A 54,345-nucleotide genomic window follows, 5' to 3' on the forward strand; every position below is an offset into this window, starting at 1 on the left:
TTTTCATTTATTTGCAAATTAATTTAATGTATTCACAGATATTTTTTTTTATTTGTGGAATGTGTTTGTGTATTTGCAGATCCGTTTTAAACTTGCAAAATATTTTTGTGAGTTTACAAATCTTTTTTTGTATTTGTGGAAGGTGTTTTATATTTACAGATTACACATTTACACACAAATTGTCCATCTGTTCACACACATAATTATGAAACAAATCTATCTCCATATCATCTAGTCAGAGGCCAAAAGCGCCACCTGGGGTCTGTCTGTTCACGTGCCTTCTTGTTTTAGGGCCTAAACCTAACCAAGCCTTAACTACAGAGTTGTCATGTCATAAAACTGACTGCTTTTTTAACAGTGATTTGTAATGGAATGACGTCGTCCCGCCAAAAACAGCATCAGATCTGTTGGATTTCGAATTCCAAACAATCTGCTGCTTGTTCCATAAATTGATCACCTCCTGTTGTTTATTTTACCAGGACAGCCCCAGCAGACACTGGGTGTTCACATCATTACATGGGAAAACCTTTAAAAAATGCATGTGCAAGTAAATTAAGTATATGTAAGACATGAATTTGATCATCCCATCCACCTCTCCTCTGATCCCAGTCTAAATTGTTTCGTAGACGTGGACGTGTGAATGGCTTCCCATGTTGTACTTCATTATGTCCAGCAGATGGCAGCAGACTGACCACAGCATAGAGTCCACTCATTTCTCTGTAACTGACTCACTCACCAGTGACCTCTGACCCCACGGCTTTGTACATGTCTTTTCAAGTACTCCTCGTCATGGAAAGGTTAGGGGACATATTGGTAGAAATGGAAAATCATGTAATAAGATGTTTTATTTAGCGTATAATCACCTGGAAATACAAATCATCATGTTTTTGTACCCTTAGAAGGGGCTATTTATATCTACATATTTTACATGTACATATTTTTTCAGTTTCAAATAACCTCCGTCCATTTGTTTTGGAGAGAAGGGGATCTCTGCGGATAATTTAGCTCTTGGTATAAACCCCCTGAACGTCTGAGTCTTAAGTTGCAGAAAAAACAAGATGAGCCCACATTAGCAGGAGCTCGGTGAGCAGCCTGTCCATCACGTGCCCAACAACATTAGAGAAACACTGATTTGTAATATAAAACTGCTTTAATCAGTGTTTTACTGGTTTTAATCACCTGTTGTGTTTGTTCTGGAGAGGAGGAGACCTCTGCGGATAATTCAGCTCACAGTAAAAACCTCCTGAACAATGAACACTGGAGGAATCCTGACCTGGAGAAGCTTTCTGCAATCTGCAATCCTCACTGCTAGACACCACTAAATCCCCCTAAGTCTGACACACTGTTCCTTTAAGCTGAGTTTGACACCACAAACCTATTGAAACACATACAAATTACATTACTGTTGAAGCAAATAACTGAGAAACATGCATTTACAGAATTTACAGTCAGTACAAGTAGTACCAGTACAAATATAGTGTACAGGCTAACCTAAAGACTTATTTATTGTCGTATAAATGGACTTTAGTTTCACTGTAAACTGATGGCATTGTTGACTTTGCCTGTGAGTGTGAATGAAAAGAAACAGAATAACAACAAAAATATGTTCAAATCATTGCTGGCATAACAATAATTATATTTCTGACAATGCAAAAAATCTATATTTTCAGAGTAACAAACATGAGCTCAGTTTATTCTCCTTATTAGTGGATATTTAGGTATGACACCTTGTTTTCTGCTCGTTGGACAGAAAACAGGAAAGTGTGTTCCTCTTTTTGTTCCCGGTGCATCATGTAAATGTGTTGTTGTCAACAATAGATCCTTTCTGGACTGTGATAAACATCTTGGACTTGAGTATTTTGATATTCAAATGCTGACGTCAGGTGAAGGCGGCTCAAAGAGAGCATCTACCTGGGGGACATTTTAGTCTTCATCAGCACACAAGGAGAGACACCAGAGTGAAGCGGCTGAGAGGAGGACAGAAGATGTAAGTTATGATTCTGTTGTGTCACTTTGATATATTATTTATTGTGTGTGTGCAGAGGTGGACAGAACAGTAATGTCTTTTTTTCAGTATATATTTCACATCATTTCAAATCAAATCAGATTTGCACTTTGTCTTTTTGTATTTGCCAGATTTAGCAAACAGCTCAGCTCATTTGTGACATGTTTTATAATCACAGTTTATCATTTTAAAGTTTTAATTTCATGCAAAGTTCAGCGTGTTTTACAAAGAGTGGACACAATAACAAGAACACCTGACATTATAATGCAAAGAAATCCAACAATGCTTCAATACTGTGAAGCTTTGTGAGGCCAGTGGACGTCTTCTTGCCCTGGGTTTTACCTCTCAGGCTCAGGATTTGGTTTATGGAGCTTTTTTGGGATGCATGCAGCCTGCTCTGCAGACTCAGGGCTGAGAAAACACTACGTATCTTCTTCTGCATGCTTTTGGGTGTTAAATCTATATATTGAAGAAACAGTAAACAATTTAATTCTGCATTAGTAGCAGTGTATTGTAAGGTGAATATATGAAAACCAGAGCATGATAACAAACAATATGCAGGGTTGTTGTGTCGCACCATACTGAACAGGTGTTTGTTTGTTATTGGCTCAGCCTGATGCATTACATTATTTGTGTTTTATTCAAATAAGAAATTTTAATGAGCTGGAAAACAGTGACAGTTTCACAGTGTGAGTCTGTTCATGCAGGTTTCATCCTAATTTGCATATTAGCTGCTAAACATCATTCTGCTTCCTCATAAACTGGAGGGGGTGGTGACCTTTGTTTGTGTGTGTATTTCTTGATTTTAATGTACACACAGTTAAGAGTTAAAATGTTTATTTTTTTATTTTACTGACAATATTTGTTAAATCCATTGTGTTTGGTTCACAGCACACTGAAATATCAGTTTCATCTAACAGAGCAAAGATGCAGTGGAGTCTGTTTCTGCTCCTTCTGATGGGTAAGTGGATCATCTTATCACATATACAGCAGTGCTGCTGCTGCTGCTGCTGCCATGAAATGATTTCACTTAAAGCTCATTCTTATCATGAAATAAAGAGCAAATCATCCAGAAACTCAGAAATCTAAGTGAATAAAGAGGCGTGGAGTAAGTAGTAGGTGTGTACTCATGATGTTGATTTCATGCTGTCTGCTCCATCACTGCAGTATTTCCTCTGTTATTAGGTCAGTGTTCCTTCTTCATGTGTCACCTCCATGAGTACCACTTTGTTAACCAGACAAAGAACTGGACTGAAGCCCAGCAGTACTGCAGAGAGCATCACACTGACCTGGCCACAGTGTCTAACATGACAGACATGGAGAGACTCCGTGACTCTGCACAGAATCAAGATGGAGCCTGGATTGGGCTTTACAGCGACCCTGAAAGAAATGAGAGAGGGATGTGGCACTGGCAGTGGTCTCTGCCAGGGCTGGAGTTCAATGATAGGGAGAGTAGATGGCATGAGGAAGAGCCGAATGATTTATACAGCCCTGAGAAATGTGTGCAGATGCACAATCACATATGGTGGGATGCCCCTTGTTCTTACAATCATAAATGTATCTGCTATGATGGTGAGAATATATAACTAATAATGTTATTATGTGTATACAGCAGATCATCCTGTCTAACAATAGTTTTCGTTGACATATACCTCCTCTTTTTCTGTGGGATTAAGTAGAAACTTGGCTGATAAGGTTAAAAAATTATTTATTTAAAAGTCAACTGGTGTTATTTTCTATTTATTTATTTACTTTTAAGTAACATTACTGGTAAGTGTGGTGATAAAATGTCTCTTTCTCCACATGCAGAAATGAATTCTAATCCAGTCCTACTTTTAATGATGTGATCCACCTTATTATATCACACACACTTTGATCTTGTAAACATGTGAACCTGCAGTGGATTCATTTGAATTTATCTCACGTTATTGTTTCACCTGTTTAAATAAGAAAAAAGGATTTTTATGAGATGAAATAACTTGTAAACAGTGTGTGTTTCTTAGTTTGTCTGTTTATCCCACAGAAAGGAAGCAATCCAACAAGAGATTCCATCTGATTGAAGACAAGATGAGCTGGCCACAGGCTCAGAGCTACTGCAGAGAAAATCACACTGACCTGGTCAGTGGAGACCAACAGTTAGAGGACAACGAATTCAAGAGAGAGTATAAGTCAAACGAGGTCGTGTGGATCGGCCTGTTCAGAGACTCCTGGAGGTGGTCAGATGGGAGCAGTTTCTCTTTCAGATACTGGGATCTGGAGTTATTCAGAGATGAAGACAGCAGTAAGAAATGTGCTGTGACTCTGCTGGATGGAAAATGGAGCTCCGACGAGTGTGAAGAAACAAAACCCTTCTTCTGCTATGGTGGTGAGTTTTGCAAGAGTCTGTCTAACAGTATTTGTTTTGTGCTACATATTTGTGTATGTATGTTGAATTCCTTTAATATATTCCACACAGGATTTCACATTTTGGATTCTGTCTGTATTCTCACTTCAAGGAAATATACATCTGTTTTTGGTTCACAATAAATGCTTTCTTTAACTGTCTGGCTAAAGTGTCCACAGACTGTCAGTTTCGGCACAGCGGCACAAAGCACTTACGGTGTGTGACATGTGACATGAAGAAGACATCTCAAATTCATATGTCCATGCTCAAAATAGAGGACGCGGGTTAATAGTGCTGATCGCAAAATGACAGAACTGTTTAAGAATGGATTAATCTGATATCAGTGCGTTGCTTAGATTGGAAGCTGTCATATATTTGCATTAAAGAAATTAATCAGCATCATAGCAACACTGTCATGTGACATTATCTAATAATATTACCCAGCAAAGCTTCACACCATGAACCATATATGAGCCTCTGTTTCAGGAACAACCACAAAGAAAGGAACAACAGCAGGTCCCTCATCATCCACTGTTACTGAGGACAAGACACAAGGTGAGCTCATGAAGAAGCTACTACAAGTGAAGCAATAGATGGTTGGATAGTGTTAGAAATAGACCTCCCACTAAGCTGCAGTTTCATTTTTGACCTATTCAGACAGTTTCATTTAAAACATATATATATATCAGGTTACCTTGTGTTATTCATGGATAGTGTTTGAGTGTCTTACTGGTGCCTTCTAGTCAGCTGTTTAAGCTGTTTAAGAATGGATTAATCTGATATCAGTGCGTTGCTTAGATTGGAAGCTGTCATATATTTGCATTAAAGAAATGAATCAGCATCATAGCAACACTGTCATGTGACATTATCTAATAATATTACCCAGCAAAGCTTCACACCATGAACCATATATGAGCCTCTGTTTCAGAGCCAACCACAAAGAAAGGAACAACAGCAGGTCCCTCATCATCCACTGTTACTGAGGACAAGACACAAGGTGAGCTCATGAAGAAGCTGCTACAAGTGAAGCAATAGATGGTTGGATAGTGTTAGAAATAGACCTCCCACTAAGCTGCAGTTTCATTTTTGACCTATTCAGACAGTTTCATTTAAAACATATATATATATCAGGTTACCTTGTGTTATTCATGGATAGTGTTTGAGTGTCTTACTGGTGCCTTCTAGTCAGCTGTTTAAGCTGTTTAAGAATGGATTAATCTGATATCAGTGCGTTGCTTAGATTGGAAGCTGTCATATATTTGCATTAAAGAAATGAATCAGCATCATAGCAACACTGTCATGTGACATTATCTAATAATATTACCCAGCAAAGCTTCACATCATGAACCATATATGAGCCTCTGTTTCAGGAACAACCACAAAGAAAGGAACAACAGCAGGTCCCTCATCATCCACTGTTACTGAGGACAAGACACAAGGTGAGCTCATGAAGAAGCTACTACAAGTGAAGCAATCATGTGACATCGAGGTTTGGCAGATCTCATGGTAAAAACATTATTCCAATTTTAAGATTATAGTGATCAATGAGGTGGGATCTAATTAAAGTATGATCTATGTTTCTATTTTTCACTTTTACATGGTTACCTTGTGTTACTTATATGTAGTTTTTCAGTGTCTTACTGGTGTATTCTAGTCAGCTGTTTAAGCTGTTTAAGAATGGATTAACCCTTTGAAACCTGAGCAGACTGACTTGATTTCTTACAGAATAAATGAGAAGAAGGCAATGAGCAACCAAAGAAAAAATGACCCAAAAATATTCAAGAAATTGGTAAAAAGAAAAAAAAAAAGAGAGAGAGAGAAAATTTAAAACAAACAAACAAGAAAATGACCTGGGAAAGATTTCTGTACCATTTTTTATAAATATTTTCTGTTTTTTTGTTTTATTTTTCACAATTTGGGGGCCATTTTCTACCATGTTACCCGTTGCCTTCCCCCATGTTTTTTTGAAGGAACTGCACCAAATTGCTCAAAGGTTCAAAGGTTAAAATACTTGTGAAAGGCGTCTGAAAGCAGCACAAGAAAAGTGATGTGTGTTGCTTAGATTGGAAGCTGTCATATATTTGCATTAAAGAAATAAATCAGCATCATAGCAACACTGTCATGTGTCATTATCTAATAATATTACCCAGCAAAGCTTCACATCATGAACCATATATGAGCCTCTGTTTCAGGAACAACCACAAAGAAAGGAACAACAGCAGGTCCCTCATCATCCACTGTTACTGAGGACAAGACACAAAGTGAGCTCATGAAGAAGCTGCTATGTTGAATTTCTTTAATATATTCCACACAGGATTTCACATTTGGATTCTGTCTGTATTCTCACTTAAAGGAAATATACATCTGTTTTTGTGAACAAAAACAGATGTATATTTCCTTTAACTGTCCGGCTAAAGTGTCCACAAACTTTCAGTTTCTTCCATGGCAGATAAAATGATCCTGATCAAGGAGAACATGACCTGGGACGATGCCTTGAAGTACTGCAGAATGAACCACTGTGACCTGGTCTCCATCACCAACCATGACGAGCAGCGATGGGTCCAAGAGAAAGCCAAGAAGGCCAACAGTCCCTACGTCTGGCTGGGACTGCGCTACACCTGCACTCTGGGTTTCTGGTTCTGGGTCAATGAAGAGATGGTCACTTATAAGAACTGGGGCGCAGGTGTACCAGCGGATGACTGTGACATGTCTGGAGCCATGGACAGAGGAGGAGAACATAAGTGGTTCAAAAAGAATGACAATGAGAAGTTTAATTTCATCTGTTCTACGTGCTAAACCCTCTATACTCACTGTTAGCAGGCCTTTGATTCATTTACTCACTTTGTTTGCAGTGCTGTGTTACTTTTGGAAACATTTAAACTATAACATGTGTTTGTTGAACGGCATTCTGGGACATGTAGTAATCCCAACCTGAGGGGGAGAGATGTGAAATCACCAGCAGACTTTTTAACAGCAGATTTAAATAGAGAGAAAGTAGCTACATTGAAGTCAGTTTCAAAGCAGCATCAGATTACTGAGGATGTGACCCTGTAAGTAGTGATGGCCAAATGAGGCCTCATGAACCACTGTCTTTATTTTCTGAAGCCACCAGATGGCGCTGTGTGTTCAACAAAGGTTTGAACATTGCAAGTCCTTCAGCCTTTATCTTTAAACCAAGAGCGCCATCTGGTGGGGTGAGAAAATAAAGAAATTGGTTCATGAGGCTTCATTTGGCCATCACTACTGTAATGGCACCTGAATTATCACTATTTGTTATTTTCTCGAGTTGTTGTTGTATTTTATTTCTCTTAAAGTGTGGGTGTTAGAAAGGCTTGAACTATACTGGGACTGTGAGAATACGGAGTAACGTCATATATCATATATCGGACGAGCGTCATATATCCACCAGCCTAAGACAGAGAAGTTAACTCTCAGTTACAATCGAGCTTTAATTCATCTTTTGAGGTTGTATTTAGTTTTCTGTATAATTCACAGTGTGTATGGTCGACATCTTTATGGTAGGAACTGGAATGAATACACCAGTCTACAGTGTACTGGTTTGATTTTGCTTTATGTATTCAAATATGGAACATTTTACTATATTTTCAGGTTTTGATAAAGATCTGGTGATGGTTATATTATGTAAAATCTTTGTCTTTGATTATCACATTTTTGGAGTTTGATGTAAACAGATAATTTCTCTCTCTGAAGCTGAATAAAGTGTTAAAAGACAGAGTGGTCCTCTCTTTTTTTAACTTGAACAAAAGCTTATTTAACCCAAACTATTCTTTACTTAAACATTGTTTTTGTGCTTTAACGTAACCGAACTTTAACTACATTATAAAACTGATTGGTATTTTAACAGTGATTTGTAACAGAATGATGTCGTCCTGCCAAAAACAGCATCAGATCAGAAAACACTTCTAAACAAACTGCTGTTGATGATGTTTGTTTCATAAAACAATCACTTCCTGTTGTTTATTTTACAAGAAGAGACCCAGCAGACTCTGGATGTTCACATTATAATGTGTATAATATGTATAATTCATGATTAGTATTATACCATACACCTAGTGATGGCCAAATGAAGCCTCACAAACCAATTTCTTTAGTTTCTGACCCCACCATATGGCACTCTTGGTTAAAGATAAAGCAGTTGCAATCAAGTGTGCTTTCAAACTTTTGTTGAACAGACAGCGCCATCTGGTGGCTTCAGAAAATAAAGCCCGAGGTTCATGAGGCCTCATTTAGCCATCACCACATACACCTCTCCCCTGATCCCAGTCTAAATTTCATCATGCTAAATTATGCTTCCTCGCCTCCTCTCTCCTCCCATGACCTGGAAATAGTTCGCTCTCAACACGTCTCCTCTTACCTCCACTGTACAGAAGTGAGGCTAAAGTATTCTGGATACAGCCACTGCCATCTTGCTGTGGTGGCATCATTTGCAGCCAGAGTCTGTGCAGTAGGGATCTCAGTGGTATCAAGTTTCCTGTCCATACACTTGTCCGGCCGATCGCAAGCAAAACCACTGAACGCGATCCCACTGACTGGCTCATACAGTTATGAATCATGTTGTAAATCCCCATTTTATAGCACTAAGTAACTAATGAAATCCAAACTTATTAGGAAAGCAAACACTTGAACACACAACAGTGTGATACAAACTACCTAAAATGACAGAAACCATCTTTTGGAAAAATGTATTTGATGTGTACTTTGAGGTTTTAGTTTAGCTCATGTCCCTTCTGGAGAGGGCTGGCTTTATGACCTGTACTGCAGCCTGCCACCAGGGGGCGATGGAAAGTTTGGCTTCACTTTTGTGGAGCTGTCACGTCGTCCATCTTTGTTTACAGTCTGTGGTTGTAATTAAGCAGCACATGGAAACAGTGGAAATTGAAAATGTAAAGACATACTCATATCTTTTAATTCCACCTGTGTTGAACAACAAACTTCTTCAAGTTCTTCTTTAACCCTGACTACATCTTTATCTATCTGTTCACATGAACAATATTTCACTATCTCTCAAAACTGTGTGAAAATAATAAATGGAGTTGTTTCTTAAATCTATAATTACTAGATGTGTAAGTATAGTTTTGTAATATGTATTTCAAATGAACAGTCAACCAGTTTCTGTGATGATAGCTTGATTTTTATTATACAGAATCAAAATGTCTTTAAAATTGTAATTTAAAAAAGTCAGTTTTTAGCTCTTCAAAAATGTAAACTTTAATTGAATTAAAAAAAAACTTAATTACTTCATTAATCCTTTTGTGTCAATCAACAATCAATCTGGAAATCCATCGGTAAAAAAAAATAATAATTTTTTTCTTCCTTTACCTCTGGAGGCACAGCCCGGAGTTTTTTTACTAATCGTAAGTGAAGGGGCCTCACTCCCTTCACTTCCGGCGGTGCCCCCAGAGAATCGCTGTGTTGTTTACAAATACTTCCCAGCAGAGTTTAGCTATATATCACATTTTTCACGTCACTATATCACCGTGTAGACTAATCTGATGTTTGTTAAGTCTATAAACACAATGACTGAATAAACGTTACTATTTCTGTGTGCACGTAATTAATATGGTTATCGTAGATTAGCTGGGCTAACCGTTAGCTGTTAACGTTAGCCGTTAGCGTTGTCTATAACCATAGACTGTATAAAAATAAGGTAATAACTCAATAAACGGTCCGTGAAAAAAATATTTTTTCCAGCGGATATCTTAGTTACAACATGATTGAGCTAGCAAAGCAGTTTTGTGTTGTTATGTGTGGTATTTATTCAGTTATGGGAAATCACGATGTCTAGAAAGCATCAGCTGACAGGGACAGTTAGCAAAGCTAACATCAGGACGTTATCTGTTAAAAGCCTCCCGTTGCCGGATACGACATGAAACTACTCCAGTTAGCTCAATCATGTTGTAACTAAGACATCCGCTGGAAAAAAGATTTTTTTCACGTTGACGAGACGGTATTAATGGAGTGGTCGCTATGGACGCTGAGCTTGCTGTTTCTGTAGGTACACATTTCCTGGGGACACCTGCACGTCTCGGCCATGCCCCCTCCATTGTGATTGGCTAAAGCGCAGCATGTTCAGACTCAAAGCCCCACCCCCCCAGTCGTCTTTCACACAGGGCTACTGACAGATTCTACAATGTAGATTGCAGAATCTGTCTTGAGAGATTAATCAACAATGACTTTGCAGCTACACATTTTACACAATGTTTCAGGTATATGTCCCAAAAAGTAAAACATTAAATACAGTATCACTGTAGTATCAGTATCACAACATTATTTTGTCATCGTCATTTGAATGAATAATAATAAAGAATCAAGGGAACAAGTACATGTATCTTTTAAACATCAAATAAAAACAAAATATAGGAAAAAATAGAGCAAAACTGGAAAACCTCCTTCAAAACTGCACTATGTATATATGCGTGTGTGTAAAAACATTTACAATAATATTAAGACTTATTTGATTGGTGTCATTGAAGTTCTCCATAATAGAGATTAATCTGCTATTGTTCGATTCAACTGACAACAGTTAATACAAAAATATAGCATATTATATTTACTGCCACTGTAGAAACAGAGCCTGCATTACTTAGCATCAAAAATATATTAACAACTGAAACTAGGATGAAACTTGCAAAAAAAAATTAAAGAAAGATGAAACTTAACCTGCAGCAAACTTGAAGTAGGCTGTGTTTCTTAGGTCCAGAGTGTTTGTGGTGAACAAGATTTCCTTACAACACCATCATCTCCTCTATTACTTCCTTGATTTGTTTTGCCTCAGCGCTGAATGCAGAGCTCAGCGTATGATCCTGAGTAGTGTCTTTGCTAAATATCTACCCAGAGAGATCTGTGCTTCTAAGGTATAAACATGAGTCAGGCCCATAGATTCAAGACACCTAAGTTCACTGACAATGTCAAAGGAGGGATGACTGATGAGCTGGAGCAACTTTAGAGGGTCTCTGGAGCAGATGTGAGTCAGGGATTGAGTCAAAAGGACTGCCAAGGACAGAAAATTCTCCAGTGGTACCATGAAGTAGACAAGAGTCTCCTCCACTTTGACACTCCCACCCAAGTCTCTGGCCCTGTGTGCTGTTTTAATGGCCTCATTTATGTTTGCCTTGAAAGACAACAACACTTGGTGTCTGGCTCTCATGTGACTGTCAAATCTGGTGTCTGAATCACTGCAGAGGTTGTTGACTTGTGTGGAGTATCTTTGAGTGACCTGAATTTGTTCACAGTAGAACTCAACAGACTTGAGTGCGTTTTGCAAATCTTCCAGAGCTTGATTGATGCAGTTTGGATCCTGATGCCTGTCCTTGGCTAAAGATGCAAAAGCACGGTTATAATATGCAACTGCTGCCCAACAGTGGTCCTCCTGTATGGCCTTAGTGTACATCTCGATACTCCCTGCAAGATTTCCCTTTTTGCGCAGATCATTGCCAAATGCAATGTAGTGGTGCAGGTTTGATGAGGGTGATTCTCTCTTTGTGAGTTTTTGCTTGGCTGTTTTCAGGTCTTTACCTAGTTTGTGTTTTAAGTCCATGATTGATTCGTTCTCATTGAAGTTTGTGAGGAGCCACATACCCCAGAATTCATTCAGTGCAGACAAATCTGAATCTGCTGGCCTGTTGTTACTGCTTTTGTACACCTCATCTAGTGTTTCCAGGTACTGACTGAAGAGCTCTTCCTTTTTCTGTATCTTTGGGATTTCACACTCCAAGTAGCGAGCTAGCGTTTTTTCCACAGAGTCATTTCTGGTGTCTTTAACTGTCTTTGTTTCTGAATCAGAGGTTTTTGTCAAAATATTCAACACTGTCGAAGTCAAAGATTCAGATACTTTATCACTGGGGCTTTTTTGGTACGATCTGAGTTGCACTACAAAAAGATGTCGATAAACTAGCATGTCATTAGTTGTATTTTCCAGAAAAGATCGATGTTTGCCTAATAAAGCCAACAATTTGGATAATTCTGACAGATGGCTGGAGCAGACAATGAGTTGAGCAGACCCAGGAGATCCTTGTCTGGCAGTGCGACCAAATGCCTGGGCCTCCACACGAGCATTCTTTGGCAAGAAGGTCTGCACAACAAACAAACCTCCAGCTCTCTTTACCTGATCAGAGACCTGAAGGTCTGTCCCACGACCTGCAAGGTTTGTTGCTATGATGACGTCTCCTGCTTCAAGTTTCTTGGCAAAGATTGCAGTATTGTCCATGTTGTTGCTTATGTAAAGCTTCTTGTTTGAGACTTTATCTCCTAGAGTGTTGTGGAGAACCTTTGCTTGATTGATGGTCTCACAGATGACCAACGCAGCCCTTTCATCCCTGTAAAGAGTAGGGTTGGTTTGTGCAGTGACAATGTTGCAGATTTTCTCAATCCATTCTTTTTCATCATCTACAATCACACCTTCTACCTCAAACAGCTTTCTGCGTTTGAATGAAGGTATCTGACAGGTCTTGATGTCTTTGTAGATTTTCTGCAAAGTCTCAGTCTCTGCTTGTTGGCCAAGAGTCCCAGAGATTCCAAAAATCTGATCTCCATATTTTTGCAACAAGCCAACATTGGACATATAGTTTGTGATGGCTGTCATGTCACTCAGCTTGGACTTTGCATGTTTCATTTCAATGAACTGTTGTAGTCCATCTGTCCATTTCATGTTGTTTTCAACAACACCTGTGCAGCTGTAGTCAACAGGCACAATCCCATGTTCCTCAATGATATATTCATGGCCCATTGTCATGGTTTGTGCATAGAATGCATTTTCAATCCAAACCTTGAGTTTAGATTTGACCAGATCTGACAGAAAGCCTGGGACATAGAAGCGGCATTTATCTTGGTTCAGGTCACATGGTGTAAAATACAGGACATCTTTTATTTCTGCTTCCACAGCTCTCTGTACACTCTCTGTATCAGAGTAAATGTACTGACACAAGCCTCCACTGATCAAAAGCAGAGGCACCCTCTGTCTTCCAGTCGTTTCTTTTTGTGGTTCCTTCTTCAGTTCCTCTATCACTCCATCATCATTCATGCAGTGCAGAGCAAACTGGCAAGATGGGAATCTCCCCTCTACTGTCTGAAAGAACTTTGCCAACTGGTGAGCAGTAACACCTGCAGTTTTTTCAGGTAAGAGACTTGAGTTCTTTCTCAGGTCCTTGACCGAACCTTTTGCCAGTATACCTGTGTCTTCAGCCATTTGAAGTATGGTGAACTCGTCAACATCTTTGCGCTTTATGTTTTCAAGCACAACTTGGTGAAATGGGTACTTTCGCCCCACAGTTGTCTCTGAGCCAATCTTGTTGTACTGATTAGCAGTGGCCCAAATGAAAGCCAAGAGTGGATTGAGATGTTGCAAAGCAGGCATATCGCTACTAAGATAGACCACATGGAGGCCCTTATCTAGCATCAAGGAATCAACTTCATCCACAATTGCACATTCAAATGTTCTTTGCCCAAATATGTCCGTTCTATTAAAGTGGTGACGAAGCCAGTCTCCAGCAAACTCTTCCACAGTACCATACACAACCTGACACTTATAGCACTTTTTTAAGTCTTTGGCTTGTTTGTCAGTGTTGCAGTCGACGCTGATTTTCAAAACTTCATAAAAGTCTTGCCATTCTTTCAAATCTCTCTTTGCGAGAACTGATGAGCTGGACATGATGTCTACCTTTTCTCCTCGCAAGGCTCGAAAAGCGGCAAACATTGCCACAATACATGACTTCCCCTCTCCAGTGCCAACTTGAATTAGCCGTCCTGTTTTGGAAAGAGCCATGATACACCAGCTCACCATCTGCGTCAGTCGGGGTCTGAAGTGAGTTTTTTCAGCTGCCTGACAAAGCTTCAGCAACACTTGTTTCAAGTCACTGTGCTGTGATCCATCATTGTGTGAAGTTAGACCTTTGTTGACTGATGACACAATGTCTCTCACATCATCTAAGAGCTTCTCATTAATTTGATTTAACTTTTGTTGACGGATTTCCTCAAGAATTTCACCCAATTGCTTTTCTGGGTCATTGGCTAAACACTTCTTGAGGTTTTCATCTGTCACAGTCTCGTCTCGGACCATCTCCATCAGTGTCTTCTTTCTTGCCCGACATTTCCAACTCAGAGTGATGTAATTAATCTCTATACAGTGCAACATGTTCAACATCCACGAGAGGAGCTGTGATCGGTCAGTTGTTGTTGACTCAAATCGCTTCAGAAGAGCATCAAACAAGTCTGCGGCATCTGCTGGGCTCCATTTGATGTTTGTAACCAGTCCCTGCAGCTTGTTGAGAAGGATTTCTTCATTGTTTCTGGGGGTCATGAAACTGTGAGTTCCAAGTGAAGTTTTGAGTCTTTTAACCAGTTCTTCAACTTTCATATGCGTGTTAGTTTCAGACATTTTGTGGAAGAACTGTCAAATATTGACAAAACAGAAATGGAAAAGAATTAGAGTTTTGAGAATCTTTCTTTAAAACAATACAAAATTCCACGCACAGATTATGTCTTTTTTCAACCCCATATACATTAGCACACGAATTGGATACCAGCTTTAAAACCATGTCAGTGGGCAGTGGCATAAATGATATGTCAAGCACCACATGTGAATCCGCTTAAAAGAATTCTTCACTTGTAAAATGAAGTTTTGTGGGCTGGAGTGCCGGTGACAGGTGTAGCCAAAGGCATTATGTTTTCGTTTTTTTTCTTTGTCTGTAAGTCCGTCCCATTGTCATTAATGTGATATCTCAAAAACACTTTCACCTCAAGGATGAACTGATTAGATTTTGGTGGTCAAAGGTCAATGTCACTGTGACCCCGTCTGTCTCATTCTCATGAATGCAATATCTCAAGAACATTGTGTGGGATTTTTTTTTTCAGATTTGGCACAAACATCCAGCTTTAGTCAAGGATAAACTGATTTGAATTTGGTGGTCAAAGGTCAAGGTTATTATGACCTTGTGTCCATCTGATTGCGATGAGCGCGAAATCTCAAAAAGACCTTGAGGGAATTTCTTCAAATTTGGCACAAATGTCCACCTGGATTCAGCAATGAACAGATTAGGTTTTGGTGGTCAAAGGTCACTGTGACCTCACAAAACATGTTTTTGGCCATAACTAAATGATTTATTTGCTAATTATGATGAAATGTCACACAGATGTCTAATAGTACAACCCCAGAGCTTACTGGAGTCAGTTGGTGAAAAAATAATCATGGACATTTTTAATTTCTTTTTAACTTTATATTGTTTTTATGAATATTTAACCTATCCCTTTAAAGGACATTTCAATTTCAACATTCATGACAACTGTACAAGGGTGAATCCTTCTATGACTCATCCATCACATTTCATTAGGGATCAAAGTTTGCATATTTAAGGGCAGGCCGCTTTGAGTGAGTTGTCAGCCAATAGTGCCCTCGGCTTCTCTGTCAGATATACGCCTTGCTCCTTCACAGCGCCAGCCTCGCAGCCAAATTGTCAACCAGCAGCTTCAGTACAAAATAATCTGTATCAGACATCTATCCACCAACATTGTTTTAAGATAGATTTCTGTATCAGACATCTATCTTAAAACAATGTTGGTGGAACCCTGTTGATAAGGCATTGCCAAAATTTTAGATTTGTAAATGGTTTGTAAGGCAGAGGATAACTTAACCTGCTTTCCCAATAGGTTCCACTTTAGTTTGGTGTGGTGATGCCAGCATTACTACACAGTAGTTAAAATGCATTGAAAAATACACATGTAATGACAGTGAGTCATGGACTGACTGAATGTGGAAAAAAAAACCCAGAAACATATTCATGAAATTGCACTTGTTTTTCTTTTTAGGCTGTTCATCATCTGTTTTGTCAGAAAGTACTTTAAAATAGGTTATAATGCAATGGTTTCACTGGTCTGGCTCACTTGAGATCAAACTGAGTTGAATGTGTCCCATGGACTAAAATGAGTTTGCCAACCCTATGCTACAGCGTTAGAAAATTGGTGTGTATGAATGTGTTTCTAATTTGCAGTAATTTATATTCAACATGGTTCCAACCACAATTTATATTTAGGAGTTTTTCTTCTCTACACCGAGCAGTTACCCTGACTATCAGATATTTGTAAATATGGATAAAAACACAGGTTTTATAACTATTAATTCTATTATATAGCTTAACTGTAGTTTTGTTATTGATGCATGTAATGTGTTGTGGTAAAGTAGTGTGTTACTCACCTGTTAGATGAGGAGTGATGTGTGTCTTTACAAAACCTGGTATGATCTGCTGCCAGAGCATACGCTGCTTTCTTTTATAAACCTAATATTCTTTTCTGTCTCACTAACCTTGTCTGGGCACAGCCTGAAGGGGAATTCCTGCCATACTTTCGGTTTTGGTACTACACCAGCTCTGCAGCAGTTACAGGAAATCCTTATCTCCAAGTCTAGCTAAAGCTCAGAAGCAGAGCAGCTTTGTGTCAGACAGCTACCAGTCAACACTGACAGCTTATAATGTGATGAATGCTTTTTTTTTAATGGCAGACAATTAGAAAGATCGGCATGGCAAATTAGATTTTAATGTTATATATTATCACAAATTAGGCCATATTTTTAAATAATACACATTATTACTTATTTATTTATTTTATTTTATTCATAACTTTCTTCCAATTTCCCAGGTGGTGGGTGGGACTCAGTACCATGACCTACATAATTAAAATTTTTCAAATAAAGTTTATCTTCTTGGAACACACTAGTAAAGGATTAGTAAAACAAATGTGTTTGTCGATCCTTTTTCTTTCCCCTGAAGATAGTCCAAAGGCAGAGTGCAGTATCTGTCTTTAACTGTATAATGTCTTTGGGTTTAAAGTAATTGGCTTAAAAAGGCATCTAAAATCTAAACTTTGCAAGTTAAAATTTCACTCGGCCAGCCAAAAAATTTCATCCATCACCTTTGCACTATGGTACTGCCTGGTGTAGCCACCAGCCAAAATAGAAAGAACACTGTGTACAAAAGTCATACCACGCCCGGTTGTCTGCAGACAAATTCCCCTACATTCACAGATGATTCAAACATGGTTTTCGTTTTATTAACAGACAATCAGGTGACTTCTTGGAAGCATATTGTGTTGACCCTCCCCCCCATGCACTAGGTGTCACTGTTCGTGTTCCTGGTCACCGGCTGCATGAGGCACACCAGAGGCCTGCACTCTACAAAGCAGGATTTTTGGTTTGTGACGTAACTTCAGGACTAACTGTAGGTTTTCAGAACTATGGAGCTGGTTCCCTTCTTACCAGAGCAAATCACCATGGTAACTTATTCTGATCAGCTAACCTGCCTGCAGCAAGTATACAACAGAGAAGGCCTACATGATAGAAATCAACATTCTTCTGTTTTATTTTAATTTAAAAGCTTTCCTTTATTTCATTGTATTCGATTTGATGAATGAGTGTGCATAGCACTCTAACTGAGGTATAAGTGCTCTTAGTTTAAGTCTTATCATTATACTCCACATGTGGCAAAACAAACTCCTAAAGAACTGGGACTATGTTATTGAGTTTCAGTTTTGAATTATATTGCTTGGTAACCATTTTAATAAAGAGAATACAAACCAAACTTGCTCCTGATCCAGAAACAACAGCTCTTTTCCTCAGTCAATGGGTGTTTCTCAAAGTCAAGGAAGGATCCTTAAATGGCTGAATTTTAAGGAGTCTACCTTATCAAATCCCGACTAAGGACTGTTTCAATGTCAAGGATTCATCAAATTCTACTGAGGGCTGAGGGTGTTTCTCAAAGTCAAGGATCCTCCCAAGTGGTCTCTCTATTTTCCCTAAAACACTGCTACATTTGTTCAAATTGTACAACAACATTAGAGAGTGCCAAAATTATCACAGTACCCTGAAAACCCCTCAGTCTGCTGAGCCGAGGGACACTTGTTAGCCTGTTCCAATGTGTTTTCATCGAATGCTAGGAAGGACTCTTGCCTTGTCTCTGTAGGATCCCTCCTTGGAAGGACTTGTCCTACCAAGGAGGGATCATTGACTTTGAGAAACATCAAAGAGTCTGTACAAGCTTCTGCCATTTGCTGGACAAATAACGTTACAACACTTCATGCAGGAAAGTCAGCAACTGTGAAAACACCTAAAGACAGTTTGCATGTTACTCACATTCACCGGTGTGTATGTGTGTATTAGATAATATGTGCACAATGTTAGAGCCCCTGACTGTACACCCAGGTTTCTCTGCAGTCACCGTTTCGTTAGTCTCGTTCACCAGACCTTTCTCAAGAAAAGAAAGGTCTGGCTGGGCCGACTCTCACTTTAAGATTGGAGAAAAAAACACCCCGGCTGCTTGTATTTCTTTCAACCAATCACAGTCGTTCTTGGTGGTGCCACAGCAACGGCGCGCTTGCAAAAATATTGCCGGAGGGAAACAGGTTTTGGTATAACACGCCCACAAAAATATTGCCTACAGGACGCGAACCATGGCAGAAAAATGGCTACATCCCCGCAAGATCAAAGACCGCAAAAGTTAGTAAAGGACGTGTTGAAAACTGCAACCGGAGGTGGTAGGGTGGGACTTCAGCGGGTGGCTCGTTCCGCCCAATGAGAGGCTGATCTATGCAGCGAACTTCTGCTCGCTCAGACTATCGTTTCGTTGACTCAAAAAAAAAAGCACAGTCCCTCTGTAGCCACCAGATGGCACTGTCTGGTCAACAAAGGTTTGAAAGCACACTTCATTGCAAGTCCTTCAGCCTTTATCTTTAAACCAAGAGTGCCATGTGGTGGGGTCAGAAAATAAAGAAAGTGGTTGATCAGGCTTCATTTGGCCATCACTGCCTCTCAATGTTCAGCTGCTGTCCATCTACCCAGCCAACATTTGTATGTGGGGCCCATGTGGATAGTAAATGGGCCAAAAAATGGGCCCTATATTGGATTGTACATGTGTTCCATATTGGCTCTATGGCATTTGCCCACATGGGTGGGTTTACCCAAGTGGGCCCCAGATAAGATGCCCATTATGGACCCATGCCCACTTTGTACCCAGGTAGCCCCAGAATGACCCATGTGGAGCCCACTTCGGCAATCTGCATGGGGCCAATATGGAACATGTGGACAATCCAATATAGGGCCCATTTTTTATTTACTACCCACATGGGACCCACATACAAATGTTAGCTGGGTGCAGCTGACAGTTAATTATGGTTTATGGCAACAATTGTGACTCAAGATTTGCTTGCAGTTATGTCACAGCACGGTTTTGAAATGCTCTACACCAGGGGTGTCAAACTCATTTTAGTTCAGGGTCCACATACAGTCCAATTTGTAAAATACAGAAATTGGTTCATGAGGCTTCATTTGGCCATCACTAGTTGTGGCCCCTGGGCCGTATGTTTGACACCCCTGCTCTACATTAGATGCTTATCCTCCACAAGGCCACACTTTGGCCTGCTGATGACAAACCTGATCTTGGGGTCAAATCTTTTCACCCTTGTTCAAGCCACATTTAACTGTAATGCAAATATATAACTTATGTTTGCGTTGCCTGATTATGTCTCCACTTAAACAATCATCATTTGACTAAACTACATTTTAAGATGCAATTATACCTTGTAAGAAAACCTTGAAAATCCTGGTCAGTTGATGGAGTTATTTTATTTTTATTTTAGTGTGTATGTGCATATTTCTACAGGTTGACTTTCAATAAAGACCTTTTAGTAATGCAGCGTTCTGCAGTGGAAACATTTGCCTAATTGCTGCCTGAGTTGTCTGTTAAATGTAGACATAATCCGATTGCTTTTCAGAAAATGTTTTAAGAATGAAGTGTTAATCTAGGTCTTGCCTGTGTTTGCTTTTCATGTTACTTGTCACACTCTAAGAAGCTGCTGTGTGTCTGAGGTAGGTGTTGGTCAATTAATAAAACACTGCAGTGTTTCCTCATTTGTCAGCACACAACTTCAGCACATCAACACTCCTGGACCACACCGCCCGGTTGAGCTGGGCGAGGACAACCGGTCGGTTTGCATTGAGATGGAAAGGTACTGATTTCTGTCAAGCCCACACAGTCAGGAAGAAACCGGAAGTAGTGTGGTTTTCTCTTCAACACACTTACTGTTGTCTGTCAAAAATAGTGTTGCTGCTAATAGGTACTGATTTTTAAGAAGTTATTATTATTATCATTACTACTACTACTGGAAAAATAAAAGTAATAATAATAATCATAATTTTATAAAAATCATAAATGTTGTAAATACAAATTAAAATTTTGTTAGTCTACTAGAATAATAAAATCAATTACTTTTCTGAGTCCACTAGTCCACTAGTCATTTTACTGCAATAAAATGATTGAAGTGAGATGATTGGACTAAAAAAATGTTACCTTATTAGATAAAACACATTTTGACTGCATTTTTCTTTAGGGACTTCATTTACAGTTAAATGAAGGCAATAAGTTGCATTATATATTATCCAAATACTCAACATGTCACAAAAGTGTATTTTGTTTATTGCCATAATATTGTGTCATGACATAAGTATTGTGATAATATCGTATCTGGGGCCTTTGGTGATAGTCACTCCTAGTGGATAATTAAATGTTATGGTTAAGAAAAAATTCTTAAATATTTAAAGTAACACAAAACTTCACCTGAATGGGTGATTTCAATTTTATGTTAGCAACTTTTTTTTTATTGTTTTAACAGAAAGCAAACAACTCCTGGCATCAAGCAGTCCATATTTATATAGCCTTAGTAAATCAACTGAAGAAGAAAATAAATTGATTAAGAGGATAGTAATAATAATAAAAGTAATAATAATACTTTTAAGACAAATCTTAAAATGTACATGTTTTCAATGACCTTTGGTTGTTTGTAGTGGTTTTAATATTTTTGTATTTTGATATGTTTTTTACATATGTAATTGTACGTACTGGTGTTATTCTGTTTTGTATTTGTTTACATGTTATATTGATATATATTTGTGTGCCATTTTTAAAATTTGCACAGCACTTTGGTCAACTTTGGTTGTTGTTAAATGTGCTATATAAATGAACTTGATTTGATTTATTAATAATAATAATAATAATAATAATAATAAAATAACAAACTACATGTAATAACATTAAATTAAATTAAAAATAAAATTGAATAAAATAAAATAAAGTAAAACAAAAAAATAAAATAAAATTAATAAAAAATAGAAATAATAAATAAAAAGAAGAGAAAAAAATCTATTTTGAATAAAAGATGAAAAAATGAGCAATAAATAGGTTAAGGGAAGCCTGAGAATAAGCTTCCTCAAGTGCAGACTTTTATTTTGAAATTTCCAATACCGGATGTTTAGATACTCTTCGCAACTGACTTGACAGCACAGGTGCGTCAAAGTGGGAGCTAATTACCAACCTGCGTCCTGTCAATGCCGCGGACACACCGACACGTTTTAATGCAAAAGAAGCTTTATTATCATCCTTAATTTAATCTGTAGGAAATAATAATCAGATTTTAATTTATTATCAAATATAAAACCAACTTCACTGATCATGAGAGGAACTGCAGCCACGGTAAGTCTTCACTTACATCTCAAATGAAGTGTGCGATTGATGCAACCTAATGTTTAAGTTTTTTTTTGGAAGACTGAGCATGTTTGAAACTCGGTTATTAATTTTATTTTAATAATATAAATGTTTATTAGGAGAATGATGCGGAGGCGGATGATGTTGGAGGGAGTGGGGGAAGACGACCTGTGAGTATTCCTTAAATTAAGTCTGTGGTGAAAACGTGATGGTTGCATGTTTGTGTGAAGAATGTCTGACCCTCATATATGCCAGCAAACAATGCACCCAGTGCCTAAATTCCACCCTCCTCTTCCCACGTGTTACATATTTGACATTTTATCTGCAAACAGGTGAACAAGCTAAGTGTGTTTACTGCTGGGTCACTGTGTGTTGGCATCTATGGCTGCTGATGCATATTTTGGATGTATGTGATCAAGGCCAACAGGCTGGATAACCAAACCCAGAGTGTTGTGTTGTCAGCTGCTGTGAATGTCCTCAGCACTGTCATGTATGTGACTGATGGCTGTTATTGTATAACTACAGAACAGAGAGAACCTGCTCTTGTCACACTATGGCTCGACTTCAGCACGTCTGTGCTTTCTTACCAGACTACAGCAAGTAAAATATGTATGCTCAAATATAAGTACAATTAAATAATTTAGCTATAGGGCTGTCAAGTTATTTTATAAAATTAATCTAATTAAAGACATGCTCTGTGATCAATTAATCTAAATTAATCGCATAAATTAGTTTTTGCTGTGAAAGTATTTTAAAAAATTCAATTCAAATGAATTTTGGCAGATGTCGGAATGAAAATTGAGCTGATATTTCAGGCTTGAAATACTCCCATCAACAGTTCCATCTGGGCGTTTCTTAAATGTAAATGTTCCACCGACGGGGTCGTCTCGTCTGCCTTTATCATGTAGCAAAGCCACTGTGGCCTTCAGTGACACACCGGGTCAACGGCCACCATAGAGCATGATTAATCAGTGTAATTTTTTTTTAACCTGTTATTTTTTCTGTGATTAATTAATAGAAATTAACGTATTGTTTTGACAGCCCTAAAGTTGATACTTTAGTTAATAGAAAAGCATCAAAGGTGCTCCCTCTGGAGAACCTTTGATGTTAGGTATGACTCTAAAGACACAGCTCACCCTAAAATCAGAAATACATACTATAAAACTTCAATTAAAAGATTAGTCCCAATTAGAACCCTGGTCTTGTTGCCAAGCAGTTCATTTTTTTATAGAAGTTCTTCAAATGTATAAAATCAGGTTGTTGGCTACTGTTACCCTGTAAATATTTTATATATAAGGGTCCTCAGATCAGTCAGAAAGAATCAAAAGGGTTTTTCAAAGAAATTAATCCAAGTTGTGAGTATTGTTTTAACAGGATGAAGTGGGGTTGTGTCAGTAATCCGTAATCCTCAAGTGCCCTAACTCTCTGATGCCCTGTCTGTCAGAGCTAGATCAAATGAATGATTCATGATTAATATATTATCTGAAGCCTAATTTCTAACCAAGTAGTATTCATATTGGTTTAAATGAACAATTTGGCACTAGCGCACCTGGTAGAGCAGGCGCTCATGTACAAAGGCTGTGTCCGTGCCACAGCAACCCCAGGATTCAATTCCAACTTACAGCCCTCTGCTACATGTCATTCATTGAAGTTTTACAGTATGTTTCCTCTTACCTGCAGTGCTTCATGTCAGTCTAGATTGTGTTAGTGTCTCCAATATAATGCAACTAGATGGCACTCATCTTGTGATGCTCAAAAGTGAGAAAAAAAAACCCCCATCCAAACCATCACCACTGGTCCCACCTGACCCTAACGACTCACATGGTGGCCAGGTGGGTCAACGACTCACATTGTGACCTTAGCGACTCTGAAACTAAGAGCACATGTGACCCCTACGACTCTGCAAGGGTTCCCACCCACACAGGGTTTATAGTCTGCAATTTCGTACCAGTCATTTAGAACTGAAGAAGCTTCTTGGATGAGAGGCGAAACATCTTCATGAAATGCAAGCAAGTCCAGTTGCCTATGCTATTAGCACGATTACCATGACCTGAATGACTGAGAATCTTCACCGACAACATCCGTAAAACTCAACAGCAATGTCTCCTAACAGAAATCATGATATGGGATCTTCTTTGTTAAACAATGCCTAGGATCAACAACGTTTCGACAATTTCTACAATCAGGCTTCCACCTCACGATTTGTGTCGCCAATTTCCCGTCTCCAAAATGTTCGTAAGCATGGGTCAAAGTTTCTCCAAATGAAGTCTGTTTTTGTAGATCACAACTTTTGCATGGGAAGAAGGCATACGCTTCTTTCAGGCCTCGTTATGTGCGTTTGCAATGTTAATAAATTAGACCCCTGGTCTTATTTATTAGACCATGTAAGACCAAGTTGGCAAATATTGTCAAATCGTCAAATTTGTTTTTGCACATGCCATTTTTGGGTTTTGTCTGTATGTTCATTTTAAGTATGGATCCTATGCATTGATTCATAAATGAGACCCCAGGTGCCTGGAGCACCACAAGCCGAATGCTGTCTAGCGCCCTTACATTGGCGAGAAGGCCGATATCTCCAACACTCTGCAACTCACAACAAAATAATCTAGACTGATAAAACACACTGCAGGTAGGAGGAAGAATATATATTTTTTATTTTGGAGTGACCTGTCCCTTTAATGTCGATGCTTTATGGAACTAGTTCATGTATGCTGAGTATTTTAGACATATGTTTTATTTTAAAGAATACAGCAGGTGCCCTCTGCATTAAAGTCTCACAAAATGGAGTACAATCAATGTCTCAAAATAGCGTACTTTCTGCACAGGGCAGGTGTGTTTCCACCTCTGGAGATGGAAACAATCAGACACAATATTTTACTGCAGCATTAGGCAATAACAGTTGTTTAAACTACCCTATGTTTAATTGAACTTATTGTAATACAATAAAAAAGTACATGCACAGTGGGGCTAGAGCTCTGTCAACTGTTTTCGCACTGTATCCATCCATTCCTGTTGATAGGTCTGGTATTTAACCAAATTGAACTCATGAGTCGAGCCTATGTCATCAGCAGTCAGTCGCAGTACAAAATTACAAACCATCTCTTATGTCCACTCTGTTTTTGAATTTCAAACACACATTTTTTAAATAGCAACTTATACATTAGCTTCCTTTATGATAATGTAATTTATTTTTATTTTTCTCATTCTCTCCCAGACTCTTGTTTCATCACCCTTGGACACCAGTGAATCATCTGCGAACGATTCTCAAAACAAACAGGTGAGATCAGTGGTTCCCAACTGGTCCAGCCACAGGATCCAGATTGCCCGTGTGTCATTACTTCAAGGTCCACAAAGTATAATACATTCAGCATCATGCTTGTGTTTGGCCTTGTTGTTCAGCTAGCTTGCTGTCTCTGTTAAGTAGCTGCCTGTTATTCGCTCACACTTCAGCAAGAAACGGCACTTCAGAATAAAAGCCTGTGCTGGAAATTCACTGTACTTCAAAATCAAGTGTGTTTTCTTCTAGAGCCACCTCCCTTTAAAATGCATTGGTCTAAATCTTCAAAAGGCAATGAGATATCACCAAGCTTCTGATAACTTTTGATAAGCTTGCTGCAATAATGATCCACAGAAAATTGGGTACAAATCGGGCCTACGGTTTTTACAGTGTTTTTCAAAGAAATCAAAATGGTGAAGAATCTATGCAGGCGGACCTGAATGGTTGTTGAGGCTTTTTTGTAGAGCACATTGAGCTGGGCTTGTGTGTTCAATTTAAGGTCAATCTGATTTACGGTGCCTCTCCAACGTTGCATTTTTGGGCCTGAATTACAGTGCCGATCAGGCCAACTGGGGGTCACCATATTTCTTGGGCAGCATTTGCACACAACTTCCAATCGTTGGTGAAAATTTCACATGTCCATGATTTACCATATCATCGGAATTTGTGACAACATTTCTGAAGAAAAAAAAATGAACTTAAAACAATAGGGTTTCAATAATTTTGTCTTGAACCCATAATTATAGATCTCTTTAGGAAATAAGATGGATTTGGGGCATTTGAGAAATTCCAAATTCGCCACCGGACAGCAGGTGTAGAAGTGCCTGCATTATCATTTCAACAATCAGGAGTGCTGTCAAATTTTTGTTTACATTCCTGAAAGGCATAATGCATGGAAAGCATGATGTGTAACTTCCCACGCTTCCCTCCACAAATGTTTTTTTGTGTGGTTCTCAGGATGGTGAGTTCCTCAGTGATCTCTCAGCTGCTGCAGACAGCAACAAGCTACACCTAGGACAGGTAAGATTCAACATCTACAGCATGCACACTGACGTAGGGTACAACTGAGAGAAATTACACCCAAGACTCAGCTAAATGCCTCGAACTTGTCACATGAAATTGATCATTTTTAAGTATTTGCTCAGCATTCATGATGCTGTTGTTGGCAACAGGCTATTCATATTGTCAGATTCAGAACGGCTTAAAGACAGATAAGTATCTTAATCCTTCTGTGGCACAGGTGAAACCCACACCCTGTTTCTTGTTTTGTTCTTTTGAAGTACAATCTGACTACTTGTTATTGTACTTTGTAGGTAGGTGCATTTGTGTGTAGGCAGATTGCCTGACTGGACTTTTCTATTAATAAGTCTATCAGTATGTCAACATGTGAAAGGGATGGAGTGAGCTCACTGTGTTGAAAGTCAACAAATGAGGCAATAGAAAAAGTGTCATCTGCCACATTAGTTGATAAAATTTTGAATATATACTATCTGAAAGCTTTTGTTGTACATTTTTTGGTTTGTGCCCACCCCTGCATTGATAGATATACCATTTTGTCTTGAGCAGTCCTTGAGACAAAGAGTTAATTTCATATTTTGTTCATGGCTCCACCCATCAATTATTCAACATGTAACATTTCTGCTCTGTCACTGTCTGATTATTTCAGAATGGAGGGCAGGAACTGCTCCATTTAAATCCTCAGGTATGTTTTTAGATGCCTGCTTAGCCCGCAGATTGAGCGCTTTGGTAACAATCCAAGTGAAATCTAACACCTCTTCTGTCTCATTTCCTTTTCTTTGTTTATCAGAATGGAGTCAATGGGGGTTTGGCCAGAATTAACCCTTTTTATACTTATTATTTGGTATATACAAGGACTTCTGTTTTTAAAAACCAGATCAGAACATTACATTAAGTACTCATATTTTCATTCAGCATATCCCAAATGACCCTGTGTTCTGTTATCAGGAATCTAGCGGCAAAGATCACATAATGGAGGACGTTGTGAAGGAGACTTCAAATGAAGTAAACCTTGATACCATCTTTGTCCCTCCACCTGAATTTCAGAATTCACCTCTGGATCTTCAGCCTGAAATGAAGACCTTGGAAAATGGAGCTGAATTTTCTCAACTTCCGAAGGACCCATTCCAGACCCTTACCCCCAACCTAATGCAAGGTGGCTTCCAGACACCGACACTGGCCCAAAATGCTTCTGCCAATGGCCACTTTGTGGACGTAACCCTGAACTCACCAGACTTATTTAAGCCAGTTACAGCTCAAACACAGAACTTCTCCAAAACCTCTGACCTGTTTAAAGATGAAGAGGTCGATCCTTTCAAGGCTGCTAGTGAGGTTAACCTCTTTGATAAATCTCCCAGTAGTTTTGTAAACCCATTCAGATCTCCTTTAAACAAGGACGATCCGTTCCAGTCTCCACAGACAATGGTGAACACATTCGAAACTACCACAACCAAAGAAGGGGATTTGTTTCAAACAAGTCCAAAGGAAAGTGAGGAACTCTTCCACACCAGGGAAAGCAAACAAGATCCCTCAACAAAAGATGACCTTTTTGGCAAGCCTTTGTCCAAACAAAATCTGGATATATTTTCATCTTCATCCATGAATTCAATCGACCCATTCCCAAGCCCAATTGCAAGGGATTTATTCCAAGACGTTTCCAGTTCGGATGACCCGTTTGGTACTACACCCTCAAGACAATATGACCCTTTCCAAGATGTTTCACCTGGGACTCCAGACATCTTCCAACCACTTCCCTCGAAGACTAACAGCAGTGACATATTTGGGATAACCCCCAGCATTACGGCCTCTAAGGCCACATTCTCTACACCTATACTTAACAGCCCATCAGAAGAGAAGTTGGACATGCTATCGTCACCAGATCTCTTTAAGGCAACTCCTTCAGAATCTCACCCAGCCATCCAACCCAAGTTGCCCGACAAGCCACATGATATTTTCTTGACGACTCCTCAAGGAACCGAACATGATATTCTTCAGCCATCTCCCTTTACTCGGGCCAGGAATCTGTCCATGTCTTTTGGAAGATCTCCACCTGAGATTACTCATGTATGTAATAAGTGCCACTTCGTCCCGCCATAACGTAGGATGCATCTAGTAGACAAATCTGATTATTATGGCGTTCATTTTACACTTTTTTTGTAATCAAACTTGCAGGTGCCAACCTTTAAACGTCCTCCAAAGCCACTTCCTCGATCTAGACCACCAAGGCCAAACAAACCACTCATGCCGGAAAAACCACCAAAACCAGAGAGACCACCCACACCAGCAAAACCTGTATGCAAAGAACACTTCTAACTCACTAATTTATCTGAAACTTCATCTGCTGTGCTGTTAATGACATTTTTAACCTCTTTTGGGTTGTTTAGATGGAACCTGAACCAACTGTACCAAAAACCTCTCCAAAACCAGCCCTCAGATTGCTCCCAAAGCCAGTTATTCCTCACAGACCAAAAACTCCAGTAAGCGTGCTGTAGAAACTTGACCTTATTAGCAACAAGATGTCCTAGGATATTTTTAGTCCAAATATCTAATGAGGAACAATGTGAAAGGTCACGTGTGGGTAATTTCAGATTGGAACATCATCTTTCTGTGATTGTGAATGGGTCGTGTTTTAATTTTTTTTTTTTTTTTTTTTTTTTAACAGGAAAGTAAACCAGTGGAACCTGTTGTCTACGAGGACATCCTGCTTATTGGACAGGTGAGTTTAAGAGACGGGGATTTCCAGTATTCATTACCTAATGTATAAAGTAAATTTGATTAAATAAAAAAAAGTTTTAATTTTTATTATTATTATTTTTATTACTATTATTACTTAAATAAGTATTTGATTAATTAAATTATTATTTGTTTAATTTAATTTATTTATTTTAAATTCTGATTAACAAATTTATCAGACGAAAAAGTCACCAATAAAAAGAGAGAAACATTGTGTAAAGCTTGAACGATAAATTGTACTTCCCCATTTTCGTATACCTGCCACTACAGACACAAAGAATGCAGAGTATCTTGAGAGAGACCTGCACCTCTTTCCCTCTTTCTCAAACTCGGACCAAACTCAGATTCTTAAAACTAAGCAACTCTAATAAACCAAGATTTTGTAACTGTATTGCCTATTTCCCACCTAAAATGTCTTCAGAAACATATTTTAGTGCACTGTTTAGCTGTATTATGAGAATCTGTGAACAGGAAGTGAGCGCCAAACTATTTCCAAGCTCGCTTTACGTCACTCAGCAGCAGGGGTGTTTATCTCTGGTCATGTGGCACCAATTTTGAAAGTATTTGTGTCTGTCTGCTGCGTAGATAGCCCAGTTTTATGGAAAGACCATCTTGCCTGCAGTGAAATGCCTTTTTAATTCAGTGGCATTCTGATTTTGACATGTGTGAAGCAAGAGGAAAGTTTAGCCATCAAGGGTCAATATATCTCCTCTGGAAAAAAGCTTTGGATGAATGGACATATTGTTAAACCGACCATTGTCACCACTTCTATACCCTGCTGCTATTGGGCCATAATTGTATTCTGGATTGTTATGGAATCTTTTAGGAGAGCTAGAAGTGTCTAATATAAATGTTTGCTTTACTAAAATCCCACAACAGGAAAAGTGTGTAGAGGACTGGCCTGAAGACAGCCCTCAGCTCAACCCTGACTTCAAACCAGTAAGAAAACATTTTCAAAAACACGTTGGCACACTACCTAAAACTTTCAGCCACCTTCTCTGTGCAAAATGAACCATCTGCCAAAGACATTTCAGCCACTAAATTTTGTTTTTTTTTTCCTTTTTACCACAAGTCTGGAACACTAAGACTACGCCGAGAATCACTGAAAGTAAGAGACAAACTATTTCTCTAGTTAGCATTGTTTGCTTGTAACCAGAAAGACGACGTTAAAATAGCTTGTGTCTCTTAGAAAAAGGTGGACTCTGATGGAGGAAGTGGCGAGGATAAGGATGTCTCTGGGAGTCACAGCAAGGTGCAAACTTACAATCTCACTCATCAGCCACTGGTCAGGCATTCTGTGGTTGTTATCAAGTATATCGTTTAAAGGGACAGTTCGCCCCAAAATCAAAAATACATATTCTCCCTCTTACCTGTAGTGCTAGTTATCAGTCTAGATTGATTTGGTATGAGTTGCTGAGTGTTGGCGAGATTGGCCATAGAGGTGTCTGCCTTCTTTTTAATAAAATGGAACTAGATGGCACTCGCCTTGTGGTGCTCAAAGCACCAAAAAAATACATTTCAAAACCTAAACAGCAATGTCTCTTTCCAGAAATCATGACCAGTTTTTGTGAGCAGTTACCTGAGCGGGCTATAACGTTAGTTAGCTTAGTGGTGCTAGGTGAGCTAGCAGTAGACGCACGCTTCCTTTTGCGCTGTGATATGGTTGGCAGGTATACCTCCATAGAAAGGAAATAGTTCCTACTTGAAACTGCTCACAACAAGGTCTGTGGATTATCTTGAGTAACCAGGTCATGATTTTTTGAAAAGAGACACTTCCACTGAGTTTCTCAAATGTATTTTTTGGGTGCTTTGAGCACCACAAGCCGAGTGCCATCTAGTTCCGTTATATAGGAGAGAAGGCAGACACCTCTACAACCGGTATCTGCAACTCTCAACAACTCACACCAGAACAATCTAGACTGACAAATAGCACTGCAGGTGAGAGGAAAAATACGTGGTTTTTTTTCTGTAAAATTCATTTTCATTTATTTATTTATTTATTGACAGAAAAAGGACAGGAAGGCCAAGTTGTCCCTACTTTCCAGAAGAGGGTCGAAGGTAAATGAAGCAATGCAAAATCCCTGTTTCAGTGCTCTTATTGTATTTGCATATTTGTCTTTGTGATGGTAACAATTTTCTGTGTGTGGGAGAAGTTTGCTGATGATACAAAGGAGGCGAAGAGCAGGACAATACCCACCACTCGTAAATCATCAAAGGTAACAATCAGGGTGTCTGGAATCAAATATACATTGCCTAAGCATGTGTGAGTAAGCCTAGTCTGGAGTATTAAAGCCTTAATGTGGCAGACAGAGAACTGTTTTGCTGTACTGTTCAGCCAATTAAACTCTTGATTCATGTGTAAAATGTGCTCAAATAAATCAACACAATAACTATTGCTGCATCAGATCTGAGCACATTAGTGTGTTTATAATGGCACTGCTTGTTTTTCAGGAGTATTTTACAGAATTTCACATGTCTGCAGAAGAGTATGAAGATGAGCAGAATGGGATGGACTACAGAGTATGTTATCTTGTTTCTGTATTTATTACCAGTATTAACACTTTCCCCGCCAGAGTCTTATTTTTAAGTTGCCAGCCACCGCAAGCATTTTTGATCATATTCACTAATCTTTCAAGACCCACAGAATAATTTGTTCTATGAATATGTTAAAAGTATATACATGAAACTAAAGAAGAGGCCTCTTTTGTTTTGTCTCTTCTCGTCTCGTCGTCCTCCGCTTATCCGGGTCCGGGTCGCGGGGGCAGCAGCCTCAGCAAAGAAGCCCAGACAGTCCTCTCCCCAGCCACCTCCGTCAGCTCTTCTGAGGGAATCCCGAGGCGTTCCCAGGCCAGCCGGGCGATTTGTTTTGTTTTTTAAGATATTTTTTGGGGCATTTTTAGCCTTTAATGGATAGGACAGACAGGTGTGAAGGGGGGGAGAGAGAGGGAGTGACATGCAGCAAAGGGCCACAGGCTGGAGTTGAACCCAGACCGCTGCGGCAACAGCCTTGTAAATGGGGCGCCTGCTCTGCCACTAAGCCACCGACGCCCCAGGCCTTCTGTTTTTAAGCACAAAAAACATTTTATTCTATCTTAATCTATTTCACACTTACATTTTTTGTGTCTTTCTCATTTCCTTATGTCTGTTTGAATTGTATAAAAGAAAATGATAATAACGATAATGAACATAATATTCTGTGTGAGGAAAAGTGCAACATGTTGTCATGTTCAATTACCCTGCAAATCCAGAGTTCTCGCGAGAGCACAATTTGAATTTGCTCAGCGAGTCACTCTGGCAATCAGTAATGATGCTCATTACCTATGCCCATGAAACCGAGCTGCACCAATCACATCGGTGTATCTGATATAGGCGGGCCAGAGGCGAGCTAAACAGAAGACGACAGCGCTGCGACGACGAAGTCTGGAATCAGTCAGTAAACATTGCAAGATGGCTACAGATGAACACCAGTTGTTTGAAACGGCTTTGGCCGCTACAATGAACGAGTTAGACTTGGCTTTTTCTCTAAAAGAGGAACAGAAGACGGCGCTCGAGTCTTTCCTTTGCAAGAAGGATGTTTTTGCTGTTTTGCCGACCGGATACGGCAAGAGTCTAATCTACCAGTTAGCTCCACTGGTAGCTAAGCGTATACGTCACCCTGTGTATTGTTCTGATTGGTCGTAGTGTTATCCAATTGCGTGCAGTGATATTTACAAATGCATGCTTAGTGCCGCCCCTCGAGTTGGGCCATTTTCATTACTCATAGCCAGACCCTAAATCTGTCTAGATTTGGGTCTGGATTTCCAGGCTAACGTTCAGTGCCAGTACTATTGACTCCCTCTTCATTAGAAAGAAGGCTGACTAGTAGTGGGTGGTGTGGGTTTACCCCTGGTAGACAATAGCAGCTAGCTCCAACTGAAAGTTCCCCCAAACAGCCAGCCCAAACAGCGTCAGTAAACGATTCTTTGTGGTGGTTGATCCAAAAAGAAACAAAGCTGGAGGTAGTTGGCGTTCAGTTCGGCAAAAGCCATAAAGCTCTTTGGTGGCAGGTCTCTCACTCTCAAGGTTGTTCAGCACTGAAATCCCTCATGGACACTGTTACTCAGAAGCCTACCACACCTGCGCCACTGGATTAATTGATAAGCCCCGCCCACCACCAACCAGCCAAAAAGGAAAAAAAGAAACTACTCATGTAAATACTACAGCGCATACTGCTCTACCCAAGAGTTTAACAATGTCTCCTTTTGTCAACAGAAGAAACATCTGAAGGCCAAAGTCAGTCAGCTGCTTAGAAGAGCATCAACTACCTCCTACGCACTAGAAGGAAAACACATGAACGGACATTTACCTCAAGAATCAAAGGTGAGTTATCTGAAGTACAAGTTCGAGCTTAAGGACGTTATTTAGGTTTTGCTTTAAATCTTCTCCTGAATCTGCCGTGAAAGTTTAATCCATCCATGTGGTGTGTCTAAAAGGTTACATACATTACTTTTTACATTAGTGCCGCAGTTCTGGTGATTTTTGTCTTTGTAATTCCACAACATAATGATGACATTAATAAGAAAAGCGTCAGCAATAAGAACTAACTAAAGTAACTAACTAACTAAAGTCTACCTAAAGTCAACCTGCGTAGTTGTCCCTCCATTGTGACATTAGAAAGTGTCACATTTATCTTGTAAGTGTACTCTTCTTCAATGTTTTGTTTACTCCCTGGGTTTTTCCCACATGGAAATTCTGACCAATCAAGAGCAGCTTTCTTGTGCAAGACATTTGATCTGGTCCGCTTGTAAATGCTGCCGTGTGAACACAAACCAACTCTAGGCAATTATACAACTTTGTAACAAAATAAGTCCCTGATTCAGACCAAGGCAAGACAACTTTAGGTCTGAAAGCACCCTTAAGCATCAGGGACTGGTTGCTCAAAACACCTTAAATTTGTCCCTTAAGTAGGAAACTTATGGCTTAAATGAAATACTTCACCAATAACTGACTGGAAAGATCCCATTGGATCTAAGGTTCAATGGTTTAACAAACTTTAAGCAAGTCCTTAAGTACAAGACCAAGATAATCAGAAAAACTTTAATCATTTTGTAAATGTTTTAAGGAAACCTTAAGGATGAGACTTGAGGATGTTTTGTGCTTATCTCAAGGAAATCTTAAGGAAAATCTTAACTTGAGGTGCTTTTTGCAACCAGCAGCTCAAATACTCACTATAATGCACTAAATACACGGTGCATGAATTCACATCCCTAAAGTCACCATCTGAAAATATGTACCTTTTTTTCCCTTAGTATTTTACGATCTTGGGATAAAATTGTTTACATACTTTAATTTCTCAATGGGATAATTTGAAGTTTTTGAGGTACTTATCCATAGTCAGTGTATTACATATACTGAATGATGGTCAGTACCCCCTCAGGCAGGAATACCACCATGGAAGCTATGCAATGTTCTGCTGTGGATGAAGGCAGCAGCAAAAGGTATTTTAGCCACCTAAAAAGGTCAGTATCACTTTAAGTGTACGATATATTTAGACTATGTTCACTGCTTTACCTTTGCGTCAGACAGCGATTTCCGACGGGCAATCTGTTTAGGGCTTCAGTTCCCCATCTATGCTCTCGTCAAACCCACCAAATTCCATTGACAGAAACAGTAATTTAGTCATGACCACATTGGTCAAAGAAAACTTTACCTTCCTAGGACTACACAGAAAGCCTGAGGTAGAGAGAGCACACCTGTCTGCCCTTACATGTGCAAACATGGAAAGCCTGAGACAGTGAGAGCAAACCTCTCTGCTCTTCCATGTACCTACATGGAAAGTCTAAGACAGGGAGAGCAGTGCAGACGCCCCAGGAACAGGACAGCATCAATGACAAACAGAAATGACATTGATAAGTCAGATACAGGATGAAAAGGAGTTGCCGGAGTGGATATACATTTGAATATAGTGGGTTTGTACAGTGTGTCTGCTGTGCATGAGCGTTGTATTCATGGTATGAAGAAATCGAAGCAGTGTAATATGTTTGGAACTTTTTTTCCCCCCAGGAGAAGATACATGATGACCTCTTGGGTGCACATGGCTACACACCTCGTAAGCAGTCCCAGGTCAGTTTTTTCAGTACCTGTTTTTTTTTTTTTACATTTGAAGCTTCTTTTAAGGTTTTTAAAAGAAGCTTCATATTTCATGATGTCATCACCCTTAAATGAAAAAATAACTAAACAAAAAGTCCTTGAACAAAATCCTCAGTTTAGATAAAGGGATTCATCAGAATAAATGAGTTAGTCTTTTTAATTCTATCAACATTCTTTAATGAATAAATGTAGTTCAGTCAGGAACACTTGAGTCAAAGAAAACTTAATTTCCATTTGCAGTATTATATTTGGCGGTATGGCTCTGTTCTGGGGCCTCTCTGCCTTTCCTGGGCCTATGCAGAAAGCCTCTTCCATGCACCTGCATGGAAAGCCTTAAGGCAGAGAGACCAAACCTCCCTGCCCTTCCATGCGCCTACATGGAAAGCATCAATAACAAACAGAAATGACATTAATAAGTCAGACACAGCATGAAAAGGAGGAGCTGGGATGGAGGTGGGTTGCAAAGCAGCTTGCAGAGGAAGCAGCAACAGTAGGCAGGCCAGAGCAGTTTAAATAGGGTGCCCTGAATGAGATTTGCCAACTGGTTGCATAGAAGGGAGTCATGTGATCTATCAGCTGACTCCCTTCCATCAATCAGCTGCTCCATCACTTGATTGGGCTGAGATCAGCTGATGTAGCTGATTGGGGCAGCAAAGGACCAGCAGCTCCTGTGTTCAGTGATTTTAAATGACTATTTTTCTCAATGGGGTCTGGCTTTGAAGAGAGCAAAGGAACGGCTTCAATTCCCCTTTGGAAATGGCTGTCTGACAGCAAGGTGAAGTGTTAAAAATATTCTTAATATAGCATACACTTAATCTAAAATACACCCCTGCCCACAGCAGTACATTGCTTACCTTCCATATCAAGACTCCTGTCTGCAAACTGGGGGTGTGGTGACCAACCCCACTTCAAAAACGTGGAACTATCCCTTTAAGACAAATGTTGGTTCTCCTAAAGCGTTACCGTGATGCAGTTTTTAATGCAGTGGTTTGTTGTCTACAGGGGACAGTTTTGGATGACAGCACTTGTGAGGACGAGGAGGGAGGAGAAGCCCAGCACGAAGAGGTTGACCGCCATGGATCTGTTTACTTTTTTACACTTAACAGCAAGCAATATACATGTTAATGCCAAGATTTTATCATGGTTAATAGCAGCATAACAAAATAAACAAAAAAATAACATACTCTGATATAGATACTTTTTTTGAGCATCTAAAGGCAGAACTTTAACTACTCTGGCATGCTTTGATATGCGGGATCTTTTTTTTCTCTCTCCAGAAGAAAAAAAAGAAGGTGAAAATCAAGTTTGTGCCACACAGAGGATTTGCCATCACTGTAGACAAGGTATTGCACATCTTCTGTACTTAATATATCACAGCATATACCTTTAAATGAATGTGTCTAACACTGAAACTTTTTCTCTGAACCGAAGGGAGCACATGGAAACACACCACACAAAGGATCAAAGGTATGACTGTATACATTTGAAAATAGTGGGTTTGTATCATGTGTGTGCTGTGCGTGAACGTTGTATTCGTGGTATGAAGAAATTGAAGCAGTGTAATAGGTTTGGAACTTTTTTTCCCCTCAGGATAAAACACACGGTGAGCTCTTGGGTGCACATGGCTACATGCCTCGTGAGAAGTTTCAGGTCAGTTTTTTCAGTTTGCATAGCAGTTTTGGAGTAGTTATGAATTTGCAGGCTTGCGAATGACAATTACATTTAGGGCTGCAACAAAATATCTGTTTTTTTAACAGTTGAAGCTTCTGTTAAGGTTTTTGAATGAGCCTCTATATTCATGACATCGTCACCTGTTAATAAATAAATAAACAAAAAGTCCTTGAACAAAATCCTCAATTTGAATAAAGTGATTCATCAGAATAAATAAGTTAATCTTTTTAATTCTATCAACTTTCTTTAATGAATAAATGTAGTTCAGTCAGGTACACTTTAGTCAAAGCAAACTTTATTACCATTTGCAGTATAATATTTGGCAGTATGGCTCTGTTCTGGGGCCCCTCTGCCTTTCCTTGGGCCTACGCAGAAAGCCTCTTCCACATGCTACGTGGAAAGCCTAAGGTGGAGAGAGCACACCTCTCTGCCCTTCCACGTGTCTTAATTAAAAGCCTTAGGCAGAGAGAGCACACCTCCCTGCCCTTCCATGCGCCTACATGGAAAGCCTAAGGCAGGGAGAGCAGCAGCAAAGAGCCCCCAGGAACAGAACAGAGCAGCATCAATGACAAACAGAAATGACATTGATAAGTCAGACACAGCATGAAAAGGAGGAGCTGGGGTGGAGGTGGGTTATAAAGCAGCTTGCAGACAAAGCAGCAACAGTAGGCAGGCCAGAGCAGTTTAAATAGGGTGCCCTGAATGAGATTTGCTAATTGGTTGCATAGAAAGGAATCATGTGATCTATCAGCTGACTCCATTCCTCATGTCACCCTTAGGATGATGCTTTTGAGGATGTGAAGGAGATGAGTCTTCAGTCAACCAGCAAGGTACTATCTTTCTCATTGTTACCATTATATGAAATTTTTTTTTTTTTTTTGGTATGATAACTTTGCATTTATATATTTTTTATTGTCATTATACTGCAGACTAGCAATTAGCTGACTTGAATCTGAGAAATGAGACTATAAATGAAGACTATTCCATACTTGTTTGCCAAAAAATGTGGTTATAAATGAGGACATATTTTTCAGGAACTCAGTGCAACATGGTTTTCACTGTAACCTGTCTGGCAGGGGTCATCAGCTACATTTGTCCAAAGGCCAGAATTTTTCTAAGCAGACAGTGTGGAGGCAGGACTATGAAATTAAATGGGTGGCGCTATGCCCCCTTTCAGCATGTTAGTATTGGACCTTTTTCCAGTTGACCTATTACGTCACAGACCAAACGATCGACAAAGAAGATACCTACGGTGAGCTAGCCGCTAACTGGTACCATGGTGGGCAACTTTACACTCTGTACATTTCGTCCGTCCAAAAGTGCTCATCTGGTTTTAGTTGGACTAACACAATAAATTGATTTTCTTGAATGTCATTGTGGCGATCCGCCATTAGGATGAACGTTTCCCTTTAATCTTCACGTCCCGTTCCCTGTTAATTCACGCCCCCGCCACAACTCCTGCACCAGCCAATGGCGTTCCTTTGCCTTTTTTTTCGTTTGTGCCTTGTATGCGTTGTTATGGTGGTGTGAACCAAAAGAGGGTACATGACACAGAGTTTATGGTTACTGAGCTGTGTATCCTTGTGGGGGATTACCCTGACCAATACTCGATTTAAAATTGTCGGAGGGAGCTCTGACTGGCACCCCTAAAAATCCAGGTAATCCGCTACATCATGTAAATGTACTGACAGAGAGAGATAGAAGGTGGAAGGTGGACTATTGCACAGAATGGGCTGCGGCTCTATAACAAGCTGACAGATGGAATTACCCATAGGTCAAACTCACATATTTGGGGTTGGTAAATCATTTCTAATAAGATTATTTCTATATCAGTTGTTTTGGGGGTTGCTTCAGTATATGGAGGAATAGAATGCTATCATATATATATTTATGATATCATAAATGCCAGAATGCATGTTTTCCTCCTCACATTTTCTGTATTCAGTAATAGTCTGTGGGCCAGATGGGAACCTCTGGTGTGCCATATGTGGCCCACAAGCCACTGGTTGATATGGCTACTGTGTGATTTTGGTGATTAACATACCTGACTTACAAAGAATAATGGTTGTTATGAATCTCAGGCTGCTTTCATGGATGACGAGCACTTCCAGAAAACACGCCATATGTCTGCTGGATTAAATGGAGATGAAGATACATGGGAAATGGAAGACTGCAAACCTGTAACTTTCTTTTTCTTTTAATGCTCATATTTTCATTCAACATTTTTTCACCTGTTTTCACTGAATGATCTTTTTTCGTTCATCAATAGAAGAAACCAACAAAGACGAAGCTGCTGCACGGGGGCTTTGGAAGTTCTAAGGTAAACATGTTTCTGTGAAATGTTTTGCTGCGAGGCAACAAGAGGTGAAAGAAATGTTTCATTAATGTGTCTTAATCAGGAGGACATGCTGGATGACCCCAGTCATCAGAAAAAGATGAGCAGCTTCTCGGCAGAGGAGTTAGACGATGAAGATGAGATGGAGGACTGCAAACCGGTATGTCCATTAACCGGAAAGTATTCTTGTAACATGATACCTGTAACACGTGAACAGCAGCAGTAGTTAAAGCTCAGTGTAAATGCTTTGTATAAACATGTCATGCAATGAACAGAGCAATCAGGGCACCAATCACTTTGACAGACCAGATTAGCAACAATGGAGAACATAATGACAAGTGCCTCTGCTGCCAAATGCGTCATTGTGCCACAGCAAGTGTCTAATTTCACAGCAGATGAGCCTTTGAAACACTCTCTGAGTTTAAGTGTAAACCTTTCACCAACACTTGAGTTGCATCAGACTGTTCTGAAGAGGGTGAGAATGGACGACTATGCACAGAGTGATTGTTGTTACTTCAGATTTCATGCAGAAGAGAAGATGTTTGATTTGATTCCTCCTGACCACATAAGCTTGGCGTCTAAAGGAGGGTTGAGTAGTTGGAAGAATATATTGGATATACTACACCTTAGTCTTCATTTACATTTTGGATTTTGTCGCCTCAACTCTCTATCAGCCTCTTGTTTTTTAGCTGCACTATTTTAGTGTGGGGTAGATTGTGTGAATGAGAGGTGTACCATTTAAAAAATGAAGATTCCCCTTTGAAATAAGTGTTGGTTGGTGGATCAGATTCAGACTTTTCGTTAAATGGTTGGATTTTGCTTGAAAAGTCGTAGTGTAAGGCCAGCATTAGCTTGGCGAAAGAGAGAAACTTGAATTCAGATAATACTGACAATTGCTGGTTGTTGGGCTGATGGTGGTCGGTTGGGGAACATATCACCCAGCCCTAGTCTTAAGCTTTCTTTAATACTTTAATATTTTTCGTTTCTTGTGTCAGAAAACGACCAAACCGAAAATCCCGCCTCCCATCCCACGCAAACCTAAGACATCCAGTGGACAGAGTGAACCGATTGGATTCAGCTACCAGATACCTCAGCAAGCATCCGTTGTATGTTAAATCTTGATTTAATGCACAACACAAGCATGGGCTCTACTATATGTAACACTTTAGTTTAAATGTTTTATGCTGGTTTGACTTTATGCCGGGTATTTTTTGCAGGATCCCTTTGCTGAGGATGACTTCACTCACACAGGTAGAGATTTCATGAAAGACATGATCGACAGCGAAGAAGATGAACTGGAAACCTGCAAATCGGTATTTTTGTCACTCTCGTGTTCACTTTAAGGGTTTTACTTCGGGGTCATTACATACGTGATTCTCAAACTTTTTGTTTTGTTTTTAGCAGAAGAAGCCATTGAAACTTAAAGGCCTCAAAAAACACAAGGCTAAGGTAAAGCTTATCTCTAATCACACAAACAAGCTGGGTTCTGCTGTCAGATCTTTAAAAACAAGAGAACGACATGCTCACTTTTTATTATCTCTGTCACACCAGAGCAAAGCAATACAGGAGGAGTGTGAAGATCCACCAGGAGCTGCGCCAAGTGACTTCCTGTCAGAGGCTGCAAGGGTACGTTTCCGCCTGTCAAACTGGAAAACAGAGATAAGTTTTTTTGAAGTGGGGTTGTTTGAAGTACTTAAGTATAGTGTGTATTTTAGCCACCTAAAAAATCAATATCAGTTTAAGTGTAGGCTATATTGAGAGTATTTTTACTGTTTTACCGTGCTGTCAGACAGCCCTTTCCGATTTGGAGCTGAAGCCGTTATTTTGCTCTCTTCAAAGCCAGGCTCCATTTAGAAAAAACATAATTTGACCTCGCTTAACACAAGAGTTGCTGGTCTGCCGCTACTATATTGTGTGACTTTGGTGTTTTAAAGGGATAGTTCGGATCATAATGGACGTAGCTACTGTGATGTCACCCATTGGTTTGTGGACTCCCATTTTGAAGCCTCTAGTTCGCCATTACGGCAGTCGCCATCTTGGTTTTTTGGAACCAGAAGTGACCATATTTGGATGAGAGGCTGGCGCTGTGGAGGAGCGATGGGTGGACCTGACTGAGTAGCCAAGGACACTATCAGCAGACAGCCTTTCCCTCAAATCTACCTGCCCTGAATTGTGCCTAAATTTGGGCCTTTATAAAATGAAAATGGGTGAATTATATGAAATTTCACCCCTGTACAATTGTTACGAATATTAAAATTTGCACTGGAGACCAAAACTGTTTTTTGTACCAGGTTGTAAACATGTTTATTTCTGCTGTGAAGTTGGGGACATTTTAACATGGACCCATGAGGACTGACTCACTTCTGGAGCCTCAAGTGGCCGTTCAGAGAATTACAGTTTTTGGCACTTCTGTATTGGCTACCTTTTTTAGCCCCTGAGGTTGCTGCTTGGTTTGAATTTCCCAAAGAACACAACTGATGGAGGCAGTGGTAGACCAGGACCACCTGTGTTCAGCGAGCTAAACAAAACAACCTCAAAAACAATTAAAAAAGAGGCAAAACCACAAAAAGTCTGTGTATCTTGTTTCGGTATAGAAAAGATTTAAGCCTTTTCCAAATCTGTGTCCAGGAGCCCATTGTCTCATAATCCACATTTGTCTGAGTAGTGTTGACTGATCACAATTGAATGGGCTTTGGTAGTATGCAGGTAAGAAGTCCACGTGGAGAGCAAAAGAGGCAGAGCACATTGGCCAAAATACAATCTCTGAACCCATCGGCTATTGTCCATCAAGGATTTAACTTTCTATGCCCCCACGTCAGCGATAGCCTTCGTCAAGGCATTATGTTTTTGGGCTGTCTGTCCATCACACCCTCGTAAATACGATATCTCAAGAACTCCTCAAGGGAATTTCTTTAAATTTGGCAAAAATGTCCACTTGAACTCAACAACGTTTATTTCTGTTGTGAAGTTGGGAATTTCAGCATGGTGGTCTTTGGGGATTGACTGGCTTCTGGAGCCTTAAGTGGCCATTCAAAGAAATACAGTAGTCAACACTTATGCGTTGGCTTCATTTTTCAGCCCCTGAGGTTGCTGTTTGGTTAGGATTCCCCAAAGAACACACAAACAAAAAAGAAACTAGCTGATCAAGGCAGTGGTATGCCAATACCGCCTGTGGTCAGTGAGGTAAAATTTCCGTTTTTGTCAGTGGAGTCTAGTGGCTTTGCAGAGCACATAGAATCTGGAACTGAAACTGGTAACAGCTTCCCCTTTGGGAGAGGGCTGTCTTCGTCAAGGTTGGTTGGCTTGCCTTCAGTTGGCAGACAGGAGTGTTGATGTTGAAGCTAAGCAGTGTACTGCTGTGGACGGGGGCAGCTGCAAAACGTATTTTAGCCAGCTAAAAGAATCAATATCAGTTTAAGTGTATGCTATATTAAGAATATTTTTACCACTTTACCTCGCTGACAGAACCAGCAATTTCCGACAGGGTATTGAAGCTGTTACATTGCTCTCTTCAAAGCCAGACTCCACTGAGAAAAACAATCACTAATTGAGGCAGAGGTAGACCAGCGACTCCTGTGTTTTGTGAGGTAAAAATACTGTTTTTGTCAACAGAGTCTGGTGGGTTTGACGAGAGCGTAGATGGGGAACTGATTAAGAGATTGCCAGTCGGACATTGCTGTCTGACACAAAGGTAAAGCAGTAGAAATATCCCAAATACAGCATACATTTGAACTGATCATGCTATTTTTAGATGGCTAAAATTAGTTTTGCTGCGGCCCCCATCCACAGCAGTATATTGTTTAGCTTCGGTATCGATACTCCTGCCTGCTTCTCCAAACTGGGAGCATGTCGACCAATATCTACTGTAGGTATACACTGACTTTGGATAATTACCTCCCACAAATCCACTTCAAAAAAAGTCCAAACTATCCCTTTAAGCTTGGATTATTTTGGCAGTGATTGGTAACATGGTATGTCTTTCATCCTGAAATAAACTTCCTCATCATCATCAAACCGGTTGGCATGAATGTGCTAATACATGACCCATTGTTAAGTGTTTATACTGTGTAACCCACAGAAGGAATTCCCTCCCCTAAGCCATCACATGATCATAACTCGTGATGAAGCAACACACAGTTTAGCACATCACCATGACTTTCTTGATTCTGATAACACACCTTGTTTTTGTCATTAAGCCAGAGTAGGCTAAATCTGTAAGTCCAGAGTTTTTGGGATAACCTCTTGTCTTTTACACATAAGACTGTGTGGCATTATTTATGCAAAGTGCACTTTGTTGATTTCACCTGACAGTTGGGAAACTATCATGAGATGTTTTTGTTTTCCACTGTTGCCCCAGTTATCTCCATGTCCCTGTTCCTGATGGGACACATTCCTTTGACATGTGACTGGGCCGGTTCGGCAGCATAGCGCACACACACTAACTGACGCAGCAGCCAGAGTGTAGGAAAGTCTTAGTCTACGTACATAATGTCAGGTTATGATGACTAATCTGTGTGAATGTGTTCTCCACATTGACGTATTCACTGGCTTATTTTTGTCCCATCCACCCTCTCCCTCACCCCTTGTTCAGGCAGAGTGGCTGGCTGCTCAGAAGGATGAGCACGCTATAGCAGGTCTGGAGGATGAGGGTGAAGACGGGGTCAGTCCATTTATAAGTGGCTAAACAAAAAATATTCCAATAAACTTTTCTAGTAGTGTATCACTCAGGTGTTAACCATCATTGCCTTTTTTTGTTACAGGACACTGACAGTTTGATGGAGTGGTGGAACACTGTGGAGCGTGAGTCACAATCACTCTTATTTTAAAGGGACAGTTCACCCCAAAATCAAAAACACATATTTTCCCTCTTACCTGTAGTGCTGTTTATCAGTCTAGATTGTTTTGGTGTGAGTTGCCGAGTGTTGGAGATATCAGTCGTAGAGATGTCCACCTTCTCTCCAATATAATGGAACTAGATGACACTCAGCTTGTGGTGCTCAAAGCGCCTACAAAATACTTTTGAAAAACTCAACAGTAATGTCTCTTTCCAGAAATCATGACCCAGTTACTCAAGATAATCCACAGACATTGTTGTGAGCAGTTTCATGTTGGAACTATTCTCTTTTTTCTGAATAACACCTGCCACCTGTATCATTATGCAGAAGGACGAGTGCATCTACTGCTAGCTCACCTAGCACCACTGAGCTAGCTAACGGCACAGCTCAGCTGAGGAGGACGCACTGAGTCAAGCCATGTCGCACAGATTTGCATTTCCATTGTCAGTTTAGATACCCTGTGCCATGCCAAATTGCACCAGAGATGGAACTCTCTCTAGAGGAGGTCCAAAACCCGGGCCACCTGCCCTCAAGCAGGTAGCGGTGACGTCTCGTCGACCATAGCCACCACCCAACCACCTTGCCTCTCCCCCTCAAACTAGCATGTGTGTCCTCACCTCTGTCTGCAGGAGACCAGAGAGAAAGGAGTTTTTAAAAGTCTCTGTGTGTTCAGCTCTCAGTACTTTTGTAGCTTCTAACTGAATCGCTGTGGTTTGGAGTTTAGTTTCTCTCCTGTGTCCTGTTTCTACTTTAGATATCTCATTTATCTTACTGTTTCATGTTCACTATCAGCTGTATTAGAAGTTATGTGAAGACAATTTAAACATAAAAAAATAATGCAAGACTTTTATTGTGAAGACTCCATAGGAATTAAAATGTTTATGATGGAATTAGCTGAATTTTCTTGGCAGCTTTTCTTTAATAAAGGCAAGGCTAATAATATGGCAGGGAGGAAGAGTGAAAGCAGAAACGGCCACAGTGAGATGTTAATGAAGAGCTGCAGACAACAGGCTCTTCCTGCACCTCTGCAAACAGCTCACCTCCAAAAGGTAAACTTCATTTACCTGCCCTGCTGTGGAAAAACACATGCAGCAAAAATAACAGGGGACTTTAGCTATGGATCTGCTTTTAAACATCATCACTCAAGACAAGCCATCACATACCTTCAAGATGGCAGCCCTGTTTTTATGGAAATGCAAATCCCTGCTATGCTGGGCTGATGGCCCAAACCAAGCCAAGCCAAACCAAGTCAGCCCATGACTGTGGAAAAGGGGAATTAATGTTTATATCTTGTGCTGTCACGAGCACGAGTCTTTTGTCTTTAGCTCTACAAGTAAAAGGGAAAATAGTTTTTTGGGATGAACTGTCCCTCCAAGTAACAGACTGAAGAAATTGAGCAATAATAATAAACTTGAATGTCTATTAACACCTGTGGTTTGATTGTTTCAGAATGGGATGAGGTGCCGTCAGACGATGAGGACAAAGTGCTGAAAGAGGATGAGTCTAAGTAAGTCTGAGCTTGGAAGGATTGTTTCTGCTGTAGTTACGGATGTTGTGAATACAGCAGAAAATGGAAATATTTAGACATACACTACATATGTTTTCAGTCTGCTCATCTTGCTTGACTGCTTGTTTCTGATAGTATCAAGTACACATTAAGGCTGTTGATACATTTTGCGAGTAGAATAATTAATCAAGCAACTTTGTAAATGGGTATGATTTATTATGTTCACAAGGAACATTATGTTTCAGGTAATCTCTAACACTATCTGCAAATCAGTACGGAATCTGATAGCAACAGAGGCTGGGAAAAAATTACCTGCAAAATATCACTCAAATAAACAGGCACTGACCAGGATGAGACTTAAAATGGCTACTAAGAGACACAAAGGAACTGCAATATAACAACAAAAAGAGGCAAAACAACCCAAAAAAGCCACATGATAACTTCAAGGAGACACCAACTTACCTAAAAGAGACACAAAACTCCACTGTGTCTTGCTCCTATATAGGAAAGGTTTGGGCCTTTTGCTTATCTGTGTCCAGGGGCCCATTGTCTCATAATCTGCCTATGTCTGAGTAGTACTGACCAATCACATTTGAGTGGGCTTTGGTAGTATGCAGGTAAAAAGTCCATGTGAAGATCTTTTATTCCTCTGTGCTGGCGATAGCCTTGGCGAGAAGTAGTATTTTTGCGGGTTTCTGTCCGATTGTCCTATCCTTGTAAACACGATATCTCAAGAACACCTCAAGAGAATTTCTTCAAATTTGGCACAAATGTCCACTTGGACTCTGATAAACTGATGAGATTTTGGTGGTCACTGGTCACAGGTTCACTGTGACCTTGCATCCATCTCATTCTCATGAATGTGATATTTCAAGAACAGCTTGAGGGAATTTCTTCTAATTTGGCTCAAGCATTCACTTGGACTCAACTATGAGCTGATTAGAGTTTATTGGGCAAATGTTAAAGATCAAGGTCACTGTGACCTTATCTGTCTCATTCTCACAAACACAATATCTCAAGAACACCATGGGGGAATTCTTAAGATCTGGCACAGATATCCACTTGGACTGAAGAATAAACTGATTAGAATTGTGTGGTTGAAGGTCAAAGGTCAAGGTCAGTGTGACCCAACAAAATATGTTTTCGGCCATAACTCAAGAATTCATATGCTAATTATGACAAAACTTCACACCAATGTCTAATAGGATGAAGTGATAAAGTGATGGCATTTTGATATCTAAGAAGTCAAAGGTCAGCTTCACCGTGACATCATATGTTCTGCATAAAACACTTCTCTGGCCATTACTCAACGTCACATCTCAGGAATACAATGAGAGAAATCTGGTAAGATCCTTAATTGGTGACACTCATCTTGGGCACCCACCTTGAAAATGAGATGTTGGACTGTAAACAATGACGGGCGCACCAAAGAGGATGTCTTGGACAGGATATACGTTATTCGGATATCTGCTGGCTACACCCGAACCCCCGAAATATTGGTCAGACTTATAGCCAATAGGTTTCAAGATTGTGTTTCTGCTACAGAGTTAACCTGAACCTGAACAAACATAAGAATTAGAATAAAAAAATCTTAGTAATACAACCCCTGGCAAAAATTATGGAATCACCAGTCTTGGAGGATGTTCATTCAGTTGTTTAATTTTGTAGAAAAAAGCAGATCACAGACATGACGCAAAACTAAAATCATTTCAAATGGCAACTTTCTGGCTTTAAGAAACACTAAAAGAAATCAAGAAAAAAAATTGTGGTAGTCAGTAACAGTTACTTTCTTAGACCAAGCAGAAGGAAAAAACTATGGAATCACTCAATTCTGAGGAAAAAATTATGGAATCACTCAATTCCGAGGAAAAAATTATGGAATCATGAAAAACAAACAAACAAAAGAACACTTCAACACACCACTAGTACTTTGTTGCACCACCTCTGGCTTTTATAACAGCTTGCAGTCTCTGAGGCATGGACTTAATGAGTGACAAACAGTACTCTTCATCAATCTGGCTCCAACTTTCTCTGATTGCTGTTGCCAGATCAGCTTTGCAGGTTGGAGCCTTGTCATGGACCATTTTCTTCAACTTCCACCACAGATTTTCAATTGGATTGAGATCCGGACTATTTGCAGGCCATGACATTGACCTTATGTGTCTTTCTTCAAGGAATGTTTTCACAGTTTTTGCTCTATGGCAAGATCCATTATCATCTTGAAAAATGATTTCATCATCCCCAAACATCCTTTCAATTGATGGGATAAGAAAAGTGTCCAAAATGTCAACGTAAACTTGTGCATTTATTGAAGATGTAATGACAGCCATCTCCCCAGTGCCTTTACCTGACATGCAACCCCATATCATCAGTGACTGTGGAAATTTGCATGGTTTCTTCAGGCAGTCGTCTTCATAAATCTCATTGGAACGGCACCAAACAAAAGTTCCAGCATCATCACCTTGCCCAATGCAGATTCGCGATTCATCACTTTGATCCAGTCATCCGCAGTCCACGATTGCTTTTCCTTAGCCCATTGTAACCTTGTTTTTTTCTGTTTAGGTGTTAATGATGGCTTTCGTTTAGCTTTTCTGTATGTAAATCCCATTTCCTTTAGGCGATTTCTTACAGTTCGGTCACAGACGTTGACTCCAGTTTCCTCCCATTTGTTCCTCATTTGTTTTGCTGTGCATTTTCTGTTTTCTTTGATGTCTTCCTTGGTCTACCAGTATGCTTGCCTTTAACAACCTTCCCCTGTTGTTTGTACTTGGTCCAGATTTTAGACACAGCTGACTGTGAACAACCAACATCTTTTGCAACATTGCGTGATAATTTACCCTCTTTAAGGAGTTTGATAATCCTCTCCTTTGTTTCAATTGACATCTCTTGTGTTGGAGCCATGATTCATGTTAATCCACTTGGTGCAACAGCTCTCCAAGGTGTGATCACTCCTTTTTAACTGCAGACTAACAAGCAGATCTAATCTGATGCAGGTGTTAGTTTTGGGAAAGAAAATTTACAGAGTGATTCCATCATTTTTTCCTCAGAATTGAGTGATTCCATAATTTTTTCCTCAGAATTGAGTGATTCCATAATTTTTTCCCTCTGCATAGTCTAAGAAAGTAACTGTTACTGACTACCACAATTTTTTTCTTGATTTCTTTTAGTGTTTCTTAAAGCCAGAAAGTTGCCATTTGAAATGACTTTAGTTTTGTGTCATGTCTGTGATCTGCTTTTTTTCTACAAAATTAAACAACTGAATGAACATCCTCCAAGACTGGTGATTCCATAATTTTTGCCAGGGGTTGTATTGTCTGCATTGAAACTGTTGTTTGCTCCCTAAATATCCCAGGTCATTCACCATCTTGGCAGACAAGGTTAGTCGCGGCCTACGTGTCTTCAACAAAGTCTTCACAGAGCGAGCTGAGGTCCTCTGGCAGTCCGTTATCACGCTCCACGCCATCGCTGATGACATCAACAACTTCCACCACAAGGCCAAGATCGCTGGCATTACCGGTGGCACCACCACGGCCGTGGGTGGTGTGACTGCCATCGCTGGTTTGGTTCTAGCACCCATTACCCTTGGTGTCTCTCTGGTGATTACCGCTGTTGGCGTGGGTGTGGCGACGGCTGGAGGAATCACTTCAGCCTCTGCTGCCATCTCGGATAACGTTAACAACATGCAGGACCGGAAGAAGGTAAGATGTTGTAGGAGACAATGCTTACTTGGTAAAATTAAGGCATGTCATAATACCAGAAATGCAGGCGTCAATACCAATACTGGTAAAATTCCATGATTCTTGATATGTAAACATACACTCCTTTATCATAACCTTTGGAATTAAAGGCAATTTTGTTTTATCATTTATCCTTGAAGATCCACCTCGAATGCAAATTACCAGTCTGTGGGTTCATTAGATTTTGTAGGGGAGAAACTGTATATTATTATATAGCCTACAGTATATTGACATATGTGTCTACCATTGTTCTTGTTGTTCAGTTGTGTTTGGACAGCTGGGTAAAAACTAACAAGTGTATTTGACCCAATGAGATTAAAAAGGGGAGAAGTCAGGGTGTCATATCACATCATATAATTGGCATACACAACACATGCGTAGTGAAATCGGGTCTGCACCTGCTGAAAGGCAATAGCTGATGCAATGTCATAAAACATGGGGTATGACTGATTAGTTTCACTGAGGCGTCCGCAGTCGACCTTGGCTTGGAATATTTTTGTAGAAAAAATAAAGATAAGGGTAAGATTTACTACAATTATTATTAATTATAGAAAAAGTCTGTCATAAAGACTATTATCAAATCCTTAAGCCTTTCGGGATGGTACCTTTGGAACCAAAAGTAACCCTTCCTAGACCCTAGGTGCGCTAAGCGTTTCCATCACAAATAGCACTCTTTCATGTGAACGGGGTTGTTGTCACTCACTGCTCCGTCAAGCACTCATTGTATTTCTTCCTTTATCCGTCTGCACCTCGTTTATCATCCACCGAACGAGGCTGCACACCAACATTTTCAGAACAAAACAAAACAAAGTGCAGTGAGAGTCTCTCTCCATGGGATATTTAAAAATAGCGGGTTTGTACATTTAGTCCTTCTGAAGAAAGCTCTGGGGTATAGTGTTGTGGGAGTCCACATGAATGATGTTCTGCTGCACATTTTTTCCCTATGTGCTAGGTACCCCAACAGAAGGGGTGAACAAAAATGGTAACAGTACAGAACGGTTCCATTGGTACAATCCACAACTTTTCACAGTGGAAACGTAAAAGAAAAAGTGTACTGAACTGAACTGAAATGTACTGCTCGGTGGAAACGAGCCTTTTGACACCAGCAGCCAGGGATAAAACACCGTCCCATCTCCTGCCTGAACTTTCAAAGATTTCTTTCAATGTGTAACTGAAGACTGTGGTCCTTCCTCTTCATCCCCAGGTGGAGATCGTACTGGATGACTACGAGGCTGACCTGAGGGCCATTGGGAAGATCCTCCACTTTGTCAATCAGGGCTTGTACAAACTGCGCGGCCATCCCTTCCTCAGGTCCGGCACCCAGCACTACTCTAAGGACTGGGAGATCCGCAGGGCCGTGCAGATGATCAGCTTAGTGGACTCGCCGGTGATGCGGGGGGCAGAGATAACGGACTCAGCGATCGGCTCAGTCCAAGGACTCTTTAAAGGCATGGACAAGTACTTCATCAAGGACTCCAGAGAGCTGAAGAAAGGCTGCAAGAAAGAGGTGGTGGCTCAAATAAAGGAGGTGGCAAATGTGCTCAATGACGTGGTGGTGGAGCTCAATGCCATCAGAGAAGAGCTACAGGATGCAACTGGAAACATGTGAGCAACATCCTGCATGATGCCACTTTGACTGTAGTTATTTCTCAAAAGAGCACTGACGCCATCTTCTGGCTAAATCTGGGAACTGCTGGTGTGGAGGAAGGCATGGGTTCAGTCGGTCAGTACCTCCTGTTAAGTTAAAGATATTAAAAGATTTGTCTTATTAATATATGTTTTAGTTTAAAATGGCAGATTTTAAAGAAGGTTAAACTACAAACAATACAACCTATTCCAATAAACTGTTGCAATGCTGCGAAAGATACAACCACTGTGAAGCTAATAATGGTCACTATCCTTGTTGTGGTTTTAGCACAGAGGGGTTAAATCAACTTTGGTAACTTCTAAGGCTGTAGATTTCTCTTGTTGTATTTGTATTACACTGTAAGACGTTTACTGTACACACACGGGAGGGGCAAAATAACAGAAAAGCTGACACACTTCTTTGAGCACTGTATGTTCTCTGGGTAAAAGGTGTTTAAAAATGTCAATTGTGATCGCAGATGGTTTAAAGAGTAACTTGGGTACTTTTGAACCTGGGCCCTATTTTCACACGTTTTTCTTTTTGTATGTTTTGGTAGCTCGGGGCAATTGTGCACCATCAATTTACGTCCATTCAGGTTATTATTATTATTATTGTTCTAAGTGTCTGACAACATAATAGAAAGGATCCCTACAGAGACAGACCTTTTCCTAAAGAGTAAGATCCTTTTTGTTTAACCATTAACAGCCCTGAAATTACTGTCGCCAAACCCACAAGACTCCATTTAAATAAACCGTAATTTTATCATTGTATATTGCACTTCATTCAAAGTTGACAGAAGCAAAATAAAACTCACAAAAGCCATTTTGGTGTAGCTCTCCACTGTTCCAACAATCAACAACTCTGGTTTGGTTGAAATAAACCCTTAATTCACCCATTTAGATGTGAAAATATGTTGGCTAATATACATGCTAAAATTAGTGATGGCCAAATGAAGCCTTATGAACCACTGTCTTTATTTTCTGACCCCACCAGATGGCGCTCTTGGTTTAAATATAAAGGCTGAAGGACTTGCAATGAAGTGTGCTTTCAAACCTTTGTTGAACAGACAACACCATCTGGTGGTTTCAGAAAATAAAGACAGTGGTTCATGAGGCCTCATTTGGCCATCACTAGCTAAAATTACCGTTTATTTAAATGGAGTCTGGTGTCTTTGGGGTTAGAGGTTTCAAGGCTGTTTCTGGTTAAACAAAAAGGTATGTCTCTGTTGGGATCCTTTTCATAATGTTCCACAAAGTAGGTTTTTCTTTCTTTATTTTATGATATTGTCAGCAGTTCTGATTATTTTGTCAAATCCCTGTATCAGATATCAGTTTAATCAAACACTTCGAGTCGAGAATTTACAGTGTGACTCAAAAAGAAGAAACTCTCCAGACTAACGGTGACACTTGCATCACCTCATGAAGGATTTTAATATGTTGTTCAAATTGGACTGTTAATAGTTTTAATTTGTTGTTGTAGTTTAGAGAGGACTATGTTTGTAAATAGTAACTTCTAGTAACTGCTCACATGACCTCGTACGGATATATTGTTAATATACTCACATTAAAATGTTGTGTGTATATAGGGTAATTTATTTTTAATACATGTATGGCATAACTTCAAAACAGCAGTTAACTAGACGTTGGAGTAATGAAGAATGTTCATCACCTTTTTTGTTTGCTTTTAATGTTGGTGGATGATGCTGGATGAAGTAACAGGAAGTTCTTCCATTACCTGCACTGTTGAAGCTGTAGGTTGGACTTTTGCTGGTGCAATAGTTTTGCCAGAATAGTTTATAGAAACATTTTGTGCATGTGTATTTTAGCCGTTTTATTGCTTCCCATTTATTCTCAATACTAAACTAGACACTCTTCATGTCTGACCATGTGGTATCCATGTAAATATGTCTGTGCATATGTGTAGATACTGAATCACTAACTGAATGATTGAAACCTATTTAATATTCTATTTAACCGTCAAAGCAAATTATCATATGTTGATTTGTTATGAATACACACACAGTTATAGAAATGTATGTTTTAAAGGTCAAATTTTGTTGCCCACTTTTGGTCTTGGAGGAACTTTATTTTGGCGATGCATCACATTATTTTAACCTGAACAGAATGTCTCTATAAATTTTGTTGTTTTAATGTCTCCAGATATTTTATGTAACACTGAATCTTTGAATAAAGACCGTTTGCCAGTGTGTCCTGTTTGTTGATTTTGACCTCAGGTGTTGACGCTCCCAGCCCTCCTGCCTGTGTGTGTTTGTTTGTGACAGCTGGAAAGATGAGAAAAGACTGTTGACGTCACTTTAAAATGAGCAGACGCACCTCGGTATTGCACTTCTTGGCATGTAGTTTAGACTATTCCAAGCTATAAGGGACTGTTCGCTATTAATGAGTGGGGAGGGGGTGATGCAAAGTGGTAATAAAGTCACCCCCCAGATACCCCCCTCCTCTGATAAATAAAAAACAGTCCCTAAATCCAGTCGTCAATTTTAAAAGCTCTTTATTATGAAAGCAAATATGTACTGTAATATTTAGGAACATAAAACCTACTGAAAATGGAAATTGGAAAAAATGTAATTACTGCTGAATAATAATAATAATGATAAACTTTATTCAAAACACAGTTAAAAATATTTACAAAAGTGAATAAAAGATGAAGCAAATGAAACAAAATAGAAGTGATAAAAACAGAATTCACATAACAGAGTAAAACACACAATGATCTCCTCAGGCAGGTCACTCCAAACTCAAGGAGCTCTGACTGCAAAGGCTATGTCACCTTTGTGCATTAATCTAGACCTGGGCTAGTGATAGCCAAATGAGGCCTCATGAACCACTGTCTTTATTTTCTGAAGCCACCAGATGGCGCTGTCTGTTTAACAAAGGCTTGAAAGCACACTTCATTGCAAGTCTTTCAGCCTTTATCTTTAAACCAAGAGCGCCATGTGGTGGGGTCAGAAAATAAAGAAAGTGGTTCATGAGGCTTCATTTGGCCATCACTACTGGGGACAACAAGAAAAGATGCGTCTGAAGATCTCAGGGTACAAGAAGGAACATAGGGCGTTAAAAGATCTGTTATATAACTTGGAGCAAGGTGTCTCAGGGCTTTGTAAGTAATCAATAAAAAAGAGGTAGCCAGTGTAGGGAAACCAGGATTGGTTCGATGTGGTCATGTTATCTCGTCTGTGTCAAGATTCTGGCGGCAGAGTTTTGGATGAGCTGGAGATGGGAGAGGGATTTTTTACTGATGCCAGAGAGCGAGGAATTGAAATAATCTAATTGACTGGTTATGAATGCGTGAATAACAGTTTCCAGATGTTTGTTGGAAAGGAACGACCTGATCCTGGAGATGTTTCTGAGATTAAACTACTGACTCTACATGTTTGTCCAAACTGAGGGTTTGATCAAAAAATGACACTGAGATTCCTGCAGTGTAGAGTTATTGAGTGGGGCAGAGCACCAAGATCTGTTTGATATGTGAGCATTTGCACTATGTTGTCCTATGATCCATATCTCTGTCTTGTCAGCATTAGGTGTACTC

The 54,345-nt window shown here is 39.8% G+C and overlaps 3 protein-coding genes across 7 annotated transcripts; 2 read left to right on the forward strand and 1 right to left on the reverse strand.

Moving 5' to 3' along the window:
• Positions 1-1,863: 1,863 nt before the first annotated feature.
• On the forward strand, positions 1,864-8,121 carry LOC144459768 (C-type mannose receptor 2-like). 3 transcript variants are annotated; one of them, XM_078164381.1, is made up of 8 exons: positions 1,864-1,987; positions 2,897-2,966; positions 3,191-3,577; positions 4,029-4,370; positions 4,875-4,943; positions 5,317-5,385; positions 5,759-5,827; positions 6,823-8,121. In XM_078164381.1, exons 2-8 carry the CDS (start codon positions 2,933-2,935, stop codon positions 7,182-7,184), a joined length of 1,332 nt encoding a protein of 443 aa, XP_078020507.1. In that variant the 5' UTR covers positions 1,864-1,987; positions 2,897-2,932; the 3' UTR covers positions 7,185-8,121. The 3 variants fall into 3 exon arrangements, with proteins under 3 accessions (XP_078020507.1, XP_078020508.1, XP_078020509.1); XM_078164382.1 differs by lacking the exon at positions 5,759-5,827; XM_078164383.1 differs by lacking the exons at positions 4,875-4,943; positions 5,317-5,385; positions 5,759-5,827.
• LOC144459767 (uncharacterized) lies at positions 6,962-16,732 on the reverse strand. 2 transcript variants are annotated; one of them, XM_078164380.1, is made up of 3 exons: positions 16,594-16,712; positions 11,070-14,793; positions 6,984-7,098 (listed from the first exon to the last, which is right to left on the reverse strand). In XM_078164380.1, exon 2 carries the CDS (start codon positions 14,779-14,781, stop codon positions 11,200-11,202), a length of 3,582 nt encoding a protein of 1,193 aa, XP_078020506.1. In that variant the 5' UTR covers positions 14,782-14,793; positions 16,594-16,712; the 3' UTR covers positions 6,984-7,098; positions 11,070-11,199. The 2 variants fall into 2 exon arrangements, 1 of the variants encoding a protein (XP_078020506.1); XR_013488571.1 differs by lacking the exon at positions 11,070-14,793 and having other exon boundaries at positions 6,962-7,098; positions 16,594-16,732.
• A 5,036-nt stretch (positions 16,733-21,768) lies between these two features.
• LOC117272667 (uncharacterized) lies at positions 21,769-52,999 on the forward strand. Of its 2 annotated transcripts, none has more exons than XM_033651684.2 (34): positions 21,769-21,913; positions 22,045-22,095; positions 25,140-25,202; positions 26,160-26,222; positions 26,869-26,904; positions 27,267-28,283; positions 28,392-28,511; positions 28,604-28,696; positions 28,882-28,935; positions 29,832-29,891; positions 30,025-30,060; positions 30,142-30,204; positions 30,960-31,010; positions 31,106-31,168; positions 31,404-31,472; positions 33,204-33,311; positions 34,995-35,054; positions 36,084-36,146; positions 36,359-36,424; positions 36,513-36,548; positions 36,672-36,731; positions 37,532-37,582; positions 38,834-38,932; positions 39,022-39,072; positions 39,152-39,247; positions 40,083-40,193; positions 40,305-40,400; positions 40,489-40,536; positions 40,639-40,713; positions 43,679-43,747; positions 43,848-43,887; positions 45,372-45,429; positions 48,782-49,127; positions 50,371-52,999. In XM_033651684.2, the coding sequence occupies exons 1-34, from the start codon at positions 21,893-21,895 to the stop codon at positions 50,773-50,775; spliced, it is 3,798 nt and encodes a 1,265-aa protein (XP_033507575.2). In that variant the 5' UTR covers positions 21,769-21,892; the 3' UTR covers positions 50,776-52,999. The 2 variants fall into 2 exon arrangements, with proteins under 2 accessions (XP_033507575.2, XP_078020539.1); XM_078164413.1 differs by having other exon boundaries at positions 40,492-40,536.
• Positions 53,000-54,345: the final 1,346 nt, after the last annotated feature.

This window comes from Epinephelus lanceolatus, chromosome 22 (genome assembly GCF_041903045.1).
Source record: "Epinephelus lanceolatus isolate andai-2023 chromosome 22, ASM4190304v1, whole genome shotgun sequence".
NCBI classification, from domain to species: domain Eukaryota; kingdom Metazoa; phylum Chordata; class Actinopteri; order Perciformes; family Serranidae; genus Epinephelus; species Epinephelus lanceolatus.

What these genes read in the sequence shown, in the direction of transcription:
- LOC144459768 (XM_078164381.1), top strand. Translation starts at nt 2,933, where the DNA reads ATGCAGTGGAGTCTGTTTCTGCTCCTTCTGATGG. An exon ending in TAAATGTATCTGCTATGATG is followed by an intron (nt 3,578 to 4,028) that starts GTGAGAATATAT and finishes TTTATCCCACAG; the next exon opens with AAAGGAAGCAATCCAACAAG. An exon ending in TACTGAGGACAAGACACAAG is followed by an intron (nt 5,828 to 6,822) that starts GTGAGCTCATGA and finishes ACAAACTTTCAG; the next exon opens with TTTCTTCCATGGCAGATAAA.
- LOC144459767 (XM_078164380.1), bottom strand. Translation starts at nt 14,781, where the DNA reads ATGTCTGAAACTAACACGCATATGAAAGTTGAAGAACTGGTTAAAAGA.
- LOC117272667 (XM_033651684.2), top strand. Translation starts at nt 21,893, where the DNA reads ATGAGAGGAACTGCAGCCACG. An exon ending in CACCCACACCAGCAAAACCT is followed by an intron (nt 28,512 to 28,603) that starts GTATGCAAAGAA and finishes TGGGTTGTTTAG; the next exon opens with ATGGAACCTGAACCAACTGT. An exon ending in ACATCCTGCTTATTGGACAG is followed by an intron (nt 28,936 to 29,831) that starts GTGAGTTTAAGA and finishes ATCCCACAACAG; the next exon opens with GAAAAGTGTGTAGAGGACTG.